This window comes from Anthonomus grandis, chromosome 11, assembly GCF_022605725.1.
Source record: "Anthonomus grandis grandis chromosome 11, icAntGran1.3, whole genome shotgun sequence".
Classification (NCBI taxonomy): Eukaryota; Metazoa; Arthropoda; class Insecta; order Coleoptera; family Curculionidae; genus Anthonomus; species Anthonomus grandis.
In genome coordinates this window covers 20793944-20866032 of record NC_065556.1, presented here as the reverse complement: position 1 = coordinate 20866032, position 72089 = coordinate 20793944, and the positions used below count along the sequence as shown (strand labels likewise).

General features: G+C 29.9%; 2 protein-coding genes across 3 annotated transcripts; one reads left to right on the top strand and one right to left on the bottom strand.

Annotated features, from left to right (window-relative positions):
- The first annotated feature begins 17759 nt into the window (after window positions 1-17759).
- LOC126742278 (23 kDa integral membrane protein-like) lies at window positions 17760-25496 on the top strand. 2 transcript variants are annotated; one of them, XM_050448905.1, is made up of 6 exons: window positions 17760-17985; window positions 21164-21352; window positions 21409-21585; window positions 21642-21869; window positions 24992-25060; window positions 25124-25496. In XM_050448905.1, exons 1-5 carry the CDS (start codon window positions 17908-17910, stop codon window positions 25055-25057), a joined length of 738 nt encoding a protein of 245 aa, XP_050304862.1. In that variant the 5' UTR covers window positions 17760-17907; the 3' UTR covers window positions 25058-25060; window positions 25124-25496. The 2 variants fall into 2 exon arrangements, with proteins under 2 accessions (XP_050304862.1, XP_050304861.1); XM_050448904.1 differs by having other exon boundaries at window positions 17761-17985; window positions 24992-25496.
- Window positions 25497-25544: 48 nt separating this feature from the next.
- LOC126742328 (putative sugar lactone lactonase YvrE) lies at window positions 25545-39470 on the bottom strand. Its single transcript, XM_050448972.1, has 9 exons — window positions 39284-39470; window positions 35626-35738; window positions 35358-35569; window positions 31733-31814; window positions 31416-31600; window positions 31168-31362; window positions 30905-31114; window positions 30708-30837; window positions 25545-25632 (listed from the first exon to the last, which is right to left on the bottom strand). Exons 1-9 carry the CDS (start codon window positions 39328-39330, stop codon window positions 25589-25591), a joined length of 1218 nt encoding a protein of 405 aa, XP_050304929.1. The 5' UTR covers window positions 39331-39470; the 3' UTR covers window positions 25545-25588.
- Between the last annotated feature and the right edge of the window lie 32619 nt (window positions 39471-72089).

The window sequence follows — 72089 nt, the reverse complement described above, 5'->3', positions numbered from 1 at the left end:
TGATACCACCCAGGATATTGCAAAAGTTGAACAGTTAAGTATAATAATTAGATATGTCATAACAGATTATGTAGAAAACACAAACGGTGCAAATTAAAATCCACGAATTTTTTTTAGGGTTTATTCCAGTAACGGACCAAACTGGTGCGGGCCTTTGCCAAACCATTTTGGAAATTCTAAACAACCATGATCTTTCTATAAAAAAGCTTCGTGGGCAGGGTTATGACGGAGCTGCTAACATGAGCGGTGTGTATAAAGGTGTAAAAGCGGAAATTTTTAAATTAGCACCACATGCTCCATATGTGCATTGCGCAGCACATAATTTAAATTTAATTCTTAATGATTCAGTTAAAGATATTGCGGAAGTAAGAAACTTTTTTGACATGGTTCAAAAGTTATATGTGTTTTTTGATCACAGCATCAAACGATGGGCACTATTGCAAAGTCTGAAGCAAAATAAAATAACTTTAAAAAAATTAGCACCTACTCGGTGGTCGTCCAAGCATGATGCTTTGGAAGCTCTTCGTTTTAGGTACACTGATGTATTAAAGACACTTTCTAAAATAATACTTACTTCTCAAAATACAGCGGAAATTACCGAAGCAACATCTTAGAAGTCAGTTAGAGAAATTTGAAACAGTTCTTTTAATTATAATTGAAACAAATGTCTTAAACAAGTAGATACCGTTTCTAGGCTCTTACAAAATAAAGACCAAAATATTGATCAATCTGTCACATTATTTAATATTTTATATGCAAATATGAAAGAAGTGATGAATAATTTTCACTTATTAAAGCAGGAAGCTATTGAATTAGCAGGAGAATGAGGTACTTCTACTCAGTTCTTGCAAAAACGAATAGTTCGCCCCAAGATATTTTTTGACGAGTGCAGAAACCACCACCACATTAAAAGCGTTGATGAATGGTTTAAAATTAATGTTTTTTATAAAACAATCGACATAGTTATTGCTCAAATAAAAACCAGGAGTAGCGCATTGAACGAAATTTACCACACTTTTAGGGTAATTTTACCAAAAACTATACGTAATTCATCCATTTCGGATAAGACATTATATGAAATGGGCGAAAGGCTTTATATTAAATATCCAGACGATCTATCCGATTCAATTGCTTCCCAATTAATATCTTTTAGAAAATGCTTTCAGGGAAAAATAAATGACAATACGATTTTAGAACTACTCGAATTTATTTTGATTAAAAATTTTTCATCTTGCTGCAGTTTTAGCGAAATTGTAACCGCATGCAATATTTTTCTTACAATTCCTGTTTCAGTAACTTCTTCAGAAAAATCGTTTTCAAAATTAAAAATTATTAAAAATTACTTAAGAAGTGTAATGGGCCAAGAAAGGTTGTCTGCTTTGGCAATTATTTCTCTTGAAAATGAGATATCTCGAGAGCTCAATATTGATAATATTATCTCAACTTTTGCAAATTCCAAAGCAAGAAAAAAACGTGTTAGATGGATTTTTTTATTATTAAATGCTTCTTTTAGATTAGATAGGATAGGGGTAGGTAGGTACTAATACATACGTTAACGTGTTTTAATATAGTAATATAAATAAATGTCATACAAAAAAAAATTATTTATTTTATTTTCGGCGTTTTCCTATCAGAAATAGGGGCCCGGCGAAAATTTCGAACACAGGCTCGTGCCGACGTCGGTACGCGGCTGAACAAAATCGACCGAAAGCTTATTAAGATATTTAGGAAAAACCGATTTTTAAAATAAATTTGACACCCTGTACTTGAAAATGAAGCATTTCTGGACCTATGTTTATGTGAACTTTTCATCTTGAAATTACTCATAGAATCATCTCCTGGAGTTTCGCCACGTAGTTAAATAACACCCTGTATATTTATTTGAATAAGTAAGTATTTCATTTATGCAGTGAATATACCATTATTATTAGGTATATTGTTGACTTGGAATAAATAAAGGTAAAGTTTTTCTGATACTTTTAGATAAAAACACTGTTCTAAATTGGGGGAACACTAGAATCTTAAATAATTACGTTTCTTACATTAATACAATTAGAAGTTATCCGTACTTGTAATTAAAATGATTAATATTAATGTACATTAATTATTTAACGGTAATACTTTTTTTAGATGTCTGCAAGCAAATCCTCAATTTAAGATGGGAACTAAAAATCTGTTGAAGATGTGGTTGCCATTTATTTAGCTAAAGCATCAGAGCTCTTTGACAGAAAAATGTAAGTACCAATAATAAGTCTCAGCCTTCATAATGTCTTATATTATTACTTATATCATACTATGATTTACTATGCAAGGACTTATCTACTTCACTGTTTTTACTATTTATTCGTAAACTGTATATTCTGATTTAATTAATTACCAATATTGATATTTTTTCTTTTTTAGAAATAAAGATACTCTTAAAAGTCAATTTAAAAAAAAATACCTCTGTAATGTAATGACTAACCAATTAATACAATATTTATTTTAATATATTAATTTTATATAATTAATTTGTAAGTAATTTACCTTGTTTTTATATTTTTCAAAGATTTTTGTTTTAGTTTTTTACTGTAAAATTAAGTATATAGTTTTTTATAGATTTTCAAGATCAATGTTTATTTAAAGTTGGATTTAAAGTAGTTGTTTTAATATTCTCTTTAATCTGTTGGCATCTTAAAACCTTTTGAAAAGAAATAATAAAACATGGTATTTATTACACACTAGTTTGTTTTCAATTATGTACAAATGTTCTCAATTTAAAAAACTTTTATATTTTGCGAGATATTCACTTTGGCATTTTTAGAATTGACACCCTGTATAAATAATAAAATTTGCCCAGGATATAGACTAAAATAGGAAAAAATATTGCAGGCATATGAATTAAATATATCATTAATATATGCAACAGATATGCTTAGCATAAAATATTATATAAAATAAAAAGATATTCCTGGCATATGTTTTATGGTGTATAATCAATTTAAAAAACGCATCAAATAATAAAAACGTCTAAACGAATTATAACACTAACTAAGACAGAATTACATCAGTAATACATTTTCAATTTAAAATGCTTAACCTAAATAAAGAAAAGATAATATAAAATTACACAAGTTAAAGAACTCATCGACACTACCCTGTCGCCATGTCATATTGCAGCAACGTTCGTTAGATATTGCAGAAATATTGCAGCAATAATTCTTTTGATATATTACTTCTGCAATATTGTTACAACATTATAGTAAAATTGCATTTAAATATAACAAATATAATATTACATACATGTTTATTGCTAGAATATCGCACAAGTAACGTAGCAAATGCAATATTGCACATACATTGCAAAGTTAATAATGCACATCTCTAGTAATTGTAATATTGTTGCAATATTTCATTATTGTTGAAAATGCAATATATCAGTGAAATGGTAGTATAATGTTGCATCTGTATTGCAAGCACACTATCGCTGTAATATCGTTTATATAAAATTCCAGCAATATTAAATTTCAATTTATATTTTAATATATAATATATAAAAATTAATAAAGCCTAAATTTCATCAATAATAATATTAATAAGAATGGAATTTTAATTTTGCTATGTAAATCAATATTGCAAATTCAATATAAAAATAAATATAAAATATAGCAGCAATATAAATGAAAGATATAAGTAATATTACGTGAGTATTACTACAATACAGCACAAACAGTAATGCAATATTGCTGCAAGATGTAATATTCCTGCAATATTTCTGCAATATAATTTGTCGACAGGGTATAAAACCCTCTACTTATCAAAAAACCCATTTAAATGCTCTTACAGGCTTTTCTTTAATTGAATTAGGCACTTTGTTAAATAGTTTAACTGCAATAAACTCCGGTCTTTTTTGGCATTTTTCCAAGTGTCAGTATTTTCGGACATAATTGGCATTATTTATTTATTGGAAAGAACTCTGCTCCAAAAACAAAATATCACTAACCAGAATCATACAACCTCTGTGAGACACTCTAGCCCTACAATACTTAGATACTATTGTATAATTAGGTAGATAATTATATCAATTCATTTAACTTTAACCAATGTTCTGTTAGTAAAACAATGTTTGGATTTTCAAGTCATTTAAGAAAATTGTGAGTTCAAAAGTTTTACTAACTCAAATAAGATTAAGAGGTACTTTAGTATCCAAAATTCTTTTAATTTTTTAATGTTATTTTAATTTTTTTAGGATTATTAAAGAATTTTGTTCTCATCACCCATAAATAGTTCATGAAAATAATATATAATTTGTGTTTTTTACTATTTAATTAATTTTACTAGCTGCCATTGTATTATAAATTGCTCCTAAATATCTGCTCCTTTGGACCAATTATACCTTAACCCGCTCTTTTTTTATCGACTCACCTCCTTCAAATTTACTACCTTTCAATGTTCTTTTTTTAAAAATATTTTCCTTTCTAACTTAAATTAATATTTGCATTGTAAATTGCCCTCGAATATTTTGCTTGCCTTAATTAATCCAATCATTGCCTTAATTAATCCAATTAGGTTTTCTCTTTTACTGAAACTACAAATTGCGATCATTGTTCACCAGAGAGCGTAACTTTATTTTTCCTTATTTATCTTTAACTCAATTTCTTTTCGGAAAAACAAACTTGAAAAATCCGAAAAGAAACACACCGTTGGCATATTAACTCGACTCACTTAAATCCGTTCCCTATTGGAACCTCTTAGGCTCGCTGAGCACGTAAACTTCTTTAAAAATCACATTACGCTCTAAGTTCGGTTCGTAGCACTATTGAAAAACGGTTTTAAATGGTGTATAACGTGTAGATGATATATTACGAAAAACCGTTATTTAATTTCATATTCTGTACGTATACACCTCTATTGTACGCTTGGAATGACAGGGATATTAACCGGAGAGTTTATTGAAAACCTATTGTTGGGCGCCAAAATGTTGCATTTTGACCTTTCAGACACCGTATGATAATCTCACATAAGCACTTCTCAGTATAATTTACTCACATTTTTTTAACATACGCCGTATCGTATAAAATGGTTTTACCATAAATGGGAAGTAAAGTACTGCTTAAAATTCAAATCTCGATAATGCTTTGAAACCAACTGTAAACCCGAGAGATGCTGAAACTAAAATTCCCATGTCGGCCATAATATCATCAAGTGTAGCCCCATATTTTACGAAGAGCGAGAGAGAGAGAGGAGAAGTTCTGCCCTCAGATATAGATAAAACTTATTTAAATAATAACACCGCTATCGTACGAGTTTGGGAAATGGTTCCGAACGTGCTGATTTGCCTGCTGATGTCTGCGAAGTTCAACGTGATTTATGTCTTTCTAACGGAACAGCCATATGTGGTCATCTCGATAGACCAAGGGAATATGGGTCAGTCAAATGTGAATAAGAGTGTGTGCACGACTGGAAATTGTTATTAATTAACTCATCAGCGCATTTTGCGAGGAATGCATTTATGGCGAACATTAGTGAATACACCGTTAACCTGGTTATGTTCAATTAATATCTCTTAACCTGATGGTCGCATTTTGGATTTTTATTGCATTTTTTTTTTAATTTCTCGATACTGCAAATGACTGTTAGATCAATATGATACATTGTGGCGCCCAACATCTTTTACAAAATTTCCATCCAAAAAAAAGTTTAAAAAAAATTAGACAAAATCCCGGTCAGTTAACAAGTTTGACATTTTATATTTAATATTTTATGTGTCATAATATTTTAGGCCTTCTATGTCATATGTCAAATTTATCATTGAAAGGTGGATGTCAACATCTTTCTCTCTTTTATTACAAGGATTCTTATCCGTTTAAAATTGCCTTGAGATTTGACTCAAGCTACGCCTAAATAAACGGAGTTTATTTCTCTTTTCCTTACAGCTATTTCATGGACTTCAAATTTTCCATTTATGTGTGATTTGTCAACATTTTATATCTGTTATTAAATTTGTTAAAGTGAAATGAGTCATTCTTTATTTTATCACAGGAATTACATTTGATTTAAAATTCCAACAAGGGGTTTCAACATTTCTATCTTAGCACTGGATGATAATAGTCTTGGAAATATAAGAAATCACTTTAAATTTATAGATGTATCATGCTGTCTATTGCCTGAGAAATATATTTTTAAATGCCTGGAAGAAAATTGATATTTGAGCTCACAAGGCTAGAAGATATATGAAATGGTCTTAAATTCCTGGGAGAAATAAATTATAAAATTAATTGCTTCGAAAAAGTGGTTTCAAATGCACGGAAAAAACTTAAAATGATTTCAGAAGTCTAGAATATACAATAACATACTTTACATTTTTGGAAAATATAAACCATGACTTTTTTCCTTTGGCAAGAAAGTCAAATTGTGTTCCTGTATGCTTGGAAGACATAAAGAACTATTCCAAATTCCTGGAAAAATAAAAAATAAAAAAATTAAGTCAAACGATGACTTCCAATGCTTGGATTACATTAGGAATTGATAGAATTATGTTGACCCTTGACATCAAAAAAAGTCAATTGTCAAAACTGTATCAATCTTTTTACAAAAATGTGGAAAGTAAGTGAGAAATGACATGCGATAGAAACCCAAAAAATGACTTTTTATAAATAAATTTTCTTAGCAAAAGATAAAGGTGATCTTATAATCTTACCTCGGACACAGATATTCTATGTCTTCAATTCCATAAGATCAAATTTATCATCAAAAGATAGATGTGAATGAAAAATCAGTCAATTTTGATTGTCAGCTTTTCTTTTTAATATCGATTTGTAGATCTATTTATTGTTGACATTTAATCTATGAGTTGTCAACATTATCTATGTGTATAAGTCAAATGTCATTGTTTTTAACAAAAGATGTCACACGTTATATGTCATATTTCATAGCTATGTCAAATTCAAATGCCAAAGTTATATTAGTCAATCGAGGCCATTTTAATGAATTTAAGATTCAAGACCTATTTACAATTGATTTAAAATTATGTTGAGGTTTGACATTTAATTTGTCATCTATCAATCTAATCAGCCGCAGTTCAATTCTCATTGACTAGAAATGGTTGGAAATTTATCAATTCTATATGTCAAGCTTGCCATATTGTAAATAAATGTCGATGACTAATCATGTTGATAACTATTAGTACGATAAACATTCTTATCCATTTTAAAATTATTCTTATTTATAATCATTTTCAGTAAAAAGTGTCTTAGTAAAATGGATAAATATTTTTCTTTATCTTGAATATGTCAACTGTCAAAATTGACAGAGTTATCATGTGTCATGTCAAAAAATTACGAATAGAAGTTCACACCAGTAAAAACTAAATTAAAATTCCAGTCAAATCAGTTAAATTCTATTGGACAATTTCTGTTTTCTTTTCAATGGTTTAAAATTGTTGGGACTTTGACATTTTATCCGTCAACTGTCAAAATTGTAAATGTTAAATTTACTGTCAAAAAACGATCAAAGGAGGTTTTCTCCTATAATGTCAGTTCGAACCTGTAAAAATTAAATTAAGATTCCAGTAAAATCAGTTTAGATCTATCAGACAATTTTTGTTTTCTTTACAAGAATTTAAAATTGCTGGGATAAATTGACATTTTAATTATCAACTGACAAAATTGTAGATGTCATATTTCATGCCGAATTTCTTGTCAGTAAATGATGAAAGGGTGTTTTGTTCTACTCAGTATGAACCAGTCAAAATTTAAATTAAAATTTCAGTAATGTCATTTAAATTCTATATAACATTTTCTATTTTCTTTACAGGGAGTTAAAATTGTGGGGACATTTGACAGTTTATCCGTCAACTGTCAATATTGTAAATGTCAAATTTATTGCCAACAAACGATGAATGGATGCTTTCTCCTGTAATGTCGGTTTTAGTGAAAATTAAATTAAATTTCCAGTGAAATCTTGTGAAACTCTATTTGCGAAAATAGCCGTTTTCACTACAGATAATTCAAATGATTAGATCTGATACTCTATCTGTCAACTGGTAAAGAACTAGATGTCATGCGCGATATATATGCCAAACTCAGATGGTTTCTACTGTATCTAACATTAGTTCCAGTAAATATCAAATTAAATTTCCAGTAAAACCTAGTTAAACTCGATTTGGGAAAATGTCAGTTTTCATCACAGGGAGTTTGAATTCTTTACTTGTCAACTGTCAGAAAAATAGACGTCATAAGTCAGTCAGATGCAGTGTTGCTAACTCGGTGTATTTTTCACCAAAAATGGATTATTCTAGTGTTTGAATTTTATTGCTGAATTTAAGGAACGTCTAAGCTGGTATATATTTGAATAAGAGAAAATCTAGTAAAATTAAATATTTACCTGTTTTTCATTTTGAACAAATGCAGAACCATCAATTATCAAGAAAGGAATACGTCTGTATGTTAGGTTGCCTTATGAATAATTATTTTTTTAATAAATATTTTTATTAACCTGTTTTGTATTAATTTATATTTGTTTGTTTATTCAAGACAAACTTTTGTTCTAATTAGGTAATCCAAGATCCAAATACTGTTGTAGAATCCTAGCAGAAAATTACGTCGGTTTGTTTATACCAAAATCTGTTTGCACTTATACTAGAGCAAGTTGTTGACATCTTTATGAAGTATGACATGGGCTGTCGCGTTCTCATATATGTGTATAATGATGGTAATATACGAAAGTTAGGGCCTTTTAACATTTCCTGCTGGTTGATTGTATGGAACGCTTTTTTGTAGTAGTCACTAAGGTCAAAACTAACGGCTTAGAGCAGCAAAGGGTGATTATTTTCCATTGAGTATGTAGCGACAGATCTACCTCTGCTAAATACTTAACAAAAGAAAAACATAAAACCCTTGTAAAACCCTGATGGAACTCTATGGATTGTAGAATTTCTGTAAGTATCGTCCCTGTTGCTGTTATTCAATTTTAAATTGACTCAAGAAAGACAACATCTTTAGAATCGAGTTCTAGCGTACATAGAGCTAATCCAGAGGAAGTTGTCATTAAATTATGGTATGTATCTTATTAATTGTTTTACAATTTACTTTGGTCTCCTTATTAGTCCTGTAGGATGATTTTAAATAATTTGACATATTGGATGTTAAAATCAGTTAAATTTGGATCAGGTGAAGAATGAATGCATAAGTATTTCGATGATTCTCAAGCATTTGTCGATAAGCAACAAATTAACACCTAAAGAATTAAACTACACTTGTTCTTACAAAAATTGACGTACCACCAAAATTTGGTAGGCAAGAAGAACGTTATTTTACACTTTATACCAACGCCGCCGTGACGTTGACAATATCCACTTAAATTTGGGGTCAATTTTCAACGTTTTTTCTCTGTACATTTAATAGAAAACGAGAAACCAAGTTACTTATAAACGAATAAATTCTTACTTAGAATCCATTGACTGATATACCAAGTAGCTTCTTTCATATACAACAATCAAACCTGTCTGTCTAGTCTTCCTTCCCTTTTAAAATACAATTTTCGATTAGTCTATTGCATGACTTCAATATTGCAATATATCAGTAAACAAGAAGAAGAAAAAAACCACGCAGTCGAAGTCGGAAAACGTCGGTATATATATTATATCCGTCTGGCACATCGCACTGATTTGTGGAAAAAGGGGGAACGAATATAGAGGGCTTTTAGATTTTATTGTAACTCCATTTTTATAGCTTTTACCCACCCCACTACCCTCGACGTTCGGTGACGTGTGTATGCGAGCTTTTAAACCTCCCGCTCTTCTTCCCCCTCCCCCACAACAGCACGCACTCCAGAGCAGTTGAAAATTTAATTACGATGAGGCGTAGATGTGACCTTTGACCTAAATATAACAATTTGTCATTGGGGCTCTTACAAATCAAGTTTGACTTTTTTAAAGGAGGGTATATCTGAGTCAATGTAATTTTTCAACTTTATTTAAAAATTGACTTTAAGAAGAGACCAGAACGTAACTGTTACGAAGCTTTGACGTTGCATGAGCAACCACAACAATTAAATGATGGATCAATTTAGGAAGCTTAAAAATCAGTTGTTACTATATACTCTTTTTATACTACTTGTCTACGTGTCTACATGCATAATGTATCCGTCTTATTCAAATATAAGTAGTTTTTTCTCACAGATACCGTAACACGTGATGATTGTCTTCTCTTAACATCGAAATTAATAAAAGAGCCGAAAGCGCGCTTTTGTTCTTGCTTTCCTGCTTTTCTTCGGTATTTTCTCAGGAAACCATAATCAGACCTGCACTGAGTAGTATAACGTGTCATTATAAATGCACTAGAAAATATGGAACCATTATGCACTATGTACAGGGTTAATCATATGTGCAGGTCGATTTTTATTCTTTAATATCGCCATGGTTATGAAGTGATTCTTCTATGTAATGGTACCCTGCTATGGTAAAAGGATGTACTCGCAAAAATATAGTTTTGAGAAAAACGCGTTTTAAGTTAAAAGTTGTGTTTTTTTTTCTTGTAATCCAAAACGCTTCAAATTTTTACAGAAGATTTAATATTATACTACATTAGAGGTAAGTATCTAATTTTTATTAAATTGTTACTAGTTTTTGAAAAAAAGTCAATACATTGGTTTAACAAAGTATTTCTAAAATTTTATTAAACCTCAAACTTTGGCAAAATAATGTAATAACCAAAGTAAAAGAGTTTGATTTCATTCATAAAAACTTACCTATTTGAGATATTGTATAATACATTATTTGGCAAATCGCTAAATATATATTAATGCTGATTTGGTATATGAAATATAAATATATTAAGAGAAACAAAAATGATAAACGCCTTTATTCATAAAAAAAAATAACAATAACATATTATAAAAACAAAAACAAATATTTCTTGAACCCAAAAAAAAATTCTTTTAGTTATATATATAGGTAAACTTCACTTATTCAAATTCACATTCATACTTAATTATATTCCGCAATCCAAAATGTCCGGTGCGTTTGGATTGGTGTTAATATTTAACCAAAAAGCCCGTCGGGATGGTTTTATTTTGGGAACAAGCGGATCAATAATTGCTTTTTTTTGTAGGACCTATTCCGCGAGGCTCTTTATAGGTTTCATTTATGTTACCCAAAATCGCACCTTTTTTAAGGATATTATTTGCTTGGGTGTATTCTGTGGCATTAAAATCAGTCTTGTAAAATTTCTTTAGCCACTCGAATAAATTTAACAGCAACTAAATTTTTAAGGTAAGGTACGTTGGTCTCATCAGTATCATTTTTCTTATTTGTTTTAAATTTTGACTCAAGTTTAAAAAAATCCGAAATTTGCATTTGAATGACATTTACCCGTTTTAAAGCGGTTTTACAAGCATTAATAAAATCAGCAAAATCTTCGATATTTTCGATTTTCCTAACCTTTTGTTCAATTTTTCCATGAATACCATCTGCTGCCATGTATGTATGACCGGTTAGTAAATATTTTAAAGTTATCGACTAAGTTAAGGTCACTATTTACGTAGCTTAGTAAAGACGAAAACAAAATCCAGTTTTTGTTCTGGCCAGAACAATTATCCAGCCAGAGAATTACATCAGTAGCATCTCTGATACTATCTAAAAATTTTAAAAAGGAGGATGATACCTCTTCAGCCTTTCTTCCTGCTATAGCTTCATGCCATAAAATACAGTGATTTTTTTCCCATGGACGCGAAAGTTTCATTAAAAACCACTAACCGCGAAAGAAAGAAGGCTTCTTGTATTTGTGGCATTCTAGGCAGCATAAACACTTTTTGCATGTCTACAGCATACACTTATATGATATAAATAATACCTTACTTCTTTAAAATGTTCTTCTTTCTCCGCTAGATTTTCGGGAGAAGGATTCATGTCGACTTGAATACAAAAGCCGCACTTTACACAATCTACATCGAAGAAACCTATGAAGTAGAGTTTTTCTATATAGTTCATAACCCACTGGATTATCTGGATACTTTTGGTTGTAGTTTAAATGCATGACTTTAACTGAGAGATCGGATGGTAAGTAAAGCCTATTGGGGGCATGTTCTCGTTTGTAGTGTGGTCGTTTTGGATTGTACGATTTAATATGTTCCACGACATTGGTTAGATCTTTTTTATTTTTTGAAGTATGTCGCCCTCTTTGATCCTGTAAAGGTGTAAGTCGTTGATTTCCATGATCATCTTTACAAGATTTAAGAGTATGATCTATAATTGGACAACAAGACCTTTTGCGCCTTGAACAATACTGTCAGAAAAATCGTCTCTTTCTAAATTCTGCTAAGTGCTTTTGTATTTCTTTTACAAAAAATATTAACAAAATAATATCGCCTTACTCTATAAATAGCAGTAATCTGAAACGAGTTGTACAGATTAGAGATCTGGGAGTAATCCTGGATGAAAAATGGACTTTTAAATCTCACATTGAGCGAGTGATATACGAGTCCAATAAGATGGCTGGTTTCATAAAAAGAAATTCAACGGATTTTAAAAACCCAAATTCAATTATCTCCTTATATAATGCTTTTGTCCTCAGTAAACTTTCTTTTGCCTCAGTAATATGGAATCCGAAGTACAATGTAGACATTACGCGCCTAGAGCGGGTACAAAATAGGTTTCTAAAATATCTAGGATTTAAGACCAATATGCCAATATACAACCATAATTATACCATTATACGAGCCAAATTTAAATTTTTAACTCTTGAATACAGAAGAAATATCACAGATCTTTTTACGCTTTACAAAATAGTAAATTGTCACATCGATTTACATTATCTTCTATCTCACATTAATATACGGATACCAAGGCAAAATGCAAGAAACCGAGACTTGTTTGCAGCTGATTTTTATCGAACCAACGTAGGACAGAACTCTCCACTTTCTAGAATTCAAAATGTTTTTAATTTTTACAACAATTTTCTGAATTCGGATATTTTTGGAACGCCGATCCTACAAACGCCAATTAAAAACCTATTTTTTAAAAAAGATAGAATAATTTTATTTTTGTTTATTTAATTCAGATCTTAACAGTTTACGCTCTATTTAATCTCATTAGTGTATTCATCTAAATTTCCCTTTTCTTTTTAATTGTATCTACACACGTAACATGTAAATTTAAGACAATGTTTGGTAAACCTATCATAAGTTTGTTATATATACACAGTGGATGCTTTTTTGGTACTTGTGTACTGTTCGCAACCTGAACTTGTAATAAATAAATAAAAAATAAATAAATTGAGGTGCTTTTATATCCAAGGGTTTTTAAAAAGAACTGTTGACATACTGGGATATGAACCATGTTATGATCTTGCCCGAATGGTAGTCTATACAATCTAGTATAGGTTCTTCTGGTATCTGCCACTTTTCTTTTGACAAGCGTTTCGGTTATTTGTGAATTGATCCACATTTTACGAGATTCTCCATTTAAATTCCAATATTGCTCATGAATGCGTAATTTTTGGTCTAATTGAACAGTAGTGTAGCATTTTTTTGTGCAACAATCCTCAATATCTATAAAAGTATGTTTTCGTTTTTGATTTTCCAAGCGTTGATTTAACGTCCGAAAACGCTGTCTCTTTCTAATAGTGGCATTGTTTTGATTTTCTTGGTTCAAGTAGTTATTATTTTTCTCCAAGTTATTAACTTCCTCCAAGTTTCCTTCCATTAAATTTCCATCTATATCTATGCCTTTTCTTTCTAAGTTAACATCTTCATCCAAGTTCCCACTACCTTCCACCAATGTTCCATCTTCCTCCAAGATTCCCTCTGTCACCAAGTTTCCATAATCTCCCAATAGGTCTCCATCTTTTTCTAAGTTACCATCTTTCTCCAAATTTACCATCCTCCAAAATTCCATTATTTCCCACCGAGATTTCATCTCTCTCCAAGTTCAAATTCTTATGCATATTTCCATGTTCTGGTAGGTTTTCTTTACCTTCCAGCTCCAAGTTTTCACCTTCTGCCAGATTTTCATATCTCTCCAAATATTCCGCTCCATTAACTTCAAAGTCCTCATCTCCCTCCAAGTCATTGCCACTTTTTAAAAGATTGTCATTTTGCGGCTTCAATACTTTTTTTCTATTGTGTTTCGGTTTTATTTTTTGCGAATATTTTTTCTTTTTAAATGTGTGTACTTCGTAATCACAGTTACTACTGCTACTACTATCATTTCTGTCATGAAAAAAATCGGGATCGGCAAAGTCGTCATCATCATCCTCTGGATCAAACAGCAGGAGTGTTTTTGAACTTTCTCCCATTTGATTTGGCTTCACGTCCTTAAAAAAAAAAGTCTGTTTCATTTTACTGTGAAAAAGGGTACTTATTTATAATAGAATAATATAATTACGAAATAAAAGTATATCATTAAAGCTTTACTTTTTCGTCATTACTTATAGCCTTAAGGCTCAAAATAAAATTTAATTTGAAAAAAATTAATAAATTTACACTTATAACTGCTTCTAAAGGCATAAAATTTAAAAATTTTAATTTGATATTTTTATAAATAAATATATATTTTTTTTCGAACGTCAGAAAATCATTTTTACTCCTATAATAAAACAAAATACTCAAAAGTATATAGAAAGAAGGTACGACGAAAGGATATAATAAATTTTATAACTCTGAACCCTCTCTCTTATTTATATCTAATAATTGCAAAGTGAATAAACGAAACACTCTAATCCACACTAAAACCTTTAAAAGCTTACATTAAATCCATATAAGTATACGGTCGTGCGTACTACATTACATTATTATTTTTGTAAATACACATTTTTTTTTCGAAAACACCCAGCTCTAAAACATCCCAGCTCAGTATAATATTATTATTTCCCAATTTTCTGGAATTAAATAAATATTCCGCATTATTTATATTATGTAACTTACCCCTTGAATACTTCGCGCCATTTCAACCAGTTTTTTAGATCTGGATGCCATTATTTCTGCTTAAAAACCTAAATTTATTATATTTTTCAGCACTTAACTACTTTTCGAGACTTAATTCACTACTAACCTGCGGTGAAATAATGTATTAGTAAAATAGGCTTTGTAGCGTTCCCGTATAATAATGACATCTCTAATGGCAAAACAGGGTATTGTATAATACATTATTTTACCATAGTTTAAGACGTGCTTAAAAAATCAAAAAACAACGGTATTCGCCATTACACTATTTTACCAAAGTAAATTGGGCAAAATTTTGTCGATAACATTGTTTTGCCAAAGTTTAACTTAATAAATAGTGATAATAGACTGTTTAGCCACCGTGCTAACTCGAGAATGAAAAATGATACAACAATGGGAGAAAGAGCTACTGCATGATAGGTCTTTTAAAGTAGGATCGGGCTATGTAAATAACTCAAAATCTTCATTTTTGCGAATACATTCTTTTATTATAGCAGGGTACAATAGGGCGTTAAACAAAGGCAAGTTCCAGATGAATAAAGGGAGAAAAATTATTTAAACAGGAAAAATCACTTTTTTCGTAATAAAACTGATTAACTGATCATTGGTGCAGATTATCAATTTTATTGTTATTTCCGCTACAGAAGGGTCGCTAGATATTTCATCGTCTTTATTGGGCGTCTCTTCAACACATACATCCGATTCAATCCGAGTCTGATCGATAAATTTCTTTTCAATTGATTCGCGAGCGATCTGAAGTGTGACAGGTAGTATAGCAGGACAACGCTTTAAAGTTAAATTTTAACATCTTATTAACCTTAAAATCTATTATTAACCTAGTAAGCTCCTAGAAGTTCTAAATATCTAACCATTTCCTAATGATAAACGATTTTTTTTTAAATGTTAGAGGAACACCCTGTAGAAATCCTGCAAATTGCTCATAACTTGTCCCTATAAAAAATATTTATGCGCCTATCTGTCGCGCTTGATAGTTGTCACTCATCTGTCAATAAACCAAGATGGCCGACAAATAGACGTCAAAAATTAGTAACTTTTACACGATTTTTTGACTTACTGGTATCAGACAAGCACGTAGTTGGCACATATTCGGATAGCCCAAAGTATATAAATCATACTGCAAGCTTTTTTGTCGCATTAAAACCCTTTTAAGGGACTATTTTTTCGTCAAAAACCATCATGGTACCATGGACACATCCAAGAAATTTTTAATGTAAAATTTCTAAATTAAATAGAAGAAACTATATATTATGTCAAATAGCTCAGTTGCTATTGATCGTATGAAAATTCAACTAATTACAAAACTTAAATAACATTTAATTTCCTTTAAGAAATTTGTGTTTCAGAGATTGTGAAATTAACTATTGAAACAAGTACATCAGGTATTAGGTAAGTATTAATTTAGCTTGGTAGCTCTAAATGTTTTAAATTTCTATCCTGTATTAAACTCATAAACCATTTCCTGATGATAAGCAATTTAAAAAAAATATAACAGCACTCTGTACATACAATAAAAATCCAGCAATTACTCTGTTACTCATCTGTCAGTAAACCAAGATGGCCGACCCATAAATGTGAAAAATGAATTACTTTAATACGATTTTTCTGACTTAACAAAACCAGGTAATGACGTGATTGGTACATATTCGGTTAAACCAAGTTATTTTTGTCTCATTAAACCAGTTTTAAGGGTCTTTTAGAATTTCTAAGTTATGATATATTGATATTAGTTTTGACACCGAAATTAATGTGAACGTCAACATTATTTTTATTTTGTCTGTATTTATTTTTGTTTTAACTTGAATGTTTGTGGTGTTAATCCTATAGCTTTACCGATCTGACGATGCCTTAGGGCGAAACACGTGTAATCATTTTTTTTTTTTTTTTTTTTTTTAAATAAACATCTTTTGAGACCATTGACTTTGTGTCCCTCTAATCTCTGAATTTTTATTATCAAGAGGTGTCTTTGAGAAAAATGGACTACTTTTTTGAATATATTGAGATATATTATTATTATTGTTATATATTAATAATATTATATTTATTATTAATTTAATCTGGTAAGCTCTAAACGTTTAAAAGTCTTAAATTTCTATCCTGTATTACACTTCCAAACAATTATAACCCTGATAATTATCAATTTTTTTTTAATTTGAGGAACACCCTGTAGGAATTCTGCAAGTTACTCAGAACTTGTCCCTATAATAAAATATTTTTGCTCGTACATGTCGGGCTTAACAGTTATCACTGAACTGTCAATAAACCAAAATGGCTGACCGATAAACGTCAAAAATTAATTTAATTTACCGGCTCTTTTGACTTAGTAGAATCAGGTAAGCCCCTCATCAGTTTTAAGGATGTTTTTCTTGTCAAAAACCATCATAGTATCATCGAATACAATGAATACAAAACTCAGTTATGTTATCATTTTAACAATTTCTAAATTAAATACATAAAGTAGACATTTGACAACGCTGTGTAAAATGTTAGTTCTTTACTTGAGACTTCCTGCTATGGCAGTTAAAATGTCTTTGTCAATGTCACTGTCAAAAGTTTGAACAGCGTTGTCAGATCTAGGAAAATTCTCCCATTTATGAGAACTGATATTGTGCAAACTTTTACAAAAAAGGTTATTTCTGAGCTTTTTTAAAATTAAAAGGCTTAAAGTAAGAGACCACTATTTATAAAATTAACTTAAAAAAAAAAGTCGTACATTACCATACAGCCAGAGATGTAGAAAAATATTTTAACCTAAAATCTAGGAAATTTAATATTTTTCATATGGCAACACTGTTCAACATCAAGGATAAACGTCAAACGTCAAATCTGCAGCACAGTCCTGCTGCTGAAATTGAAATTTATAATAAGATAATCTCCAAAGTGAATCATTCTCAGGCAAAGTAAATATTCGTGGTTTACGTTTGAAAATCGTCTTTCCCCAGGAAAAATTCACGATATCAAACCGCAAAAATGGTGGATATAGACTGTGCAGCCCTTATGAGGTCCTACGCTCGGTACATCCTCATAATATTCAATTTGTTTTTCGTGGTAAGCTTTTTCATCTTTGTTTTATAAGTACCAGTAAATTGTTTATGTGTATAGACCGAATACACTTGGACTCGGTTCAAAAACTGATAATAAATAACAATGACTGTTTCTTATCAAGATTTATGCAGTATTTTGTTGGAAATGTTGGTCTTAAAGCCTATAGGAATTTCAGGCTTGTATTACTGGATGTTGTTTTATTGTAATTTAAAACTACATGAAAAAAAACATAATTAGTCATAGCAATTTGCATAGGAAATAAGCTAACAACAGATTAAAATTACTAAGCGAGTCTCAGAGGTCTGATAGTATTTCATCAGCTTTTTGTTTGTCAAACCAACTAGTACATATGAATATAACTAATGTTGTCCAATGTATATAACTAAAATTACCATTGATTGTTATAGGCATGCATTTCTAACCATCTGAATACTATGTGATTTTTTATTTATTCATTTAATAGAAATGTTAAATTATAATTGTATATTCTTACTGTATTCTTATATCATTTTTAATGTACTGTCATATTTTAAGTTTGGTATCTGTAATTGGCATATTTGCTGTTAATACACAGTTGGAATCTTGTGGTATCACAGAGGTTACCTCAATCTTATGTGATCAAAAACCTTTTGGCCCTAATACACTGTGACCTCTTGTATAAAAATGGTACAACCATGTTAGAGGAGAATCACCAAAATCAATGCTAAGTTTCATCTAATTTATTTATGAATTTATTCACAAGTGCAGTGTCCTTATACTGTAATTACAACAAAAAAAGATAAAAACCTTACTAGGTAAACAATAAAGCACATAAATATATAAAAATTTAAGATGGCATGATAAAAAGTAAACTAGAAAACAAAATGTTTTATTGGGTTGACTAGTATTGAACATATTTACTTTCATTTGATTGCTGCATGATTTATTGAATTATACTGACTATAAAGTGTATGATGATATTCTAGGTAAAATGTGTTCACTGTTCTAATTGCTCGCATAGGAACATTTATACTAACTGAAGCCAAGAATTTTGGTGAACAAGTTTGATTGTTAAGAAGTTTATAAAGAAAGAATCGGTCTCTTAGGTACTCAAGGTATGGAGATTGAGCACATGTAAGATGTCATCGTATACAAGCACATTGATGAGAATTGAGCTTATAGCTCACATATCTTATGTTGTACTTGTTCTAAGGAATTAAAATATACTGCATAATATGGGGATCACCCAAGACAGCTCTATCAAGGAAAAAGTCTTCAGAGTCAATAGATTATTAAAGTTCATAGTGTTTCTTTTTACAAATCACAAAATTTTTAAAGCCTTGTTATGCAAGTGAAATATGATCCGCAAATAATATTTTAGAGAAATATAACACTAAGATCAGACATACTATCCACTGACTCTATAATTAAGGTAACATTCAAAATAAGGAAATTTCCTACGAAATAGGATGTAGTTGCATTTTTTAATTTATTTATTTATTTAATAGACGGTATCAACCCCATTACAAAAAAAAAAATATTACAAAGTTCAATAGTTACACCTAACCATAACTTAAAATAGCTAAAATACAAATATGTTTTTACAGTCAAACCAACATAAAATCAACAGAAGAGCTTACACAATCTCTCTAATTTGATTCCTAAAACTAGACAAGCCAATGCCCACAACTTCAATATCCTCATGGTTGATAATATTTAAGGTTCTTTCGATAGGGGAGTGAGTGGCATACTTGGTACTGTGAAAAGGCAAAGCAAATAGTCGGCTTCGTCTCAAGAGTCTTGAGGGGACATTGAAGCTAATTCTACCGAGAAGGTCGGGGGATACATTCAGACCATTAAGAAGCTTAAATACAAAGATTAAATCGCCATGAATACGTCTTTCTCTCAATGTTGTCATAGCCAGCACTTCCCGTGCATCATCATAAACATGATCGTTCGGTATTTCCAAATTTAATTTAAATAGACAAAATCTCAAAAACTTATTCTGAATTCTTTCAAGGGCCAGACAGCTGTTCATGTAATAATATAATATTTAACTTGAAACATTTACTCTGACACCAGATGTCAAATCTATGTCAGCTTCACTGTAAATTTTTTCTGTGACATTTTAAAACAGGGGGTTTTTGTTACTAAAAGCTTAAAAATTTTTGCAAAATGAGACATAAGTGTTACTGATCAATACATCTCAACATTATTTTTATCTCTTATAAATTGGTACCAAACAAGATGATTTTTAATAGCGAGAAAAGACTCCAGTTTCAAGAGACTATTTATTGCCAGATGTTCATCAAACAGCATTTTATCAGAAAAATATTATTTACAATGCTTGTAAGACTTATAATCACTTGAGTCATAACATAACAAATGCCCCAAGATATTTATTTTTGAGAAAAGGCTCAAAAATTTTCTGATCGAGAAAAGCTTCTACTCTCTCAATGAGTTTTTTGACTAAAATTTTCAGCAGCCAATGTTTTTATTGTAAATTGGAACTCTAAATGATTTATATAATCAACAAAAATGACAAAAAACTTAGAGCAGTGTGTTTTACTTATGGGATCTCCACTTAGTGACATATTGCTTCTCATATATATTGCAACTGAAACTTAAACAATATGGATTTGAAGATATAAGTCAGCACTTACTTTGCAGTTTTTTATCAGGTAGAATACAACAACCTTTCTCAAGGCATGTCTGGTGTCTTAAACATAATACATGGAGTTCCCCAGGGATCGATCCTGGGACCCCTTCTTTTTCTAATTTATATAAATGATAGGATGATCTGTTGACATTTATCTTGTGCTTTTTACTGATGAAATAGCCCTTTTGAAATCTCAATAATTTGTGTTTAAGTATGTAAGTGTAGCATAATAAGTGAGAAGTGTAGGGATGATTGTTTTATAAAAACATGTGACTATTTTTATTAGTTTTAATATTAGATTTTAACATTTTCTTCAGTTAAAGAACTGTATTTGTGTATATGTACTTTGTACTGAGGAAATAAGAAAAAAAAAGAGTCTTAATAGTGCGAATCTATCTGATTCAGTTTATGCATTATGTAATAAATAATAAAAATAGAGTTAGTTCAACTTTTTAGCTATGTTGTGATTTTCTTAGATACTTCTGCATGAAATTTACTAAATAAGATGTTTTTGCAGAATAAATAAAAACCCAATTATTTTAGTTAACAGGTGTAATCATAGTCTCAGTAGGAGTGAGTGCCAAAGCTTACTTCAATGAATTCGATGAATTACTGGATGCTAAATACTTCTATGTTTCCGATCTGTTTATAGTGGTTGGCATAATTGTCTTCCTAATTGCATTCTTTGGCTGCTGTGGAGCTGCTAAGGAAAATGCTTGTATGACATCAACGGTATGATAAAGCCTCAGCACTAAAAAGCAATCATTAAAGAATTTTTGGTTTTTCAGTTTTCTACTCTTTTAATTATCGTTTTCGTACTAGAGGCCATTGCAGGAATCACTGGCATAGTACTAAGGCACAAGAGTGAAGACTTCTTGGAAACTGCTTTGCAGAAAAGTATGGCTTTATATGGAAGGAATGATTCACAAGAAATCACTAGTACCTGGGATGCAGTACAGTCTCAAGTAAGTCCATTATATACCTAATCATTTATATAAATCATGGGGAATTTATTTTGCAGCTTCACTGCTGTGGAATAACCAATTCCACTGATTGGTTTAACAATTCTACTTATGCAAACCACACCTTACCCTTGAGCTGCTGCCAAATTCCATCTGGAACTGTTGATCATTTTACATGTAATGTTCAAAATGCATATCCGGAAGGTTGTTTAATGGTATTTGGGGATTATGTTCGCGGTAACATTGGCAGCATTGAGGTGGCTGGATTAACTTTGGCCGCTGTTCAGGTAAATGTTTATTAGTCAACAAAATGATATCATTTTTGTTGACAAAGCATATTTGTGTAGAGGAGTAAACATGTGACAATTAATGCTATATGCTATATTGCTATATGCTATATTATTGCTATATTTTATAAAATTTGTTAAGAGTAAAAATGCAGAGGTATTACAAAATGCACTCACTTATTGTTAACAATACATACATTGACTTAAAATTAGGTAAAAACTTGTCTATAAATCATGCAGGAATAGTGTATTTAAAAATCTTTTGGTTGCACAGCAGACTATTTATTTATACAAGCCCAAACAACTGTATGTTGGAACAAGCAGTTATTTTGCGAATAAAATTTTTTATTCTCATTATTTAGAATCATAAATATTAAGTTAATAAAAATTTTAATGATGTACGGTTTAATTATATATTTTCTGTTAATTACTATTGTTTATTATCGAGAAATGTTGACAACTAAATATTGGAACAAGTGGCATTTAAAAGTACAAATAAATACCTATAAATAAGGCGTAACGTCACCCTTAGCTTGAACTGAACTCTCTAGGCATTAGTAAGCCTAGTACCAACTAGGCTTTCACCACATTTTGGGGTGAAACTCTCCCATATTTCTAGCAAGTTACGATTAATTACAAAATGTCTATTAGATTAAGAATCCGGCTGCTAGAGGGATGTGATAAAACTTTAATGTTAGGTTTTTCTATCCATTTTTTGGTATATGTAGCCGTCTTCCTATTGAAAGATAAAATCTCGGGATGGATATAAATTAGCTGCGCTTGGTAAACATGAATGTTTAAGAATATCTTGATATTTTGCTGCATTTACTATGCTTTCAATAAAGCGTAAAGTTCCAAATCCTCTTTGTTCCAGTTATGCGTTGACGAAAGTTTTGATTTGACCCAAATGTAACGGTTCCTCTTTTAAATTTCCTTCAACAATGGTTTTTCTTTAGCCTATTCGAATAAATTTGAAAATTTTCAAATTTGTATCGCAAAGAGGAAGCTTACCTTATAAAAATTAAGACCGCTATTGTGGACATATTTGCCATAGCATTTTCTAGAAACTTTAATCCCGTTTTCTTTATTCCATCTTGCAGTTACTTCTCATAGTGCATTTCTTCTTCCCGACTTACCTATTTGAATAAAATGCCTTACACTTTTTTGAGAAACAACTTTTGAATTATAACAATTAAAACCTGTGAGCGTCATTTAAATAATTTTATAATTTTTAATACGTTAAATAAATTCAAAATAGTCCAAAATAATCAAAATAAACGATAAAAATAGAATAAACATCTTGTAAAACAACTGGGCGCTTGGGCGACTCCAAAGTAGAGATGGTGACGTGTAGACCTGAAATAATGAAAGTAACCTGAGCACACTTATTCCAGTAAAATTAATTAATATAAAAATATTAAGCAAAACTCATTAATATGAAAAATATGAATTAATATGTTTTAAACTTGCTCAGTGATTTTACTTTTACGATAACCATTTAATTCATGTTCACCAACATTTAACCACTTAACTTAAATATCCCAAAATTTATTATTCACCAATTTATTATTTTTATCCGATTGTTAAATGTCCCAGTAACGACAACGTACTGATATTGAATGATATACAATCGTTCAATATGCCAAAACGTGAGCACTACATTACTCACAAACCGTAGCCAAAATGCTACTTATCATAAAACATGAGATTGAGACAGCAATCTCCAATCTAGACCACTTGACGATAACACACTTTGTACTGAGGGGTGCAATGGACACCAAAACGCGAGGGTCCTCTCCAGATACAAAGCCTTGTTAAATACAACGAGCTGTGCAATGGTCCCAGACCAGCTCAGTATCTTAACAAGAAACAATATACAATCGTCACAACAACACAAGCAAGGCAAGTAACAATCGGTCATTAAAATATTTTATTAATAACATTTTTAATTAAGAAGGGAAAATATCTGTGTAATCAATAAGATAGAAATAAGCATACTCTGTGAAAACACTTACCCTTTATTGTAGTAAAACACTACACCAAATCAACAGAGCTTATTTCACGTCGCAACACCATTTATTGTTTTTATTAAATAACTTCACTCTTTAGTGACCAAAACTCAAATGAATTTTATAAACCAAATATTTATCTCAGACTCTTATATCGAAACCCATGAAAATAATTCCCGAGGGGAAACGCTAAGTGTAAACCGTATTTGGTTACTTACGGTACCGCTGAGCTAGCTTTCGTTTTGTAAATATCCTGGACCACTTTTCGGTCAGACCGATAAATTTCGTCTTAATGACTAAGAAAAATATTTCAATTTTTTAGAAAATAAACAGGGTCTTACAATTTGAAGGACCTGAGCTTTTGCCAGGAACCTCAATGTTGGCAGTTTCACCATATTTCTTAATTATATTAAACGCAGTAGTTGTTGCTACAGTAAATTCAATGGGAATGTCACGCATTGTTCTCCCTTTATTGATGTATAATAAATGTTCCCATTTTTGGATGAGTATAGGATTTCCGCGTGCCATTATTCCATTTTACTCCTAATACAATTGACTGTTGTTAATTATTATTAATACTTAAATGATGTATGGAAATTATTGCTGACAATGCATTGTTTATTCCTATGTTTTATTTGAAAACCTTCTCATCAGGCTAATAGACCGTGAGGAAAAGCAAAACATCTTCCAAGATTTAGTTGTCAGCATTTTTCAATTATCAAACTATTAATAAAATAGTAATCAACATAAAATAAATAATTAAACCCTAACAAGAATTCCATACATCATACAAAATGTTGTTAATCTCGTATTTACAATTAAAAAAAAATACCATAAAAGAATTTCGGTAAATTGGCATTTTATTTGCAAAATAACTGCTTGTTCCAACATATAGTTGTTAGGGCTTATATAATACAGTATCGGCACTGCTTATGATAAACTTTGTTATTCCTTCACAATGTTTGCAACTGAAAATGTAATATTTAGCATAATTCGTAATTTTTAATAAGTGAAACTACAGTTGCAGGATTCAGAGCAGTTATGATCCTGTGACATTGGATTGGCACTCAGACTAAACTCAGAAAATAAATTAAATCAATTGTTTATTTTCAGCTTTTGGGAATCATCTTTTCCTGCTACTTGGCGAAACAAATCAGGAGCGACTACGAAACAGTGTAAAAAGTACGTATTTTATCCCAGTAAGTTTTACATATTTAACAGCAACTAATAAATTTTGTTTTGTAGAATTGTTAATGATTAGAAACCAAAGTTATCGAAATTTTTATCTGTGTAGTGTTGTACTATCAAAATAGCAATACTTGTAATAATTATTCATATTCCTATGGGGTCACGCTTCTGTTTCGATAAGAAAAATTCGACTGGTAATTATAAGAATTCGGTGATTTTTTATGTGGTATAGTTTATGGAATGTGACCTTAATTACTGTAGTGGATAAGTAGATGTTTTATATACTAAGTTAGGGTGGCTTAACATATTATTATCAATAATGTAGATAAGACTATTTCAACTTAAAAGTCTTTAATTAAATACACTGTATTTATCGGCAGTTTATTTTATATACTTATTTGAAGAAATATATTATATTGAAACTTATAAATATGTTTTATTTTAGTTCTCAGTAAGGATTTCTGAATAAAAAACACAATTTTATAAAAATACATCTATTTCATAATTTATTACAAGATTTGTTTAAAATATGCTTCTAATCGTGTTCATTATGGTCTGCCAGAATGCTAAAAACAAAAAAAAAAAGATTAAATGACTAAAAAGTATTAATACACGTCATTATAGATAAGATGTAATCTTAGTTTTTTTCGTAATAAGTTTTTCAAAGTGGCCAAATGTGACGTAAAGAATGTACGGGGTCAAGGGGCAAGATTTCTAATATTCACGCGATAGTGGATGTAAAATATTTTTGTTAAAAATGTACTTTTTTAAGTCTTTTCTAGTTCACTAATCAATACTACTATTATAAGATTCGTTGCCCGTCTCAAAAAAGAAAAAACATTTTTTAATTTAAAATTTGCAAGAAATCTTGTATTTCTTCCAGGCACTCGATATCTGTCTATCTTTTAATTGAGGGGAGTTAAAAAAGGAAAGGTCTGAATGGGAATGAGACACTAACCGTATGAAATTAGAAAATATTAAGTAGAAACATCATGAAAACGGGAGAAATAAGTTGGCAACATTTATGAATAGAAATCGAACATCTTTTTCGGTTTCTATTCATAAACTTGGTTTGGAAAAACAGCTGTATTGTGATATGAAGAAGGAACTGGACCACAAAAATGAAGAATTTAAAGCGAGAAGGATGTGATAATGCTGCATGTGTTTTAGACATTGAAGCTTTACACTTAATTTGGAAGAAGAGTCTGCGGCCAGTGAGAAGAGAATGGTGGAAGTTGTTAAAGAAAAAACACAAGAGCTCCGGACTTAGGGCAACACCTGTGAGTCTTGTAACAACAAAAATACCTTATTCAGCAGGAAATTGTCTCAGAAAATAGATAACGTCAAGTCGTTAATATAATTCTGCAGTCCTGGCGAATGTTTCTGTATACCCGAGTATAGGCTAAATGACCTAGGTTTTAGAGGAAATTATTCACATGATGGGATGTTAATACTTATGAAGAAGTCTTCTAGCTTTAATAAATATTTTCTAAGAGTTGATAAATTTAACAATTTACTGGAAGATGTTTGAATGGTTTTAATTGGTTTGTTTCTGCAAGCAATTAGTAACCTGCAAATGTGACAGATTCTATAAATAATATCTTGCTTTGAAAATTTTTATCTTATGCATTATAAATGCATATTGACGACCCTACACGGACGAAAGCTAATTCTTTTAACATTATTGAATATTTTTGTACCAGTTATATGGGAATATCTGACCATGATGGTGTATATTGCATTATTACCGTCGGAGGAATTTCAAAGCAAGGTATTGCCGTAGCCCTAGACTCTGGTGTGGCTAATTTTAACAAATTTTACTCTAAGTATTGGTGTAGATTGGTTAAATTTAAGTAATGATGCAGATCCAGTTGCCAGTTTTTATACTAAGTTATGTGTCCATTTAATAACAATTTTCCTATTCAGTTACTTCAAAAAATGCTATAAATCATGTAAGCTAAGGGCCTTAAAATGACAGGGAAACACTTGCGCAACCTGAATTATTTAAAGAAATTTATTAATGATCAGGGTAGTCCTATGGTTGGAACCTTTGGTGTGACGCTCAAATTACGATTAAGCATGGTCAAACAAATCTTAAACATGAACCAAACTATATAATTGACTTAAGAGATTGGATCTTTATCCCTGTTTAGAATGTTTTTTTTTATTATTTTTTTTTTTTTGAAAATTTTTCACAGGGATAAAGGTCCAATCCCTTATAGTCAATTATATAGTTTAGTTAGTGTTTAAGATTTTTTTGGCCATGCTTTATTGCTTTTTCTGCTTTATTAGTTACATCGTTAGTATATAAGGAGATTTGTAAGTAGTTTTAGTTTAGTTTTATTATTCTCCCAAAGAAACTAACATCTTTATAGAAACACATGTCGAGAGTAAAAGTAAAAGAGTTTTGGTTAGTGTTAAAACTGTCTCGTAATTTAATGATTAGGGGCTTATCAGTTGTTGCAATAGTTACCGTAGATTTTATAGACAACTTCTAAAATCAACCAAAGCTGGTTATCACGGTGGTCAGTAATGATTTTTGCAACTCAGATGGTGATTCTGTGTATTTTAACAAATTTTATTCTAATGTAGCAAGAGGTCTAACCAAGTATTTGTCTTCCAGATATGAACCTATGTCTTATCTTCAGAAATTTTTTCCACAGGCTTGAAATTAGGGAAGTTATTTTGAGCATAAAGAATAAAAAATCCAGTGAGGTAGATGACATTTCTGCTGAAATACATTTACGATTACCAGATACAGCTCTGGATAGTTTATTAATTTATGTGTGGACTCAGTACCGCCCAATCTCCCTTCTACTTACCCTATCTAAGGTTGTTATCGAAAAACTTGTCAAAAGGAGGTGTCACAATAGGGCAGTTTAGCGTTCAGACATCGAAGGGTAGTCACGATACTATATACGACTTTTTAAGTTACGAAATGTTTACTTTAATGTGACCCAAAATATCGGCAGCGGTTTTGTGTGATAGATCTAAAGCTTTTGATTGTGTGAATCACGAATTACTGCTTTCTAAGCTTGACAGGTGAGGAGTGGCTGGAATTTAAAATCGCATTTTAGCAATCGGGGTCAATCTGTTGTGCATTTAGGAAAAAAATCATCTATCTCAAGAATTACTATCTCCAATCTTGTTTTTCGTATTTATAATATAACACCTTTTTGGGGTAAATATCTTTGGGGAATGCACTTCTTTTGCAAACGATAGATCAATATTGTGGTGAGATAAGACGGTGGAGGTGTTGCAGCAAACCATGGAGAATGACATGAAAATTATTAATGAATGGTTCGCATTAGTTGCTTTCGTTTAATTCAAAGTAAAACACATATTGTTGGATTTAGGTGTGATGTAGTAACCCATTGTAGAAGGTTGAAATAACTAAGTTTCTGGGCATTCTAATTTACCAAAAATCACGCTTTGAAAACTTTTTACCAGAAAATCTTTGTGATTATCGCTCTAGTTTTTAAAACCAAATTTATTATCATAAGCCTATGGTTGGAACCTTTGGTGTGACACTCAGACTATAGTAAATGTAGCATTTTCCAGTTAGAAGCATACACACTTTTTAAAAAACTTACTTTTAGACAAACTAGTTAAGAGCATCAAGCAGCATGTGATTTTCAAAAAACTTTTGAATACAAATATATTGGCGAGTTTTCTTTATTAAATAAAAACTTAAAAAAGCTTGAAAGTTTGAAGGATAAGGCACAGAAAGAAAAACCAACTAATATCGTTGAAAATTAGTTCTTTCAATCCTTTAATGAAAGAACTTGATGTTCTTAATAAGGGTCCTAATTTTGCACCAGCTTCAAACTTCAAAACAACCTTCAGGAGATTATAATCAAGTCAATACTTGCCAGAGTCTTTAAAAAGATTTGCTAAACTCAAGCAAATCTCAATGAAGCTTTACCAAATAAATCGATACATTATTTGTATTTAAAAGCTAGCAAAGGAAACAAGGCTGTTATTTTAAACAGGGTAGAATATTTTAAGCGAGCTTTAACCTTCTCCGGAAGATGCTAACAGCATTAGTGAACACGTGTCAAGAATTAAATAAAGAATTTTGGTTAGAGGTATTATCATTCAATCTGCCTCTGTATCAATAAGAAATCATTAAATTGGTGGTAATTCCTGATTTCTTCCATACAAATGAAATCTGTAATAATATTAGGCAGAAGAGAGTGAAACAAAAAATGATTCACGAGGAAGCATAAAATAAAAAGAGCAATAAAGAAGACATTAATAGTAATGAGAACATTATAAAAACTTTCTGAAAACTCCATTTGGAAGTATGATCGATTATAGTCAAGTTTTATCGGGCCATAGAGCAGATAGAAATAAGAAAAATCATTTCGCCACTATAAGGCGAACATTTCTTCTTTATTACTGTGTTTTTTCCTTAAATATTTTTTTGCCCTTTTAGAATTGTCTGAGTTGTCGCTAAGAAATCGTAAGAATAAGACAAATTTTGAGAGTAATCTTTGATTTCCAGGCAGTTGGAATCTGTAATAAATACGAGTCGAAAGAGTGAAAATAAAAGAGGTTTCATAAGGAAGGAGCATGTAATAAAATCAAACGGAGTATGAAAATATTAAGGAATGGGTTAGGGAAACTGTCTTGGAACTCCCTTTCAGAGTGTCATCAGTTAGTCAAGCTTTTATCAGGCTATAGACTAGACCCAACTCAAAAACCGTTAATTTCTGCATTATATGGCGAATAAGTCCCTGTATACAAATATTTTGCACTTTACAAACTGCGATGCTAATTATTGATTTTCCCCAGGCAGTTGGCATCCCTAATATTTCCAGTCTTAGGAAAGAAAAAACAGGATTCATGAGGAAGCAGTAAGAGCAAGAAAATTGAGATAAGAAGACTAGAATTTTAAGCAAATATTGCATAATGCAACATTCTGAAAATTTCCTGTAGAAGTGCAATCAATTCAACAAGTCAAGCTTTTATCGTGTTGAACACGTTCTACACTATATGGCGAATATCTCTAATTCACCAAGTTATGCAGTTCGTTTTAAATTTATTCCTCTGAAAAAAATACACAATATTATCGTTTTTGCATTTATTGAGTTGTTACTGCAATTTTGCCTCTGCACTACTCACAAATTAAGACAAACGATAATACTACTTAGAAGTTTTTTCCAGGTTGTTGATATCCGTAGTATTTCCAATCTTAAGAATGGCGAATATCTCTAATTCACCATATAATACAATTTGCGTTTATGTCCTCGAAAATTTAAAACCTTATTATCATTATTAAATTTATTCAGTTTTTACCTAAAATTTGCCTTTGTGCTCCTAAAATTCCAGATAATTTAGGTAAATATGATAGGGGGAAATAGATTTGTGCTATTACAGCTGAAGTCTGTAATAAATCAAATCCCAAAAAAGTAAAATAAAAAAGCCTTCATGAATGATGTTCAAATGTGTAAGGAGCAAAAAAAAGACAGAAATATTAAGGGTAAGATCAGGGAAACTCTCAGATACATATGACGAAGTTCCCCTATTTCATCATATACTGTACATTTTTTTGTGATTATTTCGTTTTTACCTTATATGGTGAACACCTTCTAACGTTGCCATTAAAGGAGTTACTAAAAAAGCGTGATCTACTTACGAACTTCTTGAGTTTGTACGGTCCGTTTCTTCGGAACATTATTTACAGGCAAATTGCTCGTTTCGTCATTGGATTGCTGAATGGGAGCAAATAACTCGGTCGTATTGCGTAGAATTTCAGCCAAAAGATTCTGCACAAAAAAAATCCCCATTAGAGTTTCTACTGATGGTTGAGGAGATGTTGAGCCTCTCACTTACCGATCTTCTCACCTGATCCACCAAATCAGCGTAATAAGGAGCCGTCCCTTTTTGCTTCAAGTTTGTTACAGCGAAAACACTTCCGGCAGCTGGAAATGATTTTCTCTCACTTTCGGACAAATGGAAACGCGAAGTTGTGACGAATAGAATGTCCAAATTGGGGCCTCCCCACATTACCGATGTAACGTCCCTTGCAGGTATAGGTACCACCTCAAATAAGCATTGTATATAAAAGAGGGTATACGAATAAAAGGATGTTTTACTTGTAACAATTGGCCATTTCTAGGGTTGGCTTTAATAACTGCTCCTCCAAAGTAAAGTGCGATCCATAAATTATCGTCTTCATCGATGGTCATACCATCGGGGTTTCCTGCTACAGAGGGGAATTTTGAAACGTCTATGGCTACCCTTGGGCTTGAGATGTCCCCCTTAACGTCATCATAGTCATATTCAATAACCTAAAAAATTCATTTTTTTAATTACTATTGCACTTTGTTTCTTTGGATATTACCTTTCGCGTGGGGGTGTCAATGTAATACATTTTATTATTGGCTTTGTTCCAGCATAAGCCGTTACTAATGTTTACTGGGGCAACCTCTACTTTAGGGCTGAGCAAGGAATCTCTGCTCATTTTGTAGAGTATTCCTTGATTGGGGTCTACTGATTTGGTCTGGGGGTTTTCAAAACCCATGGTACCTAAGAATGATTAAAAAAAACCCCTTTAAGAATATTCCAATTATTTTATGATTATTTCCAAGGAAACTTTCCAGGAACATTCAAGGTTTCGTGGAACGTGCTGTGAAAAATCTGTGCTTTATGATGACTTACCAATCCAGACCCTTCCATGTCTATCCGCTTTTCCATCATTAAATCGGCTGGTTGGGAATTGTTGGGACACTGTTGTCAGAGTCTGAAATTTTTAGGATTAAGTTGAACGATATTCTAACTAGATAACTTTTTTTTACATGAAATCACCTATATTTTTTTTCTGAAATGGGAGTGTCGTTTGACGCTCTCTTTAACCCTAAAACTGTTTTGCCCTAAAATGCGAAGTTTGCCTATTTATTAACAATTTAAAGAAAATTTAACGAAAATCAATGTATCACTTAAATCTTGATATTTACCAAGGACGTTGTTTATTTTTTGTCCTTAGCTTAGTTCATTTTATCTTTCGAAATTCCAAAATTAATTTTTTTTTATAAATTTAAAATAATGATATTTTCAATTCAATTTTGCGCTATTTTTTTAAATGGAACACCCTGTATCTAGTAACGCGATTTGATAGATCATTCTTTTATCTTCAATTTGATACCAACAAGTTTGCCTTTAACTCTAACCGTTTTTTTAAAACTTGTTCTTAAAGGAGAATAACACATTTTTTCATAGACATTACGACACTTACGACGGAAAACAAATATTTTATGGATCAGAGTGGCAAGCACTTTGTCACTCTGTTCAATTCTATTTTAAATACTTTTTAGTAAGAAAAAAAATCAATAGTTGTAGTAACCATAATGAAATGAAGTAGTAAAGACTAGAAATAAACTAGTAAAGTAATATAAATCCATGATGCTTATCTCATATTTTAAAAGTAGGGAAATTTTTCTCACAAGTAAAAAGTTGGCTATTCATTTATTCTTTGTTGTGTGACGTATATCAATTTTAATGTTTACTTATCATTCATGTTATTTTTATTCAAGTATATTTGTATCAAAATGAATTATTACTCTCAGCGAGAATTAGTAAATATAATTTACGTTATCGGTGAATGCTTTGGGAACTGTTTTTTGGCTTCAAGAGTTTATGCGAAAAAATTTCGTAATAACCGTTATCCTGATGATAGAGTGTTGAAGAAATTAAAAGAACGATTCGAGCATACTGGAAACGTAGAATACAAGCAGCCAACTAGAAACTAGAAAACAGTTTTAAATGAAGAAAACCAATTGGCAATCACCATGTCGGTTGTAGAATTACCGGAAATTAATGTAAGACAAATAAGTAAGAACTTAAAAATATCGAAATCGTCCGAGGGACAATGTCTGAAGAAAAACAAAAATATCATCCCTATCATGCACAGATACATGAAGAACTTGCCAAAAATGATTTTGAAAAAAGAAGAACTTTTTGTCAATGGGCACAAAATCAAGCAGCAGAAAACGAGAATTTTTTTAAATTTGTGGTTTTTACTGATGAATGTACGTTTCACAGAAACGGTTTTGTGAACCGATATCAAAGTTTACTGAACAAAATTTTATTCAGTAAACTTTGCCCATATTATTTTCACGTTTACGATACAGAAAATCGCATCGAGTTTTTGTCAATAATTTTCAACATCGATGGAGCATCAATGTTTGGGGTGGAATAGTACTTGATTTTGTTATTGGTCCATACTTTTTTGAATATTGTTTAATAGGAGAAGTTTTTCTAAATTTCGTAAGAGAGGATTTTCCACGCTTAATCCAAGATCTTCCCGACTTTTTAAGGCATCGGATACAGTTGGATGATGCATTAGCTCACTTCAGTGCAAATGTCAGGGAACATATCACGCACCAATTTGGTAATAGATGGATTGGAAGGCTAGGTTAGTTATTAAAATTAACTTTTGTATCGATAGTTATTAAACTTTATACTTGATAGGTTCCACTGGATGGCCTCTTAGGTCACCGGATTTAACGCCTTTGGATTTTTTTTGTGGGGAAATGTTAAATCCGAAGTTTATCGTATTGTACCCACAACTAGAGAAGATATGGTGGAGCGCATACAAGAGTCTTTTAGACGTATTACGCCTTCAATGCTTCGTGCAGTTAGAAGAACTTTCGCACGAAGTGTTGATTTATGTTTGGAGTAAAACGATAGACACTTTAAGCAATTTTTGTGATATAACTCTTTTTATAATGTATTTAATTAATGTTGTTATTGTTTTTGGTGAATTCTTGATGTAACTGAACTTGATGGAAGTGATATATTTTTTTGTGGGATTTTCCTACGGACGATTTCTGGATTTGTAAGTCCTTACTTATTTCCCTTAATCTAATTTCCGGATTTTCGACAACCGACTTGGTAACTGTCATTTAAAACTGTTTTTGTTTTTTATACTTTACGCTTCCAGTATGCTCTAATCATTTTCAAATAATAAACGTTGTAATGCCTATGAAGAAATGTGTCATTCTTTCTTTAACAACAAATTTTGAGAAAACGTTCAAAAATAAAGGGCAACTTGTTGGTATCAAATTGAAGATAAAAGAATGCTCTATCAAAACACATTTCTAGATACAGGGTATTCTATTTAAAAAATAGCGTAAAATTGAATTGGAAATATCATTATTTGAGTAACGATTTTGATCACCCCGTATAAAAAAAAACAAATTTTGGAATTTCGAAAGATAAAATGAACTAAGCCAAGGACTCTACATAGATTTTTTAAAAAGATAGAAAACGTCCTTGGTAAATATTAAGATATAAATGATACATTGATTTTCGTGAAAATTTTCTTAAATTGTTAATAAATAGGCAAGTCTCATTTTAGGGCAAAACATTTTTAGGGTTAAAGAGAGCGTCAAATAAGACTCCCATTTCAGAAAGAAAATATGGGTGGTTCCATTTAAGAAAAAGTTCAAATTATATACCATGCTTTTTTGGGACACCCTGTATCAACCAAACTAATTTTAAAAAGTAGCCCCTCTAACTCAATTAACATTTCCCCTATATAGGTTTTTTCGGTTTCAAGATTTGAACGCAAACGAGCACCGCGATATTAAATGGATACCCTGTATATTTATTCAACGATTTTTTAGGAAATTTTTGGTCTTGGTATATTTATTAACCATATTTGATTACAGTATATTTATTGAACTGTAGAATATAAGTTTATCTTATAGGATTCAGTTTCCAAAAGGCGTTTCTAAACTGACACGGGGTTTCCCTATCTAGTTTTTAAACTCAATTACAACACCTCAAACATTTGATGAAATTGTTCTGATAGGTCACTGTTTTTCGTCCATATTATCCAATAACGCTGTTTTTATACTGAATATTTATATATAAAATTATGTGAAATTTAAATAAACAGTGGTATTTAATTAAATATTGAAGATATATTTTCTGCAAAAGCATTGTTTTTTATCAACACCCCTTACCCCCCCCACCCACCCCAAACATTTGCCCAGTAAGAAATTCTTTTGAAAAATCGCCGTTTTTCGTCCATAATATCTAATCTAATAGCACTGTTTTTGTATTAAATATTTAACAATATACATATATATAATTATATCAAACTTAAATAAACAATCTGTGTTATTAGATTATATGGTATAAGTCAAAAATAAATATTTATTTAATTATCCCTATGTGTTGCTTGGGTAATATTGAGTTCGGAGAATAGATAGGGCTTTAAATTTTACCCAAAAACTAACTTTTTTAACATTTTACAATATAAAGAATTGGGTTTTCTTACCCTTTGATTTCCAAGTTCCTTTTCCCCATCCCATTCGATCGCAACTAATGACCTGTCCACACCCACAATGAGTAAATTCTCGTCCTTTTTAGAGGGAATTACCGGGGTAACTGCACCCTTGAGGGTCACAAAGTTCACTTTTTTCGTATTGTAGTTGTAGCTCAAGACCCTTCCGGAGTGGATGTCCACGTAGTATAAAAGGTTTTTTCTTTCTGTAATTTTATTATTTAAATTGAATTTGTAAAATTGTTGCTTATGGGCTGTTTACCATCCCACATGGGTCCTTCTGAATGATCCACAGGTTGGGTCACCTGGAAAACGGCGGGAGAATCGAAATTTGGTTGCAAGGGCTGAATGGGGGCGTCAGTTTGAGATTTCACCCTTAAAATTAAATAAAATTGTATAATGAGTTCAAGGAGTAGAAGCGGTTCTTAAAGCTGTTTTTATCAGATCGAGTTAAATAAACCCATAATTATATTACATGCATCTTATTCATTAGATGGATTGATTGTATCAAGCAGTTAACCTTCAATGTCTTAAGTGAACAATAATTAATTATACTAGAAAGGTAAATCCTTCATTTGCGGTTGTTAACTTTTACAGAAAATAATACAAACCCGGACTCAGTTGTTTTCAAATATTGTTAAGCCTCCTATTGGTTCTTGAATAAATAGCAATATTAATAGACCCAGTGAAATGTATGTAATCAATAATTAGCGCAATTTTTCGCTCTACATTCAATTTATTTAGGAACCATAAAAAATGTTGGTACTTTCCGGTTTGATTGGTTATTGCAACGAAAGTTTTTTTTCTAAACCAAAAGAGTTGCGATCAAGGTCACTATTAGTCACTTTCCGTGTTTAACTTATTAATCACCCTCTGGTTAACGCGGGTCAAATTACGAAAAAATTTCTTAATATACGGTTTTTTTTTAATTGTCATAAATTTGGTCAAAATTTAAGAAAATATAAATGGACTAGATTAATTCTCCACTTTAACTACGCACATTAAATAATTTAATTAGGTACCTTGCGCATAAAATGAATATGATGGCCATTTATCTAAAATGAATTATTTTTTAAATTGATTTATTGGTAAAATTAGGCCTAGGTTTCCCATATAAAAGTGTATTCTTTTTAAATCAATTGGGTATAGGGTCAAAAACATAAAGTGTACTTTTGATGATTTAAGAATATTAAGTAATTATTGGATAAGTTAAAAAAAAATAATAAAGATGTCAACTTTCTCAAGAATTTACTCGTCGAGTTACTCGAATAACATAATTTCTAAAATTTGATTAAGACCTTGCCATACAAAATATAAGGAAATTTAAACCTTTGATTTCTAAAGGGTTTATAAGGTACATACTTTTCTATTATATTATTATACCTTCTAATTTTTTGTTCATTTCTTATTTGATTAATGGATTTATTTATTTATATCATTAAAATATTGTGTTCGTTAATTTCTTAATTTTTGAGGGATTTATTCGTTACAATTTCAGGTAGAGCCCTACTCTGTTCATAATATGTATAACTTTAATAAGGAATTTAATTAATTGTCAATTAATTTTTAAGGTTCGTATTTTGGTCTTGATTAAAAACAACCTTAGGCTTTTAGGAACAATTTCCCATATTTTAGCTCCGTACTTTTAATAAGTTAATTAAATAATTTGTGCATAACATAAATGGCCATGATTGTCATTTATTTAAAATTTTAAAAATTATGATGAAATATGTGTGTAAAAATTATTTAAATGGTTCCTAATTTTCCATACAAAACCGTTTCTTCATATTCTGTTTTTTCGTAAATTAGTTGGTATTTTAAATAACAGTTTAATTTTCTCTAAAATTATATATTTTTTTAATATTAGGAAATTAATTAAAATATTTCATATATTTTCGATTATGCGCGTTTTAAGGTAAAATAAAGTTGTTTATTGTTGTTTTTTTATAATTTATTTGTTATATTTGTGTATATTTTAACTATTTGCCTCTTTTTAAAATACCTTTTTAAAGAATTTATTTCGTAAGTTAAAAAAAAATATTTCGTAAAGTCGTAAGATCAGGTTTTTAAAAATGTTCAATTTTGTATTTTTTTTAAGAAATATGCATTAAACTTCAGGATGTTCGGTTCTGAGGGAATTTATTGCTTTATTTTGTATGGACATATATATTGAATACCTGTAGTTTTTGAGAATTGATTAATTAATTGATTATTAAATACATAAATTTTTTCATATTTCTTTTAGCAAATTTATTGTAATAAATTGTCTATTTTTATGTTTAAAATGCAGTTGATCAATCAAATTGACTAGGATGTTTATATATTTAAATTTTATGTTCTACCTGTTAAATTTCTCAATATTTTATATGCATTTACTAATAAATTTTGTTTTTGGTTAAATTAATATTTATTTGTTTGTTACCTTTACACGATCAAAGAATATTAAATAATACACACTTTAACTGTTTGTTTTCTTCTGTCTTTATTAAAATATATATTTTCTTACGTTATTTGTTAAATTTGCCAAAAATGTGAATTTTAAAAAAATTTAATAAAATATTTTTTTTTATCCATTCTTTATCCAGACAAATTTGATATTCCTTTCTCCTACTATTCCTTATGATTTGTTTCTTACATTAGCATCACATTATAAGTATTTGTGTTTTTTTATGTTGTGAGAGAATTAGTTCCATAATTTAACTCAATTTTTTTTTTTAATTTTATTTTTAATGTTATATTTCTCAGATTTTCAAAAATATTATTTTTTTTAAGAAATATTTAATAAACATTTATTATAATAAATTCAATTAATCAATTAAATTGTTTTAGTTGCTGTCTTTAATAAATAAATTAAATTTATTCGTTAAATTTGCAAAAAATATCTATTTTTTGGTAATAATTTTGAAAAATCTTTAATATTTTTTTGGAATATTTATGCAAATTTGGTAATATTTTTCTTACCTTTTCACAGGATTTGTTTTTTAAATTAACATAACTGACATTTTGTAAGTATTTATATATTCCTATCGGATTTATTCTTTAATTTTACTTAATTCCTGACAATTAATTAAGACCCTAATACATTAATTATATTATCATACATTCAGTTATTTTTTAAATAAATAAAAACCTCTTGACTAAACATAAAATTAATTTCTCTGGGGTTTTTAGGGTAAATTAGTTATTACATTTAAACTTCTAATTATTTATTTATTTCCTATTTGATTAATGTATTTTTTATTTAGTTTATTTATTTATATTATAAGAAATTTGTAATTTTTTACTTCTTTTTTTTGTGGAATTTATTCGTTAAAGTTCTTATGCCACTTTTTCTTAAATATGATATTTTTATTGTTGGTTACAAAACTTCTGCATATCAGTCCATTTCATAATTATTTGAAATTTAAGTAATTCAGTTATTAAGTGAACCATTTTTAATGTATTTTAATCCTTGAAGAATTTATTTATTAGACATCCAATTTCTATTTCTTTTATTAAAAGAGAGAATTGTCATTAGTTCCTTATTTATTAAGTAAATTTATTCAGGAAAATTTACTACTTTGACAGTTTAATAAAAATTTTTGAAGACATTTATTCGATAAACACTATAAAGATATTTTTTCAAATATCTGACGAAGAATTCTTTATCAAATATTTATTCATTAAATATTGAACAAAAGTATTGTATTCATTATTTTTTTTATACGTTTGAGGAAATATATTCATTTAGTTTGTATTTTAATTTAAATTTAAATTTCAAGGCTGCCTGATTGAAGAGAATTATTATATACAAAAGGCGAATAATTTTTTAGTTTCTTTTTACGCAACCTTAATGTTGCATAAAATCATAATGCAATCAATTCGTTTAAAATTAATTATTCCCTCACGTTATTGATTATCGAGACAATTTTTTCACTTACATTTTGAAGGCCCAAAGTAATAAAGCCAAAAAAATTAACTTCACCATAATAATTTTTTTATAAACACTTTAGGCACAAAACCGATAATTTTTTTTTTACTCCCAAGACACAAATCAAAGAACTGACAGCACACCCGCCGGTACGTCTTACTAAATACGAACCGAAGAGTACTGTTTTGCAAACGGTTTAAGTTATACCAGTTGCTAAAACGACTCGTTTACGCTCGGATAGTCGTTAATTTTTTTTTATTATATAATAAAAAAATATTGTAATTTTTTCCTTCTGCAACGGATTCGAGCGGGAAGTATCGACTGTACCACCTACAAAAAGTATCAATTTAACGAATAAATTGAACGTTATTATTTGCTTGACGGTCCGCGACTGGGTCATCAATTTTTTGAATAAAATTTCTTTTTTTCGTAATCGTAGTTTAATATTATACAAAAGCGGTCAGGAACGTACTTTCAACTTAAGGTATAGGCATGGTATTAAGTCTGTTAAATATAACCTGCAAAGTGCTATCAAATATACTAAGAGCACGATACAGTTCCCACAGAAAAGCTGGGAGTTTAACAGAGATTGTTTGTAGATTTCCGACAAGCATACGATAGCATTACCAAAAAAAGTATTTGGCAAACTTTGGTAGGCATAGGGGAATCAAAAAAAGGTCAGAAAGTTACCAAAGATATGCATAGAAAACTGTAGGTTTAAAGTTAGGATAAGAAAGAACAACATTAAAATATTTTCCATTAATAATGACCAAAAGAAGGCTCTTGAATATAGTGCCAGACAAGGAAATGAATATTTGTCTGGAAATATGTACAAATAAGGGCCCAAAAATTATGACGATATTGACAAATTCGAAAGCAGTGCGATTAAGACAAAAGAAATGTTCTTGAATATAGAGGAGTGAATTATTATGTCCGGTAGGTAAAATAAGCATTTTGAATAAAGTGAAGTTTTGGCCTTCTGGGGTCAGTAAGAGTTATATATTCAAAGAACTCTTATATTACAACAAAAATACAACTATTTAAAGAAACTATGGGAATTCTTAACCCTAATAGCAATATTGCATTTATGGAATATCCTACCTATATATCATAATGGTGGTTTGAATATTGGCATGAAGAATGTTTCTTGTAAACCTCAAAACCCTTTTTTTGAAATTTATCTTCATGATTTATTATTTAAAATTCTATAATTTTTTATTATTGTCTTGAATTTTCTATTTTTTTTTAACTCCTGGCAATTTAATTTATTTTCTGTTTTTTATAATTCATTATGATTATGCCACTTTTTTCTTTAAGTAATGGCACCATTAAAGTAATTCTTAGTAATTCCTAAAGAAAAGAGTTTAGTGATAACTTAAAATTCCTTAATTTTATGCAATTGAAATGAAGACTTGTAGACTTCTTGAAGAGACTTGAAGACTCTTGTATTTTTTTCAATTTTATTGTTAATTTTTAGCTAATTAATTTATTTCGTATTGGTATTAGCAATTTTGTTAAAAAAAAGTATAAGTTTTTAATAAATTAACTGTTTTAACTAAAGGCTTGAAAATGGTTTTCTTCTTAACCAGAATTAAAATTGCCTAAAATTTATGAATATTTTAATTTAAAAAAATCCTTAAAGAAATTCGTGGGTACTTTGAACCATAATTTTTTTAAATCTCTTGATGTTTGTCAGCATATTAGATTGATATATAATTTTTTTTTTAATTTCAACTTTTTTCTTAAATTTCTAATAAAATTCCAGGTTTAAAATCTGTAATACTTGACTATATTTTACTTGCAATAAAATATTTTAAACTATTTTGCCCTTATATTACAAGAAATTGATTGAACCTAATTGATTATTAATTAGTAACTAACCCTTTCTTGATATTTCTTGGTATATAATTAATTTATACGAATTTTTAAAATTATTTCCTATTGTTTGTAAATGAATACATTTTACTGGTATTTAAAAAATGGGAAATTGCAATACAAATTCATACATAGATTTCAAGGAACTTTCAGTAATTTGCAACTGAAATAATTGGAATATAGGGGATTGGGTTGTGTTAGAATGCTCAGAATTATCAATTATGGATAAATTATAAAAAAGTAAAAATACACAAGACCAGTACGTTGCTGGTATATTCAGAATGTTTTAAATATAAATTAGAGTATGTTAAAAAAAAATTACAAAAAATAAATATAACAGGAAAAAAAACTGAACTCAAATATTTCTTAAAAAGATGCATAAAAACTTTCTGAAATTAAAAAAATCCCATTATGAATATTTGTCTTTTTTTATTTAGATTTGTTTAATATAAGCAAATATTATATTTTATTTACAAAAATATAGGAGAATAAGAAAATAACTAAATTATATATATTTTATCTTTATTTTAATGTTGAATATTTAAGCTATTTTTTTTTACTTTCATTTGGTACTTTTTCGCAGTTTTGACAAATATTTAGGAGAAACTAAAATTAGTTTAAAAAAGAAATTTAAAATAAAATTTGAAAAAATTATTGATAATTAAAAATATATAGTTAAAAAGTACAAAGCTTTTAGTAAAATAAAAAAACTTATATTTTACGAGGAAGCAAAATTACGAAATTTAAATAATTGTGAATTTTGATATGTAATTTAATATAAACGTTACACAAAGTATAATTAGTTTATTTTTTATGTAGGAACTTTATTAGGAAACTCGCTTTAGTGATAAATTTAAAATAAAATAATTTAAGAAATATATAAAACATTTAATATACAGTGGTGGCCAACTAATTAGAAACAGTGTGAATAAATTAATAAAAATCATAAATCTTTTGTAAATAAAATTGTTTATTCTTAAATTTCTCGCCCATTGTCGTAACTAACATTTACCTTTAATATTACCATAAATTTAGTGGATTTGTCTTCACATGTATACTTTTAAAAAAAAGTTAATTTTTTATACAAATATTGAATTAGACAACTAATTAGAAACTAAAGAATTATCAATTTAAAAAAACAAAATAAGAACTCTAAACCCTAAATAAATCAATATTTTGTAGCAAATGCCTTATTTTCAATGACAGCTCTACATATCCTGGGCATTGACTCCACCAGATGTTGACATCTCGCTAGTGGTATCGATTTCCACGCCTGCTCTGCTTCTTCCGCCAGATCTTTAAGGTTTTTAATATTTTTATGTTCTAAAAGTTTTTTCAGGTCTCTCCAAAGATTCTTAATGGAATTGAGATCCGGACTACATGAGGGCCAATCAAGTACATCAACATGGTTATCGTCAAACCATTTTTTTACAGACTTAGCCGTGTGCTTGGGATCATTGTCTTGTTGCAAAACCCAAGGCACCGGCAAAGTTTCATCAGCAAACGGCAACATGTGGTTTTCCATAATATCTTTATATTTTTCTTGGTCAAGAATCCCGTCAATTTTCACTAATGGACCTGTAACACCACGCCACCAAAAACATCCCCATAATTTTATATTTCCACCTCCATGTTTGACTGTGCTGGTTGTATACTTCGGATTATTTTCCGCACCCCTTGGTCTTCTCACAAATATTCTACCATCACTACCAATGCAATTTATTTTTGTCTCATCAGACCATAATACCTTTTTCCACTCTTTTATGGTCCAATAAATATGGTCCTTAGCGAATTTTAATCTAGTCTGGCGATTTTTCTTCTTTAGCAGTGGTTTCTTGCGGGATATTCGTTCAAATAGGTTGGCCTCATTAAGTCGTCGTCTTATAATTCGTGATGACATCGCGATAGCTGGAGAAACTTCTTCTTTAATCTGGTTGGAGGTTAAAAATGGATTCATTTTAGCCATTCGAACAATAGTTTCATCAGTTCGTTGGCTGGTATTTTTAGATCTTCTCTTGCGTGGAATATTTTCGTACATTTTATGTTCTTTTATGTGTTTGAGTGCATAGAAAACCATTTTTTTTTACATTTTAGGTGGTCAGCTATTTTACTATAAGTCCAACCTCTTTCCCTTAGCGTAAAAATTGTTTTACGCATTGACGAATCACAATTTTTTTTTCTACCAATTTTAAACTGTGGAAGACACAAAGACAAGGCTTGAAGATACAAAAAACACAAATTGTTACCAGTACAAAGGTTTGAAATGAACTATACGCGCGTTTATTTTCGTGGTTTCTAAGTAGATGGCCAACTGTGTTCTATAAATTTCTATTTTTTTCTATACCAATCTATAAATTTTGTTTATATTCTGCATTTCTTACAAATTTCTTAGTGGAATGTCTATAAATAAATTATATATTGCTGTTGTGATGAACAATCAAAATTTTAAAACAAGTTGGTTTTAATTTATTTTAAACAACTGAAACATTGAATAAAGTATTTTTTTAAAATCGTTTCTAATTAGTTGGCCACCACTGTATATGCAGTATATTTTAAAATTTTGAAATACAAAGCCCAAATTTAAATTTTAGTAATATTTCTTTTAAATTTTTTATTTAGATTGTTTTTACAATTATTCTTTACTAATTAAATCTGGATTAGGGGAATAATTAGGTTTTTTCCGAGCACAAATTTCAGAAACAAAAAATCTAAAATTAATAAAATAGTTTTATATTAATATCTATAAAATATTTTTTGTATTAATTAAAATTCTAATTTCATATACTTAAATCTTAATTAGCAATATTTGGATTTTTTTCTGATTTTTAAATTTTTTATGATTTTTCCAAAGTTCACAAAGTAGATTTAGTTAAAAAAATTAATTTTTATTGAAATATTAATTTTTTCCTTAATTTTTAATGACGTTTTGAAATTACAATTAAGGGTCTTTTTTGTAATTAAACATTTTGTAGCTAAATTAATTTATTGATTATTTTCCAAAATATTTGCAATTATTAAAAAAACAGGTTTGCTTTTTATTTAAATAACATCAATTTTTTTTTGAATAATTTTTTTAACAGATTTTTTTTTTCAAAAATTTATTGGGATTTTATAGGGCCAAAATTTTTAAAAAATATCCCATAGCAAGCCACTCGTTTTTCAACACAACCTTTGCCTGTCTAATCAGTTAATTCTTATAGCTTGAAAGCGTTCAAAGGTAAGTGCTATTTTTAAAAAATCAGACAAGACACATTGTAGACCTATTAAAATTATAAGCAACATTTTAAAATGTCTGGTTCATCTTAGAATGTATCATGTTATAGAAAATGAAATTTCAACCTGTCCCCATGGTTTCTTTAAAAAAATGTGAACAGCTCAGCACGGCAGTTCTTCTGTAGGCAAATAACCTCAAACCCTTTTAGTGTACTAATTCTATCAATGACCGGCTAATACTTCGGCAAGATGCCAACTGATGCAATTTAAGTAAACTGGAGATGACCTTATTATTTGCAACTATTCCATAAGTAATAAATCGCTATTTTGGTCTGGATATTTTAGGGAACTTGTCGTAACCTTTGTTAATAAGCTACCAAATATGATGAAAACATCTAAAACTCTTGAATTCAAGAGTTTTAGAACCAAATCATCATACATCACAGAGAACGTGTTTGAATAGCCACTTTTTTATTAAGAATTTCGTTGATTTTAATGCTCGTAATTTTTTATTTTGCTTAGATCCTTTGGTAATATGAATTATATTTGTTACTTATGGAATATTTTCAGCCATTTTGTTTATACTCTCCATGAGATATTTATTACATTTTTTTGCTATATATTCATTGCATTCTACGCATACTTTTCTTTCCCTACTCTCATTTTATGTGCAATGGCATTTATTATTGTTCTAAGCTTATCCCAAGCACCTTCACTTTTATCAAAAACAGCTCTCTTATATAAAATATCCCATATAATAATTTTTCTAATGTCAAGTTATTCATAATTTAAGCAAATTTTTTGTGTCTGAATATCAAAAGTCATGGAATCCCTATATAAAAATTTGCTGCCTACATGTGGTTGTAGAATTTTATCAGAGCCTTTGGCTAAGGTATAGATTAAGTAAAGGGGTTGCTAAAGAACTTTCTCAAATGCGTTTTTATTTTTAATAAGCTAAAAGCAGATTGATGTCACTAATGTGATTAGAATTTCTATGAAGGAACTTCTTAATACTAGATACAGAGAACGTGTCAGCGAAACTTTGCTGACCAATAATAAATACTCTATTAAATTACAGTAAAAAAAATAGCCTGAAATTCTGAAAAAACTCGAAATGTTTATTAATAATTTTAAAGCAATAAATAAATAATTTATAAAAAATAAATGTAGCTTTCAATAGACCAAAACTCTATTCTACGACAAAGTTTTTTTTTCTTTACAGTATATCAGGTTACAATGCGAAAACAATATCTGGAAATAAATCTGGAAAATCTCGTCCGCCTATGAACGGAACCGTGAAGCAAAACTTTCCTCGATTTTCCGATAAGGGCGCGTCCTGTTCCACCGGCGTTGACGTCACCACGGGGCACCCTCAGACCGAACCGGAGGATTTTCTGACAGTCGATTTTTCTTCCAGTGGACCAAATGTAATAATTTACCTGTAATCGGACCAATATTTATGTTTTCTCGTTATTAATCCGTATGTTTCTGTTTGTAAATACGTTTAACCGGTGCATTTTGCGTGTTGTGTTATCGAGTTTTGCCGTTGTTAAACCAACCACCCCCTCCATGTCCTGTTTTTGTTTGTTCCGCTTGACGTATTAACCACTTGTTGTCCAATCACACGGGGGGGATGTTCTAGGTTAATTTATTTTTCTTTTGTTTAGGCACGTAACTTTTAGTGTTTTTCGTTTGGGTACGTTTAGTTTTGGTGTTTTTATTTGGGTTTCTGCAAAAGACATCATGATCGGGTAAGTAATTTATGTTGACTCCAGTATACCAACTAATCAAACAGTTGTCAGGACTGAAGACTGCTTTACCATTAAAGTTTATAAAATAACAAAATCTCTAAAAGAATTGACCATAAAGCCCTTATTTCGTTGTAGTGAGAAGAAATATTTTCAGATAAATGATGACGTCAGGGAACGCTGGAGTTGCCTTATGTTTTGCCGGTAAATCAGTGGTGGCGTAAGAAAAAATTATATTTTTCCATGATTTTGCTTAAATAATAACGTTCTAAAATTGTTGTTAAATAAACTAAATTTATTCTTGAAAAAAGTTAGAAATAAATCAATTTTATTTTAACCAGGTTTTTAAAAAAATATTAATAAACTTATAATTCATATCAATTTGTGCTAATTTTAATTAAAGCGAATTTTCCTAAATTAAGTTTGAGTTGAATTTTACTTATTTTTCTTGGCACATTTTTTGATTAATTTGTTTTTTTTTCAATTTATTAGACTTATTTTAGACACATTATTCATAAGTGCATAGAATAACAAATTTAAATTGGCGTACTTACTTGAGATTTTTTATTTATTCGTAACAATAGGTTTTCACTTTTTATTTTAATAAAATAGTGTTTTATAAATTAAATGAAATACAAGAAAAATTTAATCACAAGAAATTTATTTTGTAATTTTTTTTTTCAATTTGTATAAATGAAAAAGGGGATAGTCTTACTAACAACAGAATATTAAAATTATTTATTTTCCTAATTTTCCCTTTTAGTTTTAAATTTTATTTAAATATTAATATTATTATTACTAAAATCTTACAAAATATGTAGAATAGTGACTATAATAATTATTACATATAATTTTTTTAAAATTATAGATTGTAAATGTATAAACCAAAATTATAAAATAATTATGATATGTATTTCATCTTTTATATGTATGTATGTCAGACTCAGATGGCAATATAGAAATAAAAATGTTTATATTTTTTCTGTATTACCATTTTAATTCTATTTTACTATCTGGAACTTAAATTTTTAATTTAAAAAAAATTACCCCGATTTCACATATATGCCACTGTGTAGGATATGATATATTTTTCATACACGTATAAATCTTTTAATCTAATAATGGAATATCATATACAAATAAATTTAGAAAAAAAATAGAAAATGTATTAACGTGTATGAAATAATAATTACACCAAATAAGATATACGAATAAAAAAAAATCAAACTCAAGAATACAAATTTGCTCAAAACTAAACAAAAATTTAAAAAATAAAATTTATTTTAGATAAATGCAGTGGTGTACTTTTTTTATTAAATAATATTTACGATAAATCTGTTATGAACTCCATTGATAAAAATTGATTTTTTTCTTTGTACGTCGAGAAATGCTCCCTGATCCATAAGGCACATCTGCAAATAAAAAAAAATATCTACATTGGTAGTAAAGTTAAAATCAATTTAACTAATTATATTTTTCTGTGAAAATTTTTTTTTTGTTTCTAAATATTTTTATTTATTTGTTAAATTGATGTTCCATTTTTGGAACACTGGGAACACATTGGTGCATTAAAACCAACTTTAATTTTTATGAACAAAAGTCAAGTTTAATTTAAAAAATCATAGAATAATTATTAAGTGGACACATGATAGTCTTTAAAACAAACCTCATGTAAACTGAGGTTACATTTCTCACACATCTTAGTCGAGTTTTTGTGACATAGGGCGCACCTACTCTGTTTTGTAGCTGTAATAATCCAATGATTCAAACCATCGTACCTAATTTGATTATGGTTCCGAGCCTCTAACGCCTTTGATGTTTTAGGGCGTCCTCCAGTTGAAGTAGGCCTTCCATATTTTCTTAAATATAACTGCACCACTTCTCTTCGAAACTTTAAAAAATCCACTTTTTCGCCATTTGGTTGAAGTCTGTAATATTGCCAGGCGTTATGCATGCACGAGTCCAAGCAAAATGCGAAAAAACTCTACCACTATTTCTTGGAACGAACCCCAATTCTATAGTTGTGTATATTTTAATCCATTAAAGGACCATAAAAGGACAATTCTCTAATCTATTCCCGTTGATTGTACCTTTATATCCTACTTTGATCTTCTGGAGCGAATTGACTAATTTTAGGGAGGAAAAATATGTGTCGCCATAAATTTTAAATGGGAATTTTTTTGGGAAATTCTTCAAAAGGGTCATCAGATCCTCCTAATCCTAGGTCCATGTAGCGCCTATTTGCTTGTTTACCTTGATAGGGATTAAATTGTATTAGATACCCAGATTCTTCACACAAGGACCATATTTTATAGCCGTACTTAATAGGTTTACCTTTTATGTACTGCTTCGCTCCATGCCTTCCGAAATATGGTACCATACTTTTATCAATAGACAGTTTTTTCGTTAAGCGGAGCATAAGACAGAAATCGGTCATTCAACATGTTGAAAAGTGGTTGCAACTTCGCAAATTTATTGTCTTATTCTAAATCATTATTATCAGCACAATGCGCAAATTTTTTTAACAATTCAAATCGACTTCTTCGTATTGCGTTTGCTACTAATGGACTGTATGTATCAGTATCCACCTCCCAAAGCATACGTCATCTTGGAACTTGTAAATGCCTGGATAAACATAAAATACCAATAAAGCATTTAAGTTCTCCTGCATCAGTACTAAAATTATGATTGCTTTTTTGTCTGGCATACAAATTAAACATTTCTACTAAATGATTCAAAGCACGCAACAGCATCTGGAAATATGTCCACGTTTGCGCTAGGCTCTTTCGAAGAAACAAATTATGGGAAGGAGTTATTCAATTCCACTTTTTTCCAGCTTCTTTCTAAATTTGTTCTGTTTATATTAGTTTGGGTTACCAAGCGAGCTAAAGGTATATTATCGCTATCGTCGCTTGCATTACCATCAGATAATTCAGGAGAGTTATCGTTTACGATAAAATGGCCTGAGGTTCCTGGTTGCGAATCGATTGCGAAGATTTGCTCAATAATTTTATCCTGATCATTATCCCCAATATAAACTACTCCATCAATATTGTTTATTTTAGCACAAGCTTCTGACTGCATTTGACGACCACTAAGGTGATTTACATTAGCTGAAGGAAATTCATCATCATCAGAATCCTCTTCAGAATCCCTTCCATCGTTTGGAGGTGTGATAAAAACATCTGCAGCCCAAAACTGCTCATCTTCAACTAAATCAATTAGTTCTTGGGTCGTGTAATACCTACAACAAAAATAAAAAATTATGTCCCCGTTTGCTCCCAGTGTTCCAATATAGGAACAACCTAAAATATCAAATCATTTAGTAACTTTCAATAATATTCATATTGGGTATATAAAATATCTTGAACTACATCACTTACAATAAATTATTTGCGAACGACAGAACGACACTAACACGACAGCGCCACGGAAAGATAGGTTAAGAGCACGCTTCTTAGAAAAGAGAGGGGGACAACGTGGTCGTTCCGTTTTTGGAACACCGGCACACAATATTGACATTTCCAATATCGGAACTCTGGGAAAAAACGGGTTAAAAAGTCTCATTTTATTAAACGCATTTTATAAACGTCTTTAAATAATATAAAATAGTCCGTACTTAAACGTTTAACTTTTATGAAATAATAATTGTAAATAATAAACATGTAATAAACCTTCTTATTAAACGTCAATAAAACATAAACATCATTTTAAATGCGTCAACGTATATAACGCGGACATTTTATATGATATTTATAATAATTGTTTAACCAAAAATAAAAGTTTATTTAACCATCGTGTGATGCTTGGGATAATAGGTTCAATAAAACTTAAAAGATAATGCGGGAAAACTTTAAACAAACTGGCAAGACTAATGTCTAATGAAAACCTTTAAAGCAGTCACTGTGTGAATCCAGATCCAGATCATCTTTAAGTTACTGAACTTGCTAATATTTTTGATTTAAGGTAGCTTAATTTGCCCTATATATCGGTGAGAATTCGAACACAGCACTAACATATTCAAGAATCCTAAGTCACATAGAAAAAAACGTATTATATTATTATACTTTAAAGTAGAAATAAGAGAGCGCATACTATAAGGAAATAAATGCTATTACACAACAGAGTATTTATTACGATCATGAATCCTGACCAGACAAGCAAAAACTATTATAAGATCATTTGTAACTTTGAAAAGAAAACCGTTTTGAAAAGAAAATCCTTAGGAAAATATTTGAATCATTAAATATTGCGGTATATGATGCGTATAAATAACGGGGTATACGAACTTATTAGGGAGTTTATATTTAGAGAGCAAGTGTTTTACTTTTATATTTATGATTATCTGTAAAATCTAGAGAATCAAGTATTTTTCTGGCATGATTTTCCTAATACTTAAGGCCCTATCGTCCTTACAGCTTGGCCAATTATATAAGCTTTTAAGACAATCAATCTTAATGCAGTAGTATATTAAGAGAAAACTAAAAATAATGATGAAAAAATTAAAACTTAATTATTTTAATTACACTAAGCGTTAGAACTAAAATTTCACTTAAATCTATTACATAAAATTGATTTTAATTACCTCGAATAAAAAAAAGTGTTTATAAACCAAAGGATCTTGTTTATCGCAGTTTATAATATTATGTAAAGTGGTATTCACTTGTCGGTAATGCATGAACGAGTAACTACCGTGTATGAAAAAGCATTTAAAATGTAAATTCGGAAATTTGAATTTTTATTGAGGCGCCCTTTTTAAATTTTTTCGCGAAAATCACCATCCCATCCATCCACCCCGCGTGCCGCAGTAACACCCTCAGTGTTTAATATCGAAACTCACACCCTTATCGAATGAGAGTCAATAACACGTTTTCTGTGTTAGATTAAAAACTCAATTTTCAATGTAACATAAAAAGAAATTCCGTCGTAGGTCAAACGGAATAAAATTGGTTTTTAAACGGGGTCCTCTGGACCTCAGGGCGGAATTACAAAAATCTAACGGAGACTAATTTCTGCTCGGACGGTCAATTAGCAAGGGGAATACGAACGTTTTAATCAGAAAATACGATCGAATTCAACATTTAATTGCAAATTTACTGTGTAGGGTCTCATTTGAGAAATCGCACCGGGAAAGGAAATTTAGTGAAGCTACGTGGAAAAGTTCATCAGTTTTTAGACCTATATCTCTATCCCAGTTTAAAGTATCGTAGAAGATGACAATATCTAACTTAGTGTTTGATTCATAAGACAATTAACTCTTATAATGCACTTACATCAAGAGTATTAGCAAATCAATTCTTACAATAAGGCTGTTAAGTCAATCTTACTTAAAAATGGTCTGTATTTACGCAATAACTATAATATATATAATAATATTATACTTTAACGTTTTTCATTTTACAGTGTCACTACTTACTATGGCTCACCCTATATTTCTCTGTTTTAACCGATCTTCGTAAATATTTTTAAGTTTTACTGGACATGTTATGCCTTGTAATTTATGGTATTTATATCTTCAATTTAAGGTTTAACTTTATTATATTTACTTTATGTTGGTTAAGTTAAAACTTATTGTTCTTTGCTAATTTTTATTTTTTAAATTGTGGCTATATGCACATTTTGTATCAGAAGGCTTTGAAGAATAATAAAAAATAATATTTAAGAACAAAAGAAGTTTCAGAATATCCAGTCGGTCTTCGCAGTAAAATATTATCCAATTAAAAAAAAATAGAATGTGATTTTTTGATTTACGTGTCATTCGTGTGTTTTTCTCATTTAAATTAAGTAAAAAAAGACCTAAATTTGAAGTAAACAAAAATGACTAAACATAAAATAACTAATTTATCTTTTAAATATTTAATACGAATTTTAAAAGTAAATAAATAAAAAACCGGTTATTAAATTATTTAAACATTTTAACTGATTTTTTTAATTACTTTTTGCAAAGTGAATAAGAAAATACCAAAATAAAACTTTACAATTTATTAATAATTTAATTAATAATATATTACTAGTCTTTTATTGCATAAAATTCACAATTATTTTTTGTTGTTAAATATAAAATTGTATTACAAGTATTACAAGTGTTATTATTTTAATTTATTCCTATTTTATCTAGAAATTAATTTCCATATATTAATAGAATAAAAAAAGGACAGAAAAGCTTAATTCAATTTTAATTTTTAAAATATCATTTCATTTAATTTTTTTAAATTAAAAGTTTCGTGATTTATTTTGTAATTTAACTTAATAATAATTAAATTCAACCTTTTTTTTTCATCTAAAGTTTTGAAAAGTAGTAAAATAAATAAATAAATAATAGGCTTGTTAAGCTAAAAGCTACATGTAAAACATTAAATAAACAATATATAATTACTGACAAGTTTATACTTATTCTTTTATTGATTTTTAAATATACTTATAATCATTCAATATTTTTATAAAATGAGGCAAACTATTTAATTCATAAAGGCAATTCTGCAATACTGAATTAAATTTTACATATTTTCCATTAGAATAAAATCGTTTCTATTCCTAGTGTTAGAGCTATGTAATTTTTAATCTTTAAGGTTTTAAGCCCAAAAATGCCATATCTAGGCTATTATCAGAGCTACGACCTTAAGGATAGTCTCGATGTATTCACAGAAATAAATTTAAGACAAAACCGTTGGAATTTTCCCGATAGTACTCATAGAAGCTGGGATATCTGCTTTTAAAATTTGTTTTTTTTTATTTTTAGGATATACCCCCCCGTATCGAATATTTCAGCAAAAATTTATTTTTTTAAAAATTGAACTAACTATACCAGCGTCTTTCTGGTATCACCTACATCACGAAAGCGCCGGGTTGGGAGCATTTTAAAAATTCGGACAAAGTCATTTTTGGACCTCGTTTTCGAGTCCAAAAATTGGCACCAAAAATGCGATATCTCGGCTAATATGAGAGGTACGACCTTGCAAAAAATCTTGTTGTATTCAGAAGGGCGAAGCTAAAACATAAATGTAGGAATTATCCCGATACGGGCCATAGAAGCTGAGATATCTACCTCCAAGATTTTTTTCGTAATTGAACTAACTATACCAGCGGCTTCCTTGTATCACCTACATCACGAAAACACTGGGTTATGACGAGATCTGAGCAGAACTAAGGGAATGAGGGCGCACTTTTAAAATTCGGAAAAAAGTCATTTTTGGACCTCGTTTTTGAGCTCAAAAATGGGCGCCAAAAATGCGATATCTCGGCTATTATACAAGCTATGACCTTGATGTAAACCTCGTTGCATTCAGAAGGACGAAACTAAGACATAACCGTTAGAATTTTCCTGGTAGAGCTTATAGAAGCTGAGATATCTACTAGTTGAATGCAAGTCCATATTTGGTAGGAGAATGTGTACATAAAGATTACAAAATGGGGAAGTCTTTATCTCCAAGAAAAATGCATGTAGGTCATTTAGTTAAATGTATTATGTATCTTTTAATCAAGATTGTTGTTTTTATTCCCGATCACGGGTAGTTGTTTTTTTGAGTTTTATTTGTTGAACGTATATGTTTTTTGTAATGTTCTGTATCTGGTGATGGATGCTAAGACAGCCGAAATGCATAATTCATTTAACTAAATGACCTACATGCATTTTTTATTGGAGATAAAGACTTCACAGACGGACAGACCCCATTTTGTAATCTTTGAGATATCTACCTTTAAATTTTGGGATTTTTCATTTTTCGCTTGCTTGTTCTCATAACGTACATCACGAAAACACTGGGATATAAGAGGATCCGAGCAGAACTAAGAAACGAGTAATTTTTTGACGTCCGTTTTAAGCCCAAAAATGCCACTTTTCTATTGAGGTTTATCCAAATACGTATAAAAACACATATTTTGTTATAATTTTGGACTTATTTTTAAACTGCGTTCAGGATATAGGTCCTAGAAAATGTAAAATTTCGACTTTTTGGTCGGTTTTTCGGACACATCCCGGTCTTAGTTCTTTTATATTCTCGGTATTATTCTAAAATTGGGTTTTTTTATGTATGTTTATTTAATTACATATGAAAACATTCATTCAATAATAATTCTTGGCTTATTTTTAAACTGCGTCCATGATATATTTCTTAGGGGAGGCAAAATCTTGACCTGGTCGGTTTTTCGGATATATCCCGGTCTCATTTCTTTCATATTATAGGTAATATTTTAAGATTGTGTTTTTCTATTGACGTATATCCAAATAAATTAATACGTATTTTATTTATATACAATTATTATTATAAAACACTTAATTTATAATATCAATTGGCTTATTTTTAATCTGCGTCTAAGATGTGGGTTTTAGGAGAGCCAGAATCTGGACTTTCACATTGAATATAAAATTTTTCGTTCTTAGTATTTTTAGGTTTAAGTTTTTACCATGTCGATCAAAAAAATTTGGTTTATCACTGTTTCAATAATATTTTCATCATCAATTTTATACTCAGACTCACTTACTCCTACTTTAATTCTATGTTCATGCGTTTTAGATCTATCCGTGTTTCGACTGTACTAGACATTACCAGATTTTCTGTAAGTAAGAAATAATATCAATAATAAATTAATATGTAATTACTAGGCTCCGTCCTATTTTATTAACTTTTAATTTTTACCCTGGACATGTAACGTGTAGTGTAGTTTTGCTGTTGTTTTTTTTAATTAGTGAATACACAAGGTATGAAGTAAGTTATTAGTATGTAATTTTAGTGCAAATTAGGTTTAATTATTAAGTGTTCATAAAGCTTATTTTTCTGTAACTTACAGAAGATCTGATGATGCCTAGTGCGGGCGAAAAACATGTAACCATTTGACATTATATTCAATATATTTTCATAATTCTCGAGTTGTAATTAGTCAATTAAATAAATTATATAAAAATATTTATATTCTAAATACATATTTTTTTTATATTTACTTCTTAAAAAATGACTAAAAAATTGTTAAAAAAAAATTACAAAATTCTCAAATAAAATTTAAATATTAATTACAAGTTTTTAAGAAAAATCAATTAGCGATAATTTTTTTTTAATTTTAGAATTTTTGTTTCAATGAAATATCCTCATTTAATTTTTTCTTCAACATTTGATAATTCCATAAAATTCACATTAATTAAAATTCTTTTTTTTTTTCGTTTAAATATGTAATTTTAATTATTTTTTTTTTAAATTATAAAATGAATTCGATAGTAATATACAAGCTTTAGTATAGGGAAAAAGTAAAATTTTTATTTACATATCGTCATCTCAATCTGACTTATCACAAAGGATGAATAAATAAATAAAGAAGCTTATCTAGCATAATAGCTACATACATTACAATAATTTTAATTATAATATAAAGCAGTACTAAAGTCTACAAAGAAAATAAACTAAAATAATAATAATAAACCAATAAAAGTTCATTACATACAGGGCTACATTAGGTATAATAAAACTTATAACTAAAATCATAAAAAGAATATAATGTACAACACAAAAATTTAAAAAAATAGAAATACTCTTAGCTATCCCTATTTAAAAGATGTTTTCTCAATAGCCTCCTAAACTGGCTTACATTATCACAGGCAAGATATAGCTGGGTAACAAACGATGTTTCAATTTAAATATAAACAAATAGGCATTAAACTTTATACGTTCAGTCACAGACATCATATTTAGGACACTTAATACACATTTAATTGGTGTATATCGATCACATTTTAAAATCAGTCTCATAGCTCTATTCTGTATTACTTCCAACTGGTGTATTTTATATTGTGGCAGATTAAACAACAACGTGGAGCAATACAGCAAATGCGGAAGTGCAATTAAACAAAAGCAACTTTGTGCTCATGGAGAGATTTCTTCCCACTCTGGTGATAAATCCAACTTTTTTGGAGAATTTTCGCATGACGTAGTCTGCATGTGCACAAAAGTTTAAATTGGCATCTAGAATATTACCCAAATACTTAATTTCACTCTCATAAACAATGCTATTCCCATTTACAGTAATGCTCACACTATCCATATCTATTTGATTAAGTCGTGACTTTTTGCCAAATATGAAAAACTTCGATTTAGCTGTATTTAAACACAATTTGTTAGTGCAAAGCCAGACAAATAAACTATTCAATTCATTATTTAGGTCGATTTGCATTTGCTGTAAGTTTTTGCTTATAATATACACCATTGTATCATCTGCAAAAAAACTAATATAAATAAATAGAATACCCTATAAAAAGTTACATTTTATTACTCATTCAATAAGATTACCTTACTTAGTCATTTATACATATTAAAAAAAAGATGTGGTTTAATTTTTAGGTTTTTTTCTTTTTTTAATTAATTTATTGAAATAAAAAAAGTCAATGAAATATTATAAATTAAAAAAATAGTTAAGGTGAAAATGGCATAGAAGAAAAAGGTAAAAAATGCACGCAGTTGCAATTGCTCGTTAAACTCCGATTTCCTAAATTATAATTTAAAAAAAAACGATTCAAAATAGCCGACCCAAAATCGAATCGAAAGATTAACCAAGGGATAATCGAGCACACATGGAGGTAATCGGTATGTTAACGTGGCCGTTATTAAACTAATTTGATTAGCAATTAGAATCCGACTGATTTGGCAAACAAGGCCTGCATGGAACCGATTCAATTTTGCACGAAGTTATTCCATTATGATAATACCCAATTTGGAATACAAAGGAAGGAATGTGCCAGAACAATTGACAATTACCGGTCAAATTTGTTTTGTTGTGCTACTGTGTCCAAAGTACCCACTTTACGCACTCTCCTTATACCAAACATTTTTATCCAATTGTTATGCAAATGGTTCCAGGTTCAAATTAGCTCAATGTTATTAACTTTTTAATTTTTTTACGATGTCACTTGGGTCAAAAAGGAATTTAGTTTTATAATATTACATTAGCATTCTAGTGATGCATAGCATAGAGTCCTTTTTATATAATTGAAATTTTAAAACAAAAATCGAAAAATGAACGCACTTGTTACATAAATAGCTATTTCATACTCTATTCTTTAGCATAAAGGCATATAGAACTTCATATAGCTTAGTAAAAATAAGGTTAAAGTCTATACGATCTCAAAGCTTTTCAAGTTTATGGAAGGGAAAATCAGATTAGGCAGTTAATAAGCCGAAGCTGAATTCAATACGCGGCTGGGATGGTAGGTAGGTAATTGAAGCTAATCTTGGGAAGCAACAAAAGGGAATGTAACGAGTGGAGCAGCAAGACAACTTGGGAACTCGTTGGCTTCGTAAAATCCAGTCTCTCCTTTTTATAAGGAATAAGCTCATTATTCGTTAAATTTATTACTTTAGTTCAGAATTTACATCTGGAAATACCTTATTTATTTACGTTATATACAGCGTGTCCATTTAGTACTTTTTTCATTGTGACTGTATTTTTAAAGTTAAAAACTCACTTTTTTTTTGTGTTCAAAAGGTGAAAAAAAAATAACATTTTAAAATTGTTTTGACTCATACAGGTTGTTTAGAAAAGGCGAAGACCTTCCTTGTAAAATTCCAAGATATTTGATGTCATGCATGTGATACTTTAATAAAGTAGTTATTGAATTAGAGACAGTTGAATTTTTTTTTCAAGTTTAATAGGATTCAGAGCCATAACTGCTTGTCATTGGCAAAAATAATTTTTACATTTCTAAATTAATTTTTTTAAATATATTTATTAAAAAAAATAATTCTACCGCCACTTGTCTTTGTTTGTCTTAAAATTAATGGTTAACGTAGCTAAAAATGTATGCCATGAATTTGATGTTAAAAGGTTAAGACAGCAATGTCAAAATAATTTAATCCAATAACGAATAGTTATGCCTAATAATTAGCGTCTTAAAGTTGGAAAAAGATTGTCGATTTTCAGCTATCTCTAATTTAAAAATTACTTGTTTTATTAAAATATAAATAAATTGTATTTATTAAAATATAAATACATCAAATTTTCTAAATTTTGACGCAGACTCAGCAAATATGACTTTTTTTACCCCCTCCTACAAAAAAAATTGATTTTTTTGCTTCAAAAATACAGCCACGTGTGCATTTGTAATATTTTTTAGCATATTCGTATATATAAGTATTTGCTATTATTTTCTTAGTCAATATTTCAAATTTTCCAGAAATATTCCTCCGTTTTTGGTTTAGGTTGAATTTTAGATAATTTATAGAAACATCTAACAACAATAAATAGAAACATTAAATAATTTAGAAGAAGAGGAAAAAAGTTGGAAGAGGAGTGAAAGAAGAAGGAAGAAAATTAAATGGCCAGCAAAAATCCAGATTTTATGCCCCTAGAGAATGCAAAAAATAAGACATATCGAACAGAACCGCGCATATTTCTTATCCTTTACTGATAAAAAGCTGCGTTCACGAATACCTAAAGGGTTTCTGCACACAGTGTATAATAAATCTATAATTCACACTTTATAAATACCGAATAAACAACCCATTAATATAAAAACCCTTATTGTTCTGGAAAATATTAATTAATATCCGAAAAATAATAGGGAGGACCTGACAACGCCCGAGCCGAGCGGTTAATCAATAACCAGCTCGCTGGCATCATAATAAATGCTGCTGCACCTCCCCATCACCTTATTAAATCTTTATTAATTACCCACCGATCTATTAAAGTTGATTTAAAGTACAATTTATCCAGATTTCCACTTAAGAACTTATTAAGACTCTACTTTCATTATATTTGTCCCCTTAAGTCTTAACAAAACCACCTTTTGTTCGGTGTGGGAGGTGAGGTATCTAGATATTAAAATCCAGAGTATCACTTTGATGTAATTGCATGTTGTTTTATAAAATAAGTGGGAAAAGTTAGATCTGTCTGGAAATAAAAAAGATGTGTCTAATTACCGCTCTATAAGCATCTTATCGTCAGTTCCTAAGATTTTTATGCAGTGTATCGAGGCTTTTCTTAATAAAGGTTTTCAGGACAATTTGGTTGATTAACAAGGCCTTGTTAGTGGTCATTTAGTCGATATCAAACTTTTCATATTAACTAACTTTTATTTATTCATTCATTGATTCTATAGCCATGAGGTAGGATTTTATTAAAGCCTTTGACAATTCCATTTTGATTCATCAACTGTCAAAGTTTGGTATCACTGGTGTTCTCTTATCATAAATTGAATCATATTTAAGCAATTAAGTCTGCTGTCCTCTAGATATTGAAACTCTGCAAAATGGTCTCAAATTTGGCACTCAACTGTCTAGAAGGGGTAAGAAAAAGATTATTTTTTCCAGACATGTAAAATCTGGGCAACGTCTGATACCTCCACGCAATGAAACTAATCATTATTGACTCTGCCAGGCAGTTGATCAACCTGGAAGAACAAAATTAATTTTTCAGGCAGTTAACGTAATTTTTTCTTGGAAATTTGACCTGAAGATCTACATCATTTTGAACTCAAGAGACATTAAGTTCAGGGTATCAGTACGAAAGCTTTTGGTCTTCAACTACCTGAAAGAATAGAAAAAATATTATTATTGTTTTAAAAGGTGGTAGCACTGAACAATTAAACATCCTTTGGCAGACTACAGCTCTTTATTCCTTACTTTTCCAGGCAGTTGAAGGCATTTTGTTACTTCTTAAAAGCAGATTAGAAAAGTTGAAAAATTTCCAGAATATACCCTTGTTTGAACAGTAATTGTCTAAAAGAATAAAGAAAAGTCCAAAGAGTGTTTAATATCTACGTCACCATTGGAGAGTTCCAAACAGTCGATCTCATTATTTATTTGTTTCCCGGTAGAGTTTTCAACCAGTACGAAAAATCAATTAATGAATTAGAATTGATGGAGCACTATATGTTGACTATTCTTGTCATTAGTATCTTCGACAATATTGCTCATCAGTGTGACTAGTGCCATTAGTAAATAAATGAACATAATGTAAAAATTCATATGAAATCTGGTTCAATTAATCAAATGCATACTGTATCACAAGCATATAGTTATAAAGTATACCACTAATCTTATATAAAATGATTAATTAGAAATTCGCTATTCAAAGTGCCTTATACGAACCGAGTGCAGCCTTTATTCTGTCAATTTCTTATTTCGATATTATTATTTCATTCCTTTTTCATTCAATTTTTTTTCTATCACACAGAATTATTTAACTTTTTCATAGTTCGTTTTCGTCAGTACCAATGCAGTCATTTTATTATTATCATCTCTTTCACAAATAATATCATCGACCACGTTCGCCATCGCTGTTGCGCTTCTAAATGTTGACTGTTTTTGAGATAAAACTTCCGAATCTTTAATATGCTGACAAATTTGACAATCCAAGATTTTTTCTAATAATTTAGACAAGGTTGGAAGCGCACTAATCGACCTAAAATGAGCGTAATCTGGGGGATTATTTATTTCAGCTTCACCGTTCCTGATACTGAGGAAGCCAATTTAAAAATAAATAGTGACCTTCAGTATTTATTTGAAAAATCGACAAATATGCAGCTTAAACTTAATTCAGCCAAATCCGTAGCAATTCCGAAGGGTCAGGGGAAAAAAGCAGGTAAGTCAATTGTTCACGAAACTGAGAAAAACACAATTTAATGTTAAAAACGGTACAAAATCAGTATGAGAGCTTATCAAAAGACTGTTTATGAAAATAAGTACAGTATTATGTTCTAAGAAAGTAAAAAGCGAATCTTCATGATATCGGTTGTATCCAGATTGATCCAGACCTGAAAAAAACCACATCAAGTGTAAGGTAATTGTAATAAATTATATTTTAACTTGCATTAAATTAGTCATGGGGTAGATTGAGAAAGAACTTAACAGATACGTTAAAACGCTTCATTAAAGAATATAATTTTTTCATCAATTTCAGTTAAGTTATAAATGTTATTAAATGGAATTAAATTCAAGATCATGTTGAAAGGGTTCATAGTTTATATCTTTGAGATTCCTATATACAGGGTTTTCGGAAGCTAGATGCAATCCTTTAAGGGGGTGATAGCTGACTTAATTTCAAACATTTTAAGCAAAATATGTGTAGGTCGAAATTTGTTTATAAATTTTTTATGCCAATTTTTGCATTTTTCTCAAGAAATACCAAAATTTCACACTTAAACGGTAATAGAGCGCAAGTTATAATTAGTATTGTTATCGAGTTTCAAAGCTTATTTTGTTTTGTCTAATGTGTATTAATAAAAATACGATCAATTCCAAGCTTCTGTGTAAACTTATAGAAAAAATAGAGACATTGAAACGCCCTTTACTTTTAGATATCACTCATGCCGATGCCTAGCCAATTCTCAGAATTATGGCCTCTTTTGTGCGGCAGGTCATGTAAACAAAAATTATTAGACTGAGACTTCTCATAAGCCTACTAAGCATTAGAGCCCCGATTGTGGGGTTATTTTAGGTTTTAATGTTAAATAAAACACGATTTTGTTTAAACTATTTATTGTTCATGTTCAAAATACAATCCATTATTTCCAACACAGGCACGAGCTCTTTTTGTTACTTCGGTGGTGGTTACTCTTATGGTCATATCTTCTTTCATCCTGTCAAATGCTTCATTTATTTTGCGAATCAACTCTTCTCTTGTTCTTATTTCGGTGGTGTATACGAGCTCCTTTGCCCGGTCCCATATGAAAAAATCCAACGGAGTTAGGTCAGGCGATCGAGGAGGCTAAGGAAAGGTTCCGCCTCTACCGATCCAACCGTCCGGAAAACAGTCGTCTAAGTAATTCCTGACAGCCAAGGACCAATGCGCTGGACAACCATCTTGCTGAAAGAATATTGGTCTTTCCAATAATCCAGATTCGTCTAGAAGAACGGGGATATCATTTTGTAGAAAATCTAAATAGTTGGCACCATTTAAATTCTCTGGTAGAAAATGTGGCCCAATAATATTCCTGCCTATTACTCCGGCCCACACATTGACCAAAAATCTGTTCTGAAATGATTTTTGTTTTTTCCAGTGCGGATTTGCATCTTTGGCAGCCCATTCGTGGAGGTTGTGTAAGTAGATAATACCCTCCCTGGAAAAATTGGACTCGTCTATCCACAAGATACTTCTTAAGAATAACGGGTCCTCGATGTCCATGTTCAATAAAAAAGCGGCAGAACTGAATTCGTCTTGCAGGATCTTCTTCTTGTAAGCCTTGCACCCCCGTACCATGAAAGGGATACTGTCCATCTTTCTTCATGGTCGTCCACACCTTCCATCTAGAAAGGCCAAGGTCTTCAGCTACTTTTCTGACGCTTGCAGTAGGGTCTGCGGTAAAAGCTTCCAGTATTTGCTCCTCAATCTCTACATTATTATGGCCAGGGTTGACTCTACGTGCCGGATTATTCCCAATGCCAACTTCAGTAAGACGGCGAAAGGTGTTTTGAAACACCCTGAAGTTTGGTAACCTCCGATCTGGATAACGTTCCTGATACAAGCGTCGTGCCAAAGCTCCATTACCGTTAGCGCATCCATATGTGAAGACAATGTCAGCGTACTCTTGGTTGGTAAATTCCATTTTACAATACTGTTTAATAAAATGAACAGAAACTCGATTTAAAAAACAGTGGATGCAGTCAGTACGAAGTTGATAATCTTACAAAATTGCTCTAATTTACAAATTAGAGCGAGAGTGAAAGTAGAACAACAAGAGGCTAAAATCACACGTTTTTATTTATTAAGTGAGTACCTAACTTGTAACCCCCACCCTAAAGTACCTACTAGGTACCCCTTACCCTACAGTATCTACTATTAGGTACCTCTGCTTAATTTTGTTTTTATTACTTTTTATTTACCTGAATATTTACCTGAACTGTCCCATAATAGAAAACCAATCCAGTAAGTTTTGTTTACATGACCTGCCGCACAAAAGAGGCCATAATTCTGAGAATTGGCCAGGTATCGGCATGAGTGATATCTTAAAATAAAGGGCAGAAGCTAGGCATATTTTTAGAGAGGTTTGAACGACGAAAGCATTTTCATAACAATTATTTAAATATAAAACAAAGCATTTTTATTTTAACTCCATATTTATTTTTTACGTTTCAATATCTCTATTTTTTCTAATAAGTTTACACAGAAGCTTGAAATTCATCGTATTTTTATTAATACACATTAGACAAAACAAAATGAACCTTGAAACTCTGATACTAATTGTAACTTGCGCTCTATTACCGTTTAAGGGTGAAATTTTGGTATTTCTTAAGAAAAATGCAAAAATTGCCATAAAAAGTTTATAAACAAATTTCGACCTACACATATTTAGCTTAAAATATTTGAAATTAAGTCAGCTATCACCCCCTTAAAAGATTGCATCTAGCTTCCGGACACCCTGTACAGTGTATATAGTAGTCTTCTGTTTGTAACTAGGTCAAGAAATTTGTGCTTCACAGTATATCCAAAAATGACCAAAAAAATCACAGGTTATAATTCCATTATTGACATGTCGCTCAAAATTAGTAAATATTACGTCGATAAGAGAAAAAGTCTTAATTACTCTAGTTGTTTCAAAATTAAAAGGCAACAATTTTGACGGTTGTCACGGTTCTACAATGATGCAGGTTGCTGTTTCTCATTTTTAATCACTACAGCCTACCAAAGCCCTATTCAGTGAACTTAGTCTTAGAATATCATGATTGCTAGCAACTTTAATGAAAAAACAAAATACTAGTTAATGAGTCACACCGGTTACCAATAACTAGGCTTCTGCAAATGTTCGTTTAACCTTCAGAACTTTCATAGATTTTTGCATATTTATTGACATACAGTGTGGCCGAAATTGGGTGTACATGTATGGGTATCTTGGAAACTATAAGACATAGAAAATTGGTTAAATGGGGAAAGTTGTAGGGCATTTAGTTACCAATTAAGTGCCGCTTTCAGAACGATTTTATCTTTTTCCGATTTTGAAATATTTGGAAAAAATCAAAAAGTTGCATTTTTGAAAAAGGGCTGTATTTTTTTTATTTCAACGTATTTTTAAAATCTGTAAAAACATTATTAGGACAACTTTTTAAGGACAACGCATATCTGAATTCAGTTTTTGTTTTTGACGTTTCGGTTCTGAGATTCCATCCTCAATTTCTTTTTTTCTTATTGCGGCCATTTTGTTTTTTGCTAAATTAAAAAGATCTTTTTGTCCCTTTAAAATGATGTATAACACTTATAAAAATATTTTATGTTTACGTCAAAAAATTAAATAGTTTATTTTTCGCTGAGTTGGCCACGGTTTTTATTGGCATTTTGTCGTACACACAATTATTATTAACTTACTAACTTGCTAACTTATACTTTTACGTAATTTCTAAATAAAATAATTAACTACATGTAACAATAATATTAAATGAAACTATTTAAAATGACGGCCGATTTTGTTAAAACCTTTTTCACATTTCTTTAAAACACTTCTAGTTACTTTGCGCAGGGTGTTTTTATTCATATTATTTATGACATTCTGAATCCTGTCCTCTAGTTGTTCGAGAGTCGCAGGAGGTTTAAACTCGTAAACTTTATTTGTTATATATTCCCAAAGATAAAAATCCAGGGGTGTAATATCTGGAGTCTTAGCCAATTTACAGCACCGCGGTTCGCGATAAGTTTATTGTTAAATACTTGCGTTAACAAGTTTTGAACGTCCCGAGTATTATATGCGGGACACCCCAGCCTGCTGAAACGGCACATCACTCCGTATTTGTTCTTCAGTTATTATAGCTCTCACGGTAGGTAATATCTGCTCTTCCAAAAGATTTAAATATCTTTGACTTGTCAGTGTTTGGTTATAAATAAAGGGCCCAATAAGGCGATTATCTAATAACAATTATAGCATTTTACTTGAAAATAATTTTGTGGAGTGGGTAATTAACTTACCGTACAGACCACACCATACATTAAATCCAAATCTTACTTGTAGCCTACGTTTAGCCACTTCATGAGGATTCTCAGTAGCCCAAAAATGACGATTATGTTTGTTGAATACTCCGCATTTGCTAAAGAACGTCTCGTCGGTCCAAATAATTTTCCTGCTGAAATTAGCTATTTCTTGACATTGCCTTATAAACCAGTTTAAAAATTCTAATCGTCTTGGGTAGTCTGTATCCTTGAACAAAAGTAGGCTTTTATGGACGATATTTTTTTAAGGACTCTTTAAATGGTAGTCCTTGGTATATTCATATCAGTTGCAGCTTTTCAAGTCGATGTTTCCGGGTTCACATTAAAATGGTCTAAAATGTTTTCATCGCGAGCTTCATTGTCCCTTTGATAATTTTTTGGCGTTGGTATTTCAAAACTTCCATGAGTTCTAAGGTTTATGACAAGCCTAGCGAATAATCTTGGACCTGGCAGTTGTCTCTCAGGATACAGTTCCAAATATCTGGCGATTGCAAGATTTGCATTCCTATTACATGTAATATAACGTTCCAATATGTCAAATTTTTCTTCACTGGTATATCGCATGGCGATTTTTGGAAATTACAATTTTAAACAAAACTCACTAAATACAAACGAAAATAACTAGACACGAAACTATTGGACTAATAAGAACAAGAAATGAACAAGATAAGAACTACTAAACAAGATAAAAAGTTAAATCAAATAAATAATATTTTGCAGAATTGTCAGTAAATGATCCTAAATCATTGAACAATATGTCTATAACACATTGTATATTTTCTGGTTTCTAAATTACCGTATTCTCGTTTATCGTAAGTTTTTTGGAGATTTTAGTTATGATCAAAATTAAAAATGATAAACTGAACCTGCTGCAATTTTTGTGAATAAGTTCAAAGATGCATGTGATTATATCTAGGAACAAATTAAAATCACTAGCAAGTGCTTTATAAATATATACAATTAAAATGTTTAATTTCAGCCACCGACACCTCGTAATTACATTTATTTTTATTTAAGAAGCTCACAATAACTTCAACATTGTTACCTAGTATCTCCTGTCTGGTTAAAATGATACAGCTATTAAGACTCATATAGTTGATCTAATGTAGTAAGATGTGACTCTACAGTTTTAAAATGCTGAATCAGTTTGTAAAAATTTTGATTCAAACGATTAATTTTTCTCGTTATTTGTATTTCGAAAATGCGGTAAATGTTGATGAAAATAAAATAATAATAATGTAAGTTATAATAAATTATGTATTACAAACGATGGGCTTAGATTAAAACTTTATTGGGACGTTTATTAAGGCCAACTTAAGTAATTAGTGCTTGGGTTAATTTACCCAAACAGATCGAAGAACGTTTTACGAAATTAATAAAGAAACAACGAGTGGATGACCAGAAAAACCACGCTAAACAGTTTTCCAGCCTTTTTAGTAAACGTTAAGCCCGCAACTTTGTTTTACACAGGACATTCCCGAAGGGACCGTAGTCAAAGTGAAAATTTTAAAAATCTGCATATTACATTAGCCCCCGCAATGTAAAAAGGCAATTTAATTAAGTTGACGAACAAAGCTAAATCCCCAGGTTAAACGAACAAACAGACTTTCAGATGGGACATTTTTTTGCCCCCGACACACTAAATTAAAAAGATAATTTGAGTACCTTTGTGTTTCGAGTTACGGTAAAAACGATGACATTAAGGGTTGATGTCATCGGGGAATGTATTTTTCTAACAAATGACCATTTAGAAATTAATGAAAGAAGATTAGAAAAGACACTTAAGGGGGCAAAAAAAAGAAACGAAAATATTGATTATTAATGAAGACTGAAAACTATTCCGAGGGAGAAAACCATATACTTACTGTTTTCCATGATAGTCGGATATTTACCGGTAAAGATTCCAAGCTAATCCCTAAGAAAATGCGGGAAAGAGGGTGAAAGCATAATCGCCCCCTTTAAAACCACTTGCATTTTGTGTGGCGGGTTTGCAGACAATTTTAAATATTCAAACGCGGATTAAAATGAACTTTAAAATTAGTGTTTTAATCTGTTACATGACATATGAGTCCTACCAGTAAAAGGGATTTCCACTCCGCACAATTTAGAGAAAAATAGATATTTAATATTAAAGGGCACGAAAGATGGCGCCTATCCACTTCGTCTAAAGATATTTTCTTTTATTCCTCTTGTAACCTAATCCAATTTGCAAATCTTGAAAGTTTTGTAGACGGGCAAAAAGCAATCTCATAAAACTAAACGTAATTATGTAAATTGTGAGAATTAATTTCTTGAAATTGCTCCACGTCGCCGAGTTAAAGTTTCCCCGGGAAAGTGGAAGAAAAAGGGCATTTTTAGTATGAAATAAGTTTTGGATTTATATTTATTAACGCACATTTAGTGTAGGTTTTAATTTCGTTTTACAACTTGTCAAGGAGTTCTATTTCACACATTGCAAGATCAGGGTTATCTATTCTTGTTTTATTCGATATAATATTGCAAAGTTAAAGCATCAACTTCCTAAACGAATTAATCTGTGGATTTTTTATATTATATAGCCATCTCAAGGAATTATGATCGGTTATAACCTTAAACTTTATGTTTTTCAAATAGCATTTCCAAATGACACTAGCAGGTCTAAAGTTCCTGAAACATAACAGTTATAAAACCGTGTAAGAACAGCCCCAATATCATAAGAGAAAGGTTCAGTTTGAAAAATATATTCCTCATTAAAATTTGGGCAATCTAGAATTGGAGCAGATATTTATAAAAAATTTTAATTTCTTGGAAAGGTTGTCCACAACTTAAGATTTTTACGAGAAGGGAGAAGATGCAGTACATTTTTCATAATAACTTATCATGCCAATAACTCGTCAGATATTCCAAACACATCTTAATTGCTTCGGTCTTTGCTGAATCAACAGATATTTCTTTTCTATTTATCAAACAACCCAAATATTTTATCTCAGATGATTGGTTTAACTCACTTTATGGTTTAAAGCTAGTTTAGAACCGAAAAATTTCACGCTAACGATCATGATGGTGATAGTAAACATGTTAATGATAACTAATTTTTTGTGTAGATTAATCACCAAAAAGGGTAACTACTGCACTCTAAAAAAAATTTCTTACGCTACCTAAAAGGAAACTTACCTGTTGAAAGTAGTGAGTAACTCTTAAATGCCTGCGGAATCATATTACATACGAATTATTTGATTAGATCAAGAAAGTTCGATGATGATCATGATCATGATGGTACTGAGAAAAATAATAGTGATGATGATAGTAATGAAAATAATGATGATGAAATTTTTATTCCTTTTTTTTCAATACGGAGTTTTCAGATAAAATAAAATTTTTCATTAAATACCAAAAACCCAACCCAACCCCACCATTCTTGGAAACATGTTTTCTTATTCCCACACAATACTCTTTAAGCCAATGCATTCCATTGACATTGAATATCTTGAGTTCTTGTACTAAATATTTCGTAAATACTGATATCTGAGATATTATAAAAACTGTTTAAGTATTTTTTGAAAAAATGATTAAATTCCATAAAATTAAAATCAAGATACTGACATTTTTTTCAATAGAGCGCCTGGAAGAAATAAAATATTTTGTGTCTTACTGATAAATGAATATTTTGAGTCTTTGTGGTTAAAATTTTAGAACTATTAATACCTGGGATGCTCTAATGACTTTTGAAGTATTTGATGGAAAGCTTATTAAAATCTGTACAGTAGAAAGTAAAATAATAACTTTTTTTTCACTGGAGTGTCTGGAAGACATAAAATAATTTGTCTGGTATTGGCAACTGAATATCTTGATTTCTAGTGGCTAAAATATTAAAATTGTTGATTTTTGGGATACTGTAATGTATCTTTTATTACATTTGCAACAAAAGATTACTAAAGTCTATACACTAAAAAATAAGATATTGACATTTTTCTCATAGGAGTGCCTGGACAAAATAAGATAATTTGTCTCGTATTGGCAACTGAATATATTGATTTCTAGTGGCTAAAATATTGTAATAATTAATTTTTGGTATACCCTAGTGGCTCTTCTAGTATATTTTTAGAAGGTTACTAAAAGCCATATACTATAAAGTAAGATATAGACATTTTTCTTATAGGAGTGGCTTGAAGAAGTAAGATAATTTGTCTCATATTGGCAACTGAATATCTTGATTTCTTGTGGCTAAAATATTGCAATATTTGATTTTTGAGATGCTCCAATAGCTCTTTTAGTATATTTTTCATATTTTTCCAAGACTACTAAAATCCATACAATAAAAGTTAAGATATTGACATTTTTCTCATAGGAGTGCCTGGAAGAAATAAAGTACTTTGTCTCGTGTTGGCAACTGAATATATTGATTTCTAGTGGCTAAAATATTGTATTTATTGACTTTTGGGATACTTTAATGGATCTTTCAATAGATTTTCAAAAGACTACTAAAAGGCATACATTAAAAATTAAGGTATTGACATTTTTCTCATAGGAGTGCCTGGAAGAAATAAAATAATTCGTCTTTTAGTGGCAACCGAATATCTTAATTTCTAGGGGCTAAAATATTGTAATTTTTGTTTTTTGGGATACTCTAATGGCTCTTCTAATATATTTTTAGAAGGTTACTAAAATCCATATGCTAAAAATGAGGATATTGACATTTTTCTTATAGGAGTGCCTGGACGAAGTAAGATAATTTCTCTCATGTTGGCAACTGAATATCTTGATTTCTAGTAGCTAAAATATTAAAACTGTTGATTTTTGGGAAACTTTCATGTATCTTATAGTATACTTTAAAAAGATTACTAAAGACTATACACTAAAAAATTAAATATCGAGATTTTTCTCATAGGAATACCCGGAAGGAATTAAATAATTTATCTCTTATTGGCAACTGAATATCTTGATTTCTGATAGCTAAAATGTTAACATTTTTGATTTTTGAGATGTTCTGTTAACTTTTTTAGTATATTTTGAAAGAACTACGAAAATCCATACACCAAAAGTTAATATATTGATATTTTTCTTGTAGGAGTGACTGGAAAAAATAAAATTATTTGTCTGGTATTGGCAATACTGAATATCTTGATTTCTAGTGGCTAAAATATTGTATTTATTGACTTTTGGGATACTTTAATGAATCTTTCAATAGATTCTCAAAAGAATACTAAAAGCCATACATTAAAAATTAAGGTATTGACATTTTTCTCATAGGAGTGCCTGGAAGAAATAAAATAATTCATCTTTTAGTGGCAACCGAATATCTAAATTTCTAGTGGCTAAAATATTGTAATTTTTGTTTTTTGGGATACTTTAATGGCTCTTTTAATATATTTTCAGAAGGTTGCTAAAATCCATATGCTAAAAATTAGGATATTGACATTTTTCTTATAGGAGTGCCTGGACGAAGTAAGATAATTTCTCTCAGGTTGGCAACTGAATATCTTGATTTCTAGTAGCTAAAATATTAAAACTGTTGATTTTTGGGATACTTTTATGTATCTTATAGTATACTTTAAAAAGATTACTAAAGACTATACACTAAAAAATTAAATATCGAGATTTTTCTCATAGGAGTGCCTGGAAGGAATAAAATAATTTATCTCTTATTGGCAACTGAATATCTTGATTTCTGATAGTTAAAATGTTAAAATTTTTGATTATTGAGATATTACGTTAACTTTTTTAGTATATTTTGAAAGGACTACGAAAATCCATACACTAAAAGTTAACATATTCATATTTTTCTTATAGGAGTGCCTGGAAGAAATAAAATTATTTGTTTGGTATTGGCAACTGAATATCTTGATTTCTAGTGGCTATAATTAATAATTAATAAAGTGGCTATTAATTAATTTTTAAGATGCTCCAATAGCTGTTTTAGTATTTTTTTATTTTTAAAGATTACTAAAATCCGTAAACTAAAAGTTAAGACATTAACATTTTTCTCATAAGAGTGCCTGGAAGGAATTAAATAATTTATCTCTTATTGGATAATCTAATATCTTGATTTTTGATGGCTAAACTATTGTAACTGTTGTTGATTTTTGGGATATGCTAATGACTCTTTTAGTTTATTTTCAAAACATGACCAAAATTCATACACTGAAAGTTAACATTGATATTTTTTTTAATGGAGTGCCTGGGAGAAATAAAATATTTCGTCTTTAACTGACGAGTAAATATCTTAAATTATTGTTGTTAAAATTATATAATCACTGATATGTGCATATTAGAATTATTCATATTACTTTATGAGACATTAGGGTATGGTTTTCAGGAGTGGGATATATATGATGAAAGGTATATTCTTCAGATTTCAATAAAGGAATTTGGTTTAAAAATATGTATTTTATTATTGAGTTCCAATAAATTGATATTAGGATAAAAAATAATAAATATTGATATAGTATTATCATTATAAGTTGTTTTAAAATAATTAAAATAAGGTTTCATTTAACTCAGATACTGAAATAATGAAATTATATTTATTTGGTTCTTTTTCGAAGTTTTTTTTATCTTACTCGATTATCGAAATACTTTTTTTTAAATTATTAATAAGATGTTTGGATAGTGAAATTTGTGTATTTAAATATTAAATTATATTTTTCTAATTTTCTTGTAAATTTGTTATAGCTTTATCACATCTTCACACAAGTTCCTAAATGCTATGATTTCCCTACAATAATTAAAAGGCCTCACTTATTTCTTTGACGTGGTTTAATTTTACTTAGTTTATATTAAGTTAAATTAATTAAATATTCTATTCTTGAAAGTAAGCGTTCTGCTAGACCTTAATAACATAATATATAATCGTTAGTAGCATTATTCATTAAAATGTTAAAGCTTAAATCATTTAATGCTTCTAAAGCAACATATCGTATTTCATGCCCTAAAAGAGGTCCTCAAGATATACTCCCGGACCATATTTACTACCTGAGATTAACCAAAAGTCAAATATTTATTTTAACATAATCCCCAAGAACCGAATAGAGAAACGGGTCAGACAGTTTAACTCGAAAGAGAGAGACTCTATAAATATTTAATTGAATACAAGAATTAGCGGTCCGG

Coding starts and splice junctions, on each gene's coding strand:
- LOC126742278 (XM_050448905.1), top strand. CDS start 17,908: ATGGTGGATATAGACTGTGCAGCCCTTATGAGGTCCTACGCTCGGTAC. Junction 21,353..21,408: donor ATGCTTGTATGACATCAACG/GTATGATAAAGC, acceptor TTGGTTTTTCAG/TTTTCTACTCTTTTAATTAT. Junction 21,586..21,641: donor GGGATGCAGTACAGTCTCAA/GTAAGTCCATTA, acceptor TTTATTTTGCAG/CTTCACTGCTGTGGAATAAC.
- LOC126742328 (XM_050448972.1), bottom strand. CDS start 39,330: ATGGTGAAGTTAATTTTTTTGGCTTTATTACTTTGGGCCTTCAAAAT. Junction 35,739..39,283: donor TTACTTTGGGCCTTCAAAAT/GTAAGTGAAAAA, acceptor TTTAATTTTAAG/GGTGAAATCTCAAACTGACG. Junction 31,115..31,167: donor GAAATGGCCAATTGTTACAA/GTAAAACATCCT, acceptor TGCTTATTTGAG/GTGGTACCTATACCTGCAAG.